A 55,287-nucleotide genomic window follows, 5' to 3' on the forward strand; every position below is an offset into this window, starting at 1 on the left:
TGGTGTTCTTTCTTCTTCCTGCATTTCTTTCTGTTATCTCTTATATTTTGTTATATAGAGATATTGCTTGATGTGGGAGTTTTATATGTTTTTTCAACCCTTTGTTTTTCCTTACTTAATTATTCTCTACATCTGTTCTTTTTCTCTTTATATTTTAATTTTGGTTGCTTTTTGAATCATAAAAAAATAAATAAATATTCAAGAATCTGATATGGTAAAAACCCTTTATTCCTCATTGGAGTTCAAAGTGATTACTGGGGAGAAAAAGAGTTTTGATCTTGTTACAGGACATCATTGACATGATAATTTACTAATCCTGAAATGGTAAAATAAATTTTAGAAGCATTGCAATTCCCATAGACACCATCCAATGAAAAAAAGGGTCAGATATGACTTGTTAAGTTCCTTCAATTGCATTTTCCTTCATTCATCCAGTGAAAAAACCCAAATCTGAAGCATCTCGACACTGCAAATCAAGGGGAATTATGAGTAAAAATGGTGGAATCTTGAAGCATAAGTAGCTGATCTACAACTCAACATTAATAACCCCACTCTTCAGTATCTCAGCTTTTATATTTATTGAAGAGTTGTGACTGGTATATCTAATTTCTTTTTAATGCCTAAGTAGCTGAATAATAGCCAAGATCTTCTAATAGTTATGTTAATGACTAATGATTAATCTTGCTGAATGAGAAGTTTTATGAGAAGAGAGATGAATGATGGGTTAAAGGAAAGAAAGTATGCCTGGCTGAAGACTAAGGAAGCACTTTTAATTTACTATATGACAATCCTCAATGATAGCGTGTAGTGATCAACAATGCTAAAAATTGGGAGTCAAAATCCAACTAAAACTATAATTGTTTTCTACTTTGAAAACCCAAATATTTCTTAATTGAGTAATTGATTTGTTCTCAGGCAATTTGTTTTGTCCACAAGACTGTTTCAAAAGTCTCTTGGCCACTCATTCCTCTTAGCTGAATGCAATTCTTCCTTCCCTTCGCTGCTCTTCCTCCAAATTTAAGTTTACCCTTGTTCTAAGCTCATCTTTCATTAGCTCTCGAAGATACCGGCACTAGATAGACCAGTGTTGAAGAAGGGTACAACAACATCAAAGTCTTGCCTAATAGGGCAATCTTTCTTCTTCCTGTATTTCTTTCTCTAATCCCTTATATTTTCCAGTTTAGACATATTTGATGCGTCCAACATTGTTTGATCAATGTTCTGGGGGGAAATTCACCTGCAAAGCTTTTTTAGTTAATTTTGTTAGAAATCATTTCTCTTTAAGCACAAGATAGACGTTTCACTTGGCCCTTAATCAAAATACCATGAGCGAGAGGACGGCATGAACTTGCATGATCAACCTTACTATCTGTCTATGAAGTTCTCACTCCAAGTGCATCTAAATCTTGATTCAGATTCCAATTCATGTTACTCTGAAACTAATCAAGCTTGGTATGTCTTTACTGCTAATTAAAGCAAAACAGCAGTTGATAAATTTTTCAGCAACAAGAACCCTATTATTTGTGTTGCTGCAATGCTCGTTTTAACACTGTCCAATTTATTAAGAGCATAAAAGTTTCATGAAAAGAATGGTTGCTAAAACGTTTGGTTCCTGTTTGCATGCTTCCCCATTAATCCTTTGTCAGAAGGAGCTGCTCTTAGATCACTTTTTATTGTTAGAACATTATAAAATCAAATTCGTTACAACAAGATAATGTCCTGTTAAATCATCCACCTCTAAAACAGCTATTAAGATTTGATTTTCTAAACTGAAATCAAATGTAACAAAAGATTTTGGACCATCGGTTTGGGATTTGCTTCTCATTTTCATTTGATATGCATGGAGCCATGTTCTCCCTTGGGACACTCATCCACTTTATTTGACAACGATTTCATGCTGTCTTTATCCAAACGGCCAGCAAATTTGGTTAAAGTTGTTCTGTTTTTACCAGATTCTTTCCTATTCTAACTCATTTCATTAACATTTTGATGTCCTAATTTTAGAAGCTGTCTGCAATATCCTTTCTACCGCTCTGCAATTAACCGTCTCTATTCATATCAAGACATAGCTTATCTGGGCTTTGGGCTCATTATAGATTAGGTTAACATTGTTATCAACCGCTTGCTGTTTTGATGGCTCCCCATGAAACTTTATATACCAAGCTATCACAAATGATTCTCCCCCAGGAACGATACAAGCTTCCTGATCAGCACCACTTTCTTTCTCCATTAGCCTTTTTGCATCAGAAGAAAGAGTTGCCAAAAACCTTTTTTTTCTTATACAGAAATGGTGAAGGACGTGAAATCCATGCAAAACTTGGGTGAAGTAGCACCAGCCCTTCTGATATCTCACCAGAAACCTTCAAGTTCTCCGAGATTGGAGACCATTGCCGAGGAAGATTGTGGAGGTGTACGCGTGCCAAAGAGGGTCTTCATTCTTCTTCCTCTTTTACTTTCTTTGTCCTTCTACGTTTTGTTGTATAGGTACATTGCTTAACATCGAACCCTCTATGGAAGGAATTTGGAGGATGGGCGAACACCAAAAGAAAAATCAATTGGCAAAGAAATAGCCAATATGTAGAGCATATTAGCACAATATTATGTCAAAGTCCTATAGATGTAAACTTCATATATTAAAGTTAACAGTTTCAAGTTTCATTATTGTATTGTATATGCTTTCTCTCTCTCTCTCTCACACACACACGCATTATATGCCATTGAAAACCAGTTTACGGTGGAATACTAGAACATTTTCATCTAAAAAGAGCAGGAGAATCCCCTGCCGCCACAAAAACAGGGCAGCTAAGGGAGCAGATAAAGGAGAAACAAATGTTGACAAAGCAAAAGCCAAGAAAATACAGGAGCAGATCAGAGAGAAAACAAACAGCTAAATCAGCAGCGAAAAGAAGAACTAGAATCAAACACAACAGTTGGAATTGTCTTACACAAGAAGAAGGAATTTTGATTTTAAAGTTCATATTCTTAAAAGATGGCGGTGGTTACAAGTCATAATTACAAGACTAAAGAGATTCCACACCATAATTAACAATTCTAGTGTCAGGCAATGGAGATTTCTTGTACTGTGCAGAGGACAATTCTATAATTGACAATCACATTTTTCAATAAAAAAAGGAGATTTCTTCAAACTCAAAGTTTCCTTTCTAATTTAACTATAAAAATAGAGAAATGGAAATTAAATATTGCAACTTGGAATGACCTCCAACCCAAGCAAAACCAGGTCAAGACGGTCAAGTCATACATATAATCTCAGGCTGAAAACTTTGAAAGTGGCATCTAGAACTAGAAGCAACCATTGGACGTGTAGCCATAAGAAAATGTCTAGTTGGATCCAATGATCTTCAAGCTTTAAGGAACTTTCTACATGTCAAACTCGATTGAAATGGAGAAATTAAATTGGAAGAAAATTAAAACAAATAAAAAAAATTAACTGGTGATAATCTGGGTTCTTGTACGTGGCTTTGGCCTTAACACCATCTGGACCTGTTTATCAGATATCCAATTTTTGCATATTACTTTTTGGATAACTTAAAAGTTATAGGCCAACCTTTCCTATGTTTACCAGAAACACCATACCAACCTAGGCCTATGGCTTGAAAGCTTTTGTTCTTTCCTTTTTCATTCAGCAACATAACCACAATTTCAATTGTTCAATTCATTTATTTTTGAGTACCCTAAAAACACTAGTTATTACCTCAGTAATTGCCTTCATTTTTCCTCCCCAAAATTGATAGCACTAAGCTTTCTATTAGATTTAAGGTTTGATGGCTTGGTGGTTGCATACCTTTAAGACCAGAAAGAGAGAAATAAATCGGTGGATGATAACTATTTTTTATTGGCATTCCATATGTCAACCTGTTAACCAGAAATCGTTATAGGTTCAAGTCAATACTCTTAACGACCAAAATGAACAAGTAAAAACTCAACTCGAGAATCGAGGCAGTTTCTTTCATTCTCTGTGTGATTTTTCTTGCGATTTCTCTCATTTTCTATCTCAACAAACAAAGGAAAAGATAAACGAAAAGAAAAGAAAAAGTAAAAGCTCTTCAAATCAGAGACCGAGAGAGGTTATTGCATTGATATGATAAAACATTGTTTACAAAATTGGGACATTCCAAAGAAGATTCTTCCAAAATATTTGAATACACTACCCCATCTCACATTCTCACAGATTACAATGCTATAAACTTATGGAACATTGATCTCTCCTTAAGCATTCAGTTGTTTGTTTGTCCATTTCCATGATTCTGATCATGGAGCCCAACACTCTTAACTTGTATTTGAAGCCTCTCTCAAGCAAAGCAAATTACAACATGAAGATTGAGCCATTGTTTCCAAAATCCTATTCAAGCAAAAACATTGGAAGGTTTCATGCACAAAGAGTCGCCTCCTTGTATAGGAAGAAATAGAAAACCGTAGACAAGACCACGGGAAGAACAAGGAAGACTTTGTTTGAAAAAACTGCATGGTATTCACACCCTTCTTCATGAATGGTCTCTAGCCTTGGACAAGTCGAGGATCTTCTTGGACAAATGAGAGGGGCAGGCGCTACTGCACCCCAGTTTTGCTTGTATCCCACCTTTTTCATCATCTCTAAAATTGATCAAAGCTTATCAATATTGCTGTTTTTCTCTTCTTATATTGAGAACAAGCTGTTTTCGTTTGGTTTTTGATGATGGGTTCGGGTGATTGAAGGAGATTGTAAAGGGGCTCTTGAGAGAAAGATTGATATTCGAGGAATGGGTTGGGGAGAGCTTGGAGATGAAAGAAGAGTTTATATAGAGGGGGATTAAGATGGTTTCCCAGTGCTTAAAATAAGGAAAGTCGAAAGAAAAAGACTGAAGTTGGTTGGCAATTTAGACCACAACAGACAAGAATATTTAAAGATGGAGGTTTACCCACGTGAGCAGTGAGCCACGGTCTGGCCTTGTCTTTCCTATTTTTAATTCCATTTTTCGTTTTGGCAAGCTGTCTTTTCTGGTTTTCTAAAGGACAGTTGAAAGAATTTCATATGCAATTAAAGATCCTTTAGGAAGATTTCATTGGTCAAAGAAAATCTTCTAGATCATTTATATGTCAACTGAGGTTTATTATATATCTTTTTTTTGGGGTGTGCAATTTAGGACTAATCTATATAAAACCATGAGCTTTTCCCTTCTAAACCATTGGGCATCTAATGTCGAGAAATTTAGTTCATGCCATTTCGGTTTTTCTTAGACACCTTTTCTTTTGCCTATGTCGATAAGTTTCTATATTAAATTTCTTCACATATGATGAAGACAAGACATAAAAGTTTCCCGAAGGAAGAGGCAATTGGATGCCTTCCTTCTGCCATAAGATCAATGGTCCATCCTTGTGATGTTCAACTAACCAAATTTCGGCCTGTAATTTATGGATAAGGATTAGAAAAAAAATAAAATAAAATAAAATAGGACCCCAAGGGGTGAAGAAATTTGCAGTAAAATTATATGGTTGGTGTTCATAGAATTGCCACCATCCTCAAATTGACTTAGCAATACACTTCACGCTCAGATTATAGACCAATAACAAAGTGACAAATTTTGCTTAGTCCACGTTGCGTTCCCTGGCAGACATGACGATACGTCAAACAAACCCGACTGCCCCTTTTCAAGTTTCAACGCGGTTTGATTGAAACAGAGAAAGCGGCCAATTGGGAAGCGCGGCCTAGGTCAATGAAGACTGAGAGGTTGCTGCTTGGCTTCCCTTCTGGCTACTGATCTCAGGATCTGGTTAAGTCTATCTCTTTAAGTCTTGATTTTTTCTTTTCATTTTCTCTTAGTGGGACAGTGGCGCGTGCAGTGGATACTAACTTCACGTGTCTATACATTGTGGTAGATTCTTGTCTCTTTCCAAAGCTATACTATCATGTACAAGACGATAATAGATCAGGGAAATGACAAAACCAATCAGGGTTTTGCAGGGCCACTGCCGACCTAACATCTGTCCTCAGCTACGGAGAAGAGGGGTATTTTAACATTATTGTATGCGAACGTAAAGGAAAATTCAGAGGGTATCTATTTCACATTGATTTGTCACGTACAGCACTGGCCTGATAGTGTTTCTTTTGTCAAGCTATTAACATGTACAGCCAGCTGAAAGACATTCAAATTTTTCTCTTGCCCTTGTTCCTAACTAGTCACAAAGGGAATTGCCAACTGTTTTTCCGAATTACAGTTTGAAATCACTTACTGTTTTGGAAGTTCAATATGTAAGATGTATCTCATCCCTGGAATCACACTGAAAGGCTTTTCCTGTTCCAAGGTAAATAAATCGTGTCCCCGTAAGGCCTGCAAACAGAAAGATTCTGGCTAATTAAGGCCGTTATGCGGATTAAAAGATGTGTCATGCAACATTTTCGGAAATCTAGAAACGAGGTGATATCCAAGGAGAGTTATTTTATAACTCTAATATTTTGTGAAGGAAAAATAGTTGCAGATAATATAAGCAACAATAGGTCCTAGAATGAAAGTTTAGAGAATTCAAAATTATGTTGTATATTACCTTTGAACTTTTACCTTCGATATCTTAGATGTAGCAGCATGAAGACAAGGGCGAGGATAAGAGAAGAAGAACCAACAAAGACATAGGCAAGACCAAGGAAGTCATTCTTTCCCCCCAACCAGCTTGATGTTGAAAGTACAAGCTTCTTTTTACCACTAAAACTGTACGTGTTGTAATTGTTCATTAGGTGGACCACTACAACATCATCCACATCCAAATCCTCTTCAATTCTCCCATACAATTTTCGGAAGCTAGGGAGAGCAGATATACGCATCCATACGATAAGATCCTCCTGATCGCTTAGCTAATTATTTTCATGCATCCATTCACCGGTACCAAGAAGAGCAAGAAAAACAAAACCAAAAGATTATTTTATATCTCAAGCTTTAGCTGAATACATAACTTAAAATGAACCGGCTGTATTAACATAATGAAAAGAAAAAAAGTGGTACTTGCAGGATATCTGCTAGTTGGTTGTTTCGGAAACAGGTGTTGTGAGTAGTAAACAAGTAATTTTGTGCTAGACAACAAGCATCAGAAAGACCATAAAGAAAGTCTATGTACAAAGCTAATACTTACAGGAATTCTTGGATTCAGCTTTCCACCACCAATCAAGGTTCCATTCTGGAAATTGTAAGGATATACTTTCTTTCCAAACTTGTGATCCCGGTCACTTTTCCAGGCAATGTTCTTTCTGTTGACCTTGAGTTCTGCTCTCTCACGAATAAATTTAAATGTATCATTAAATAAACTCCATGCTACCAACCCGCAAGGAACAATAGCATGATCATTGTTGAACTCTACAGGTTGACAGGAACTTGTGCCATGATACTTCCGTCCATGTAAGAGTTGCTGATCACTTCTACTTTTGACATACCTGGAAACATTTAAAACCAATGAAGTGCAGATTAAAGAAAAAGTGGAGATTAAACCAAGAATAACTTGAAATTTGGACTAATTGTAAGTAACACACAAGTAAACTACTATGCTAAAAATAAATTTCGTATGCGGGCTCAACCATGAAAAGTTATTTTAACCACTGAAGGCAAAAGTAGTGCAAGAAGCCCCTTAATAGTTCATTAAACAATTTAGTGGCTCCAGATCAAATTATCATCAATGTTGATGAAGCTAAAGCATTAAACTCATCAAGTGAAAGAGCCCGCACCGTCGATGGTTCTGGTAATAATTATCGAGCTGATAGTAAATGTAAATCGGAGCTTTCATGTACTTGTGCACCTGCAAAGCAAGTTATAGATGCAAAATTAACAAATATGAAAAAAAAATTAGAAGGGACAAGCATTTCACAGTGAATAAAAGTTTTCGACCTCAATCCATGGAGTATATAAACAAAGAAGTGCCACCAAAAACCAGTAACATGCAGTTTACTAAAGACCTCAGGAATGACATTCTACTAAGAATAATGCACCTACACATGAAGCGAGTAGCTGTTTCTCTCTCAGCATCCACCCATAAAATAAAAATGACTTACTAAGTATATGGTAAAAAAGGATAGAAAGAAAAACTATCTACAGAAAAGTGAAGAAATGACCAGAAGTCAAAGTGTTGGATACTTCAAAAGAAAGATATAAGTTAAAAGTAAATGTTCTAATCTTCCTCAAATGTGCATTTAATTTAATTGAAAAAGAAAGTTAATTTAATTTTATCAACTACTTCGAGTATGATTGACACATTAGAGCAACGAGAAGTCAATCTAGAAATACAGAATGTTTTAAGGCTAACCATTAGTTCAGTTACCCTTACTTCCAATTCCAATAAACTCCACTGCCACAGGTAAAAAGAGATTTTAATTTATAGTAAATTTCAAAGGTTGTGATAGGAATATGTACTTCTCCAGAAAGAAAGAGACACTCAGTCAATGACATTCTCTACAGCAGCTTAATGCATTCTAATGACTAAAAGAAATGGTTGAAGATATAGCTTGGCGTAGATTGAAATGCAAGGCACTTTCCAGTAGCAACTCCCAATGGTCAGGGGAATATTCTGAACCCCCTAAGCCAACTCATATATAAACCAGAATACTTAAAAAGGTAGCATAGATTTTCACACTGAAGATAGATTCTATGCAGAAAGGAAGTATCACCTTCAAGAAACGAGAACAGTTCTTCGGAATCGAGTCATCCTGGACATATGAAACTTTATCAATTCTAAATGACTCAGGAACACATTCAGCATCATATCGGTCCACAATTTCAACAACCTAACGATCAAACAAAAAAGGTTATTCACAGGTATGTTCTCAATATAACAATGAATGCTTGGAAAAGAAGTGTACTAAACAGCCACATTAGATGAGAAGAGCCATAGAATGGACAATTACACTACGAGAAGCACGCAGGGTAACAAGGCCAACAGGAATGAAAATGCAACCCGTAAACAAAAATATTGTAATAACCTGCAGAAATGAAGATGACAGCCATCAATAAAATTGGGGAAATTACCAGCACTGGAGACAGCCAATATTACAAAGTGCAAGATAAACATTAGCCAAAGATGAATAAAGCATTCATGTATTAAAGATTGCAGTCATGCTCTCACCCATGCTGGTGTCAGGACAGGTTTGCAAGCTGGAAGTGTTTGCTGAGTAAACTTATAAAAAGCTGCAAAACCACCATAGCAAGATCAACAATATATTAATGAGGCAATATTTTATTGCTCACCAGACTACGTAGCAAGTTGCAACCAGAAACCCGAAGAGAGATTAATTCTAAAAGAAAAATAAAAGAGAAAATGATTGTAGACAGCTTTGCCACCACTTTATATAATATAGTAGTTCAGATATGAAGGCAAAGATCAATGAAAGGCAGGCATAAAGTCAAATTTTATGCTTGTTTATTGATTATCCAACCCTCTGCTGTTAGCACAACTATCAATTCATTTCACTCTTTTCAATGTCTTGTGACCAAGCATAGTCTCCAAGATGTAACAAATCATTTCTCGCTTGTATCAGACTTGTACATTGTGCTAATGTTTGTGCAGACATACATAAAGAACAAAAGGACTTGTATGCTGTATCAGCTATGTTTGTTTATATGTCTTCACATGAACATGGAGCTTGAGCACATGCATGTGCAGATAGGCAAGCATAAGTATGCATGCGTCTAGGTGGTAGTGGGTATGTATGAATCTAAATAAAAAAAAAAAGCAACAAAATTATTAAAGCAAAAGCCTCAAGTACCAAAAATAAAAGAAGAGTGAAATAGCAAAAGAAAACCTGTTTCCTTGTTTCTGTCTCTCTCTTGATCTGTATCCGTCATTTCTCAATCTAAGCAGTAATGCTCAACCACTACACTAAATATTGTAATCCTTTCAAGCGACCTTTGAGTTTCCATATAACAACACAACAAAAAATAGCGCCCTTTAGACAACTCACACCAGAAATAAAACTTCATTTCAATCTGTTTGTGAGAAAAGGAAACAAAAACTTCTATAATGTATTTTTCTCTGTGCACTTATACCTAAAACTCAGAATTAAAACCTACTATTATAGAAGATCATTCATCTAAATCCTACATTTCATCATCTTCATAGTTCAGTTCACTTCAAACATTTCTCTGAACACATACATTTTACAGAGTAAATTCCACATTCCATTTTCTTCCTTTTCCCAATTTCCTTCCCTTGGTTACAAACGGATAAATGTACTTCCAATTAAACTCAAACAGATAGTAATCTCTTCTTAGCTCTGAATCTAACATCTTTGTTTTGCAATTTCCCAGCAATCAAAGACAGCATAAAGTTACAAATTGAAATATATAATGATTTCACCAATCCTGAACCTAATATTCCACCCCAAAAGATAAATAAATAAACAAATAAGAGAGAAAAATCTGATCTATGAACCTACACTATGATTTATTGAGTAGAATTTCTTTTGTACTAATTTGTTCAAGACCTAAGTGATAAACGATTCCCTCCAAAAAAAAATTCTTGTTTTCACTTTCTTTTCCCTCGCATTTTCTCGTTAGCCAAACATGGAAGAGTAAGAACCTTACCGAAAAAGTCAGCTTGAGCGAACTTGCGGCAATTTCTACAGCTTTGATCAGATAAAAAGGAAAAAAGAACTTGAAAATGAGGATAAGATCGAATGAAAGGAAAAATGAAGCGAAAATAAGAGAGTAAGTTTTACCTAATGCGATGAGACTCAATTGAGAAATTTGAAAATGGGAGGTCCGTTAGGGTTCTTTTCTTCTTTCTTTTTTTTTTTTCCTTTTATTCGTTAATTGAAGAGGAAGTGAGAGATTGCTTTGGTCGAGGAAATTGGAATATTTTGAATCTATATAAAGAAAGAGAAAAACTGTATTTCAATTTTCAAGAGGGAAAGGACAGATGTCAAGCAACGGAAAATTAAATAAATAAAGGGCGGTTGAAAATTCATTTTTCTTCTTTTCTAATATTCTTCTATTATTATTAGTTTATTTGGATCTCACTTTAAGCTTTATTATTTATTTTCTCATTCTTATAAAGAAAAGAAGTTTTGGTATTAAAAAGCAAAATTAAAATCTTAAATATAGTTGTTAGTATATCTAAATAAATCAAACATTTTGTTATTAACTATTTAATTTAATTATTTTATACAATTTATTTTTGTATTTTAGACATTAAATATTCCTTCTTTCTCGCAACAAACCAAACAAAGCAAAATAAATTAAAACAAAAATTAATATTGGCAAGGAAAATTATTAGTATAAATTACAAAATAACAAAGGCCATAGCCTCCCAAAATGCTCTCCACTCAAACATGCTTCCCGCTCAACGGTCAAGACATTTTCTCTGCTCTTTCCCCCACTTTCCTGCCACCCAAACAAGGCTTTTTAGCAGCACCTTCTCATCTCTACTAAACCTTTGCAAGAAACCACAGCATCTACAACAAATCCATGCAAGATTCATCCTCCATGGCCTGCACCAGAACCCAACACTTTCCTCTCATCTCATTGATTCCTATGCCAACTTTGGCCTCCTCAACCTCTCTCTGCAACTCTTTTATTCCATTACCAACCCAAGTTCTCGTCTTTATAACACAATTTTAAGAAATTTGGCGACTTTGGGTGAATATGAAACGACCCTTTTGGTTTACAAGGACATGGTGGTAAAAAAATCTGTGTACCCTGATGAGAAGGCCTACCCTTTAGTTCTAAGAGCTTGTTCTTGTTTGTTAGATGTTGAGTGTGGGAAAATGGTTCATGGGCAGTTGGCAAAATTGGGTTTTGATTCCTTTGAGGTTGTGGGTGATGCTTTGGTTGAGTTCTACAGGGGATTTGGTGAGTTCGAGCAAAAGGTGGTTGATGAAAAGCCTGTTAAGGATTTGGATAATTGGAAAAGTTTGATATTTGAGCCACCTCGAAGTGGAAGTTTGGTCTCTATGATTAATTTGTTGAGGGCAAGTGTTGATTTGGGTTCATTGGATGCAGGCAAAGCTGTTCATTGTTTGGTTCTAGTTAGTGATTTAAGTAAGGATTTGTCTGTGAATACCGCTTTATTGTCAATGTATTCAAAACTAGATAGTTTGAAATATGCAAGGTTGTTATTCAAAAATATGCTGGAGAAGGACCTTGTTGTGTGGAATATAATGATTTCTGCTTATTCTCAGCATGGAAAACCTAAGGAATCACTTGCACAATTGAGGTGCATGGCAAATTCTGGGGTTAGAGCTGATTTGTTCACCGCTATTCCTGCTATTTCCTCGATTAGGCAGTTGAAATCCTTTGAGTGGGCCAAACAAATCCATGCTCATGTTATAAGAAATGGTTCAGATTATCAAGTGTCGGTTCATAATTCTCTTATTGATATGTATTGTGAGTGTGACTGTTTAATTTATGCGAGAAAGATTTTTGAAAATGTAACAAGCAAAACTGTGGTTTCATGGAGCTCAATGATCAAAGGATATGTAAGCCATGATCAGAATCTTGATGCCCTTTCTCTTTTCTCCAGGATGAAAACAGATGGAGTTAAAACTGATTTCATAACAGTTATCAACATCTTGCCTGCATGTGTGAATATAGGGGCACTAGAACAAGTAAAATGCCTTCATGGGTACTCAATGAAGTTTGGTCTGAATTTGCTATCCTCTGTTAATTCAGCAATTCTTATAAGTTATGCAAAATGTGGATCCATAGAAATGGCCAGAAAGCTTTTTGATGAAGAAAAAGTTGATGGTAAGGATATCATAACATGGAACTCTATGATCAGCGCGCACTCTAAGCATGGGGACTGGTCACAATGTTTTGAGTTGTATAATCAGATGAAGCAGTTGAATCTGAAACTGGATCAAGTTACCTTTCTTGGGCTACTGACTGCTTGTGTCAATTCAGGCCTTGTTAAAGAAGGCCGGGCATATTTTAAGGAGATGAGGGAAATCTATGGTTGCCAACCGAGCCAAGAACACTATGCCTGCATGGTAGATTTACTAGGGCGTGCTGGACATATCAAAGAAGCGAGAGAACTTGTCAATGAAATGCCGTTCAAACCAGATACTCGAGTGTTGGGCCCCTTGTTGAGTGCCTGCAAGCTACACTCTGAGACCAAGTTTGCAGAGTCTGCTGCTGAGAAACTTCTACGAATGGAACCAGAAAATGCTGGAAATTACGTTTTACTCTCCAACATATATGCAGCTGCAGGAAAGTGGGATAAATTTGCTAAAATGAGGAGACTTCTTAAAGAGAGGGGACTAAAGAAAATCCCTGGCTGTAGCTGGCTACAAATAAATGGACATGTACATGAGTTTCGTGTTGCCGACCAATCTCATCCAAAAGCAAAGGACATATATGCTTTAATAGGAATACTAGAGTTTGCAATCAAGGAGGCCAGAGATCACACTGCTGGGAAAGTTTCTTAATGATCATTTTGTTCACTGCAGAATTCACAACAGATTTTAGGTGGTGCAGATCGCAAGTGATTGACCTTTATAATTTGCATGAAGTTTACACCAAAGATATGGCCAAAAGAGGCTAGATTCAAGGAAGAAAATGAAGCAGTAAGCAGATCCAGTTCAGCTGGCATTTTGTGGTGCCTTCTGTTTTGAACCAGCTAAGATAAGGCATTTTCAGGTTTGCAGTAAGTTTCCTCCATGATTTCTTATAGATTTCACTTCAACATGCAAGCCAGCTAGAAATACTCAGGATATGGCTTGCCGGCGCTGCTCCCTTATCAGACATCGCTGGCAGCCTTTCACCATTTCCATGTGAGAACCTAAAATGAGAAGTTGCCATGTTTGAAGCTCTTCCAAAGTTCCTAGCATCCTGTGCATAGGAGGTGCGTTTTCTGTGGTAGTTCCAGTGTTAGATTTTGTCATTGATGTATTGCTTTAACTTCTGTAGAAGTACCTACTTTTTCAAATATTTATTATGCTGCCTAAAATTGTGAACATCCTTTGTCTAGAGTTCATTCAATGAGTTAGATCAGCCCGGGGTTGAATAATGAACTAGTTTTGTTTCCATATTGAATCACTACAGGTTTAACCTGGCTGAATGTGGATGACCAGTTCCATTCTAAGAACAGCCGGGAGAACCTGTATAACAAATGATTACTGGATTTTATTCTTCTTTTTTTTTTTTTTGGCAGGCGGGGTGGAACATGACAGTGTGCTTTGCACAGGTAAGTCACGAAATGGTAATCTTAGATCTTTACTACAAACACCACCACCAATTCTCACAAGGCATGTTTGCGATGTTTTATATATGATTCTAGTGAAATTCAGTCCTTAAGCACTTGTTGGATTCTTTGAATTGCCAATGTTAGTTTCTCTGGTTTTGCTAATGTCAACGTGCAGACGTTTTTATAGTTTGGGCGAGAGTTGCTGATTGATTTTGGATAAATGCTTTGGCCATGGTGTTCTGAGCAAGTACAATGATAAGACAAAAGGCAGCTTCACCCTTGCATGAATCCATGGAAATTACTCCAGAAGAACACAGATTTAAATATACTCTTAATTAAAACTTTACCGGGAAACAATGATTGAAAGTTTTGCCCCATTGCAGAAACAGCATTGCTATGCACATGCACGTGCACATATCAATTTATCCAATTCGTAATCAATCATTGGAACGAGATGTATAGTGAGCTGATAATGTTGGTTGGGGATATTTGTAACGGATGGCATTTCCCACTTAAATGCAGCAGTGCTATGAGAAGAGATGCTGCGGGTTTGCTGTCATGATACCTCGAAGAACCAAATGTACCTCACAGTTACTTTGTATTATTTCAGTTGCAAGACTAGATGATGTACAAAATTTTGGGACTGATTGGTCTCCACCATGAATATTAAACACCCTAAAGATTCTCTCTTGCAAGCCTGTTCTTCTCAGTGATTGGACTACAACCGTCGCTTCTTAAATTTTTTTCCTTCCAATCATATGCATATGAGTTTAACTCAAACTCAAAGCCATGATCAGTCCACACTCCCAAGGATTGCTGACAATTGGCATTCTTCATAACATCTGGTCAACCCACTAACATTGTTGTTTACATATTGGAAAATTTGATGAGAACCTCAACATTGAACAGATTACAAAGTGTAAAATTAAATATAAAATGATATAAAATAACATCCATTATCAATATGAACATAATTATCAATAGTCAAAATTGATTCATTGGATCAACAAGGCCCAACACTGACAGGAGGTTTTTCAGCAACCATGACAGCTCTTAAAACCTCGTCTTGCACTATTTGTTATACATCTTCTGCATCACTCTGCTCTTCTTTTGGAGCACTCTTTCCAATCCGTGGTCGTTTAGAAGCTGAGAAAGGAATAGAAAATCATTGAATACCAATTACAATTCACAATAAAGCAAGCATGAGGTTCAGAAACACCCACAAATCATCCAGAAAATGCTAGCAAAATATAAGATAATAGAATGCTTCAGTATCATAATCTTTTAACATTGTCAGCATAACATGCTATTGCGAAATAAAAGAGCAATACATAGTGCATAAATAATTAAATACACACTCCATACACAGTTAACAGAGTCCAGGAGGTCAATCCCATCAAAAGAAGCTCCTGTAGGAACTTATGATTAGATAATTCCATTATTTTACAACAGCTTGCAACGACAATTAGAAAGGTAGCATTGATGGCAATGAGAGACAACAATAGCCATAAATTTACAAGATGAACAAAATGTGTAAATAATATATAAGAACAAGCAGGATACTCACATTGGAGAGAAGATCCAGCAAGACAAGTTAGCCTGGACTTTGTATTAGCCTCAGCCAATGGGTTTGGCTTCCCTTTGATGGCCATGCGAACATCCCAAACACGTATAAACCCATCAGATGATGCAGATGCTACTAAGTATGGAGCATCATCAACACCACCATCTTTGGTAAGCACAACAATACCTTTTACACGGGTAGAATGTGCATCCTCGATGCAATAAGCAACCTTCCCACTGTTCGTGTCCCAGGCTGTAATACTACGGCTCTCACCACCAGTAAATAAAATTCCACTCTGCCAAAATCATAACATGCATACAGAAATTCAAATTATAAGTAAAAAGAGAGCAAAAAACATGCATAATGGAACAAGTAGCATAAGAGGACTTAGAGATATTTGTCAGAAATATAAGTTAAGCAACATCAGAATCCTATAAGTTCATCCATTATAACATTCTTCTTTCAGGTATTAATTTACCCAGCTTTGGAAGAATGCTGACATCTCAAAGAACAGCTTTATCTTTGACATGAAACTAAGCCCCATCAAAATCATGTCATTCAATCTTCTAAGACGCTAACTAACACAATTTACATACCTATAAATCATAAAACAGTAGATTTGTACCAAAAATGGTTTAGCTAAAAGGTGAATGAATTAAGCTTGTAGCTGTTGATCTTTTTGCTCTCTTCTTCCATAAACTTTTTAGCACAACATTATCAACTCATACTACAATCGAATCAACCAACAATAAATAGCTAAAACACTAACAGCCCACTACCAAAACATTCAATTCCTAACAGTCTTACAATTACATACACAAACATAACTCATATGCCTAAAACTCTCTAGAAATTTAAAGCAGTAAATTTTCTACCAAAAATTTTCCATTTTCCTCCATTTCCTCAACCAACAAACGTAATAATTATATTTCAAAAAAGTTTTTTATTAAATAAATAAAAAAACTAACCTCCCCAGAAGCAGCACAAAGAACCCGTTTTTCATTCTCCAACTCATACAACAACCTAGCATCTTCAGCCAAATGAACTCCAATTTTCTCCTCAGACGCCATAAAAAACCTGTCTCCACTCCCATCAAATTTAACGATCGTCGCTTCCTTCCCCAACCTACAACAAAAGCTCCTTTTCCCTCTCATCAAATTCGACATAGCCAAACACCCATCACGTGAGACACTCAATGCAAGCTTCCCAGAAGAATGAACAGCCAAATCATTGATACCCTTTTTATGGGACCTAAAGGACTTGAGAAGAACAAAGGGTTCGGTGTCGAAGATGGAGGTGGAGCCATCAGCGGAGGCGGAGAGGAGGTTGCGAGGGAAGGAGAGGTTGGGAGGGGAATAGAAGGAGAGGGCAGTGATTGAGGAGGAGAAGTGGTGGAGGGGACCCAGGGAAGCGGCGGTGGAGAGGTCGTAGATGTGGATGGTGTCGTCGGAGGAGCCCGACGCAGCGGCGGGACCAGCGGCGGCTACGGTGGTTATGGGGGCGTTGTGGGATGGGTAGGAGAAGAGTTGGGTTAGAGTGAGGGTCTGAGAAGACGGGTCGTAGTTTAAGGGCTTCAGTCTGAAGCCCCATATAAAACGTTCGTAGGAACCTGCTATCAGCGACATGGCTACGGCTGCGGGGATTATCGAAGGGAGAGTTGGAAGAAAGGGTTTAGTTTGGGTTTAACTATGTCGGGCCCCGTGACCCTCCATGTTGACAAAAATGCCCGCTAGGTTTTTTATTTCTTTGAAAATTTAATGTGATAAAAAATTTAAAAAAAAAAGGTAATTGCCCTGACCTTGACTTTAAAATTTGGCTCAAATAACAAAAAAGTTCTTGAATTATATCAATTTTACAATTAAACTCTTTTATTTTTATGGTACTCAAAACATCAATTTTCTTTTATTTGTACCTAAAGAAAATTTTATTTTTTTGATTTTATTCGAAGAAGCCTTATTTCTAACGAAAATGTAAGGGACATTAGCCTTAATACCAACTGTTACTTGTCACGTAAGAGAGTGGTTGCCATGAATTTGTATGTTTCTCGTTTCACATGTTGCATATTAATTAAAGGCAATTGGTTAGGTAAAATATGCAATTAAGGTAAAAAATTGGAAAAATTGACTTGGGAGAAAAAGAAGAAGACTTCTCTCTGATTTTAAGTAAGGTGTGTTGGGTTTTTGTCTTATTTTTTTCTTTCATTTTTTACAGATTAATGTGTTATATATATATATATATATATATATATATATATATATATATATATATATATTGAATAGCATTTAGAATTTATATTTATGGTTTGTTTTAAAAATGAGTACCATATACATGCTGGAAATTATAGAATTGATTTCCAATCTCAAGTTGATCTTCTTTGTTAATAGTTTCTTTGTGTTTGCATTTGCTTAGTGGTCCTGCTGTTGACATAATATTGCAATTGTTGATTATTTGGTCGACTTAAAATGGATTTTATTGGTTGGAAGAATGACTTTTGTTGATTGGACCACTATATTTGTGTATAGTTTTGTCGATAAAAAATAATATGGTTGGACCATTGATGTTAATCAAAATTTAATTCATATGTTGGATGTTGAGGTGATATATTTAAGTAGAATTTTTCATATTGGTAAATTTGTGCATTCTTCAAAAATATTCTATTTGGATGGTATGGAATAGGTTATCATTTTGATATAGAAAGGTTTATTATAGAGTTAGGGTTTTGAATGTGTCATTTTTTTACTTTAAGATCTCTGAGATGGAATTTTTTAAAAGATTGATGTTGGTATTTGATGATGAGATTGTTCTAGATTTAATTGCTATGCTGACAAAGTGGGATTCTATAGATCTAGATGTTGTGACCACGTAGTTAATTAACAAGCTTGATCTGGTAGATGGCATTCTTTTTACTCCTTGAATATGGAAATATAGAGGGTGAGGAAGCTGAGGATAATGTTGAGGGTGACCATAAGGAGAGCAACAAGGTTGAAGTCAATAATGACATAAATGCCTCTATGGACGATGAGGATAATTTAAATGATAATGAGCTTGGTAAGTCTAGCATTATTGATGGCATTGGTGAGATAGTGAATAATTGATTAGAAATTACCTGGAATTAGGAGATACTTTATAGTTGGTGTTGAGTGTTTAATGAAAATTAAATGATGATGAGGAAATCCGAGAGATTAGAAAAAGAATTCAAACAGAAAAGAGGTAAACAGAATGATGACTTAGAGGACACAATTATTCTAGGTCTTGATGATGTTGTAAATTAAAGTGATATTGATAGGGTTGATGAAGGTCATGGACGGTTTAAATTAAATGAAAGTGAATATGGATTGAAGGAGAGAGCAAGGGAAATGAGAGTGAGCACATGGACTTGGTTGATCTGGATATTATTCTAATGATGCCTGATCCGATGATAAGCTTCTTACAAGGAAAAAAAATGCTTGGGACCTAGATCTTACATATCCTAATTGTGTCATTCCAATATGAGAGATTCGAGAACAATAAGCAATTTTAAGAGGCAATTAAGAAATATGCATTTGCAAAGAATGTGCAACTAAGGTTCATGAAATGAACCACATAAAGTTATAGGTTGCAAGAAGGGTTGTCCATATCATAAGCAACAAAAATAAAGTTGTTGTCTGTAGAATTCATCTTTAAACATTACAAGGATAAGATATTGTCTCAACCAAGTTTGAAGATTAAAATTTTAAGGAGTTATGTAGAGAAAAGATGAGAATATATGCCACAATGAGTATGTGTCACAGGGCTGGAAAGATTGTGAATCTGATAAGTATACTAGGTTGTGGAGTTTTGCAATAGAGTTGATGCATGGTAATCTGGGAGCCACAGTTAAAATTCAAGTGGATAGAGAATGCAAAAAGGAAGACAGTGTTCTTGTTGTTTTGTGCATGTTTTAAAGCTTGGAAGGAAAGGTGGATGTACGAGTCTAGGCCTCCTATTATAGGAGTTGATCACACTGTTTTTTCAAAACGGTTTGCAAAAAGAGAGCTGTTGGTAGCCATAAGGAGGGATGGGAACAATTAGATGTTTCCACCTGTTGGGATAGTAGTGGAGGAGGAATGCAAGACTTCATGCAAAATGGTTCCTGGAAATTTTGTTTTAGAAGAGGTACTACGGGGAAGATGTTAAGGCATATAGATGATGAAGCATTAACGACGCTCTCAGACAATTAAAAGGTACATAAGTTTTTATTGCTAATTGTCATTAGTGATTATCAAATAATCATTGAGAATGACTTAAAAAAATTGATCGTGAAGATTTTTATCGATTAGCTTATAAAACAAAAAACCTTATAGTCGTAATATTTGATTTTTACTATTTTTATATCTATTTTTTTTATTTGAGCTTGTTGGAATGTTTTAAGAATATATATAATTATCTATTTAAATTATTAATGAAATCAATCTCTATAATAAAAATGTTCAAATAATCTTCAAAAGAAAAGTGATTGATTGACTTGAAAGTTTGACCTCCATTAGGCTAGAGTATTGGTTTTGGTATTTTGGATGAGAAAGACCAATGATTTGGGCCACCGGCCATAACCTTACTGCAAATTAACAATAAAGATGTCTAATGAGATCAATTACCATTATAATCAATTATCAAAATATGAATAATTTTGACATAATATTTGAAAAAATTTTAAATTATTTAAAAAAATTTAATCAAGTTTATATACTTTTATTTTGAATTAAATAGATCATTATAATTAATAATTAATTAATTATTATTAATTAATATACTATTTATCATTTTTTATCCATGTAGTAGTAACATAGGAAATGAAAAGTATCAGATAATAATGTTATTATATTACATCATCATATATTATGATGAATAAAAAAATTAAAATTTTTTAAAATAATTTAAGATTTTTTAAGTATTATGTTAATAATTTTTTATTGAATATATATTTTTTCATCAAGTAGGGATCATCAATTTTTTACCAAGTAGTAGTACTTGTTTTTGGAGAAACATATTTTTATTTGAAAAAAAAGAAATGATTATTTATATTGATGACAAGGCAAAGGTTATGGAGCTTTATGTCTTTTAAATCTGCAATTTTCTTAGATCTTGGCTCAAACAGGGACCAGAGCAGGGAGTTGCAAAAATGTGGACTTTGTTAAAGAGGCCGAAGCCGAAACAAAAACCCAGTTCACCAAAAGTAGTTTCCTGCTGCACCTTCAAACTGTGTAACAACAAACGCTACTCTGAGTCCGAGTACGAAGCAAATAAATAAAAGTAAAATCCTCATACTATGTGGTCTCTCCATAGTAGTAACAGAAGAATCCTTGGACGGGGTTAATTTTAAATTTCTTTCTTCTGCATACCAAAATACAATCTCCAAAGTTCAAGCGATGAGTCAAGAACAGCAACAACCTTCTCCTGCTCCTGCTTCTCAGCCTGATCATCCTCCTCCTCCTCCATTCGATCCCAGTCGAAGTAACTCTTTTTTCTCTATTATTTTGCTTTGTGGGGTTTCTTTGTTTTTTCTTCTAAGGGTATTGATACCTCTGCTTCATATTTTCTGTTTTCTCTCTCTCTCTCTCTCTCTCTCTCTCTCTTTCTCTCTTAAATTCGGGTTTCTGCTGGTTAGTCGATTTGGATTAAAAAGAAGGTTTTGTAATGGGTATTGCTTGGTTTGCGATTTTCCCAAAAAAAAAGAAAAGAAAAAGATATGCTTGAATTTTCTGCTTTTGCTTTCTGTGCTGATATGTTGGCAAAGTTCTTAATTTTGGTTTCAAGACGCTGAGTAATCAATTGTGATGTGTGTTTATAGTACTTGAAATAGCTCTGATTATTTGTTGAAACTATCTGTTGGTGTAAAGGTGCTATCTTGGTTGACTTAAGTCTATTGCTTTAACCTATATATTAATCTGTTTGTGATTGAATTTTTAAGGCTAATAATTGATTAATTCTTACAGGCGGTTGCTTCAAAAAAAACTAGCCAACGTTGTTCTTTTTTTTTTTTGGTACAAAGCTAACATTGGTATGAACTCATACGCATGAATGCAAATTTAAGCATTTTCAATTACTTAAATTTTCAGATGGTTGGAAATTATAGCTATCATGGTGTTGATGAGAGGAAGGGTTATAGTTTGACGTTACATTTAGTCAACCAGAGTGGTAGCTTTGTAAAATTTGACTGTCTTGGATCTGAAAATTTTTTGTTAATGGGTTATTTGGCTCGGGAGGATATATGATTTTGTGATTATCCTGGATGTAGGCGTTTAATGAGTTTCTCTTATGAATCTCACACTCTCTGTATCACTCTATATCTCAAAACTAGTTATATATGTGCAGTGATTGGTATCATTAAGAGGAAGGCCTTGATAAAAGAGTTAGCTGCTGTATATCACGCAGAATGCCTTGCATACTGTCAAGAACTTCTGGAGCTTCAGAGAAAGTGGGATGAGGTATTTCATCTATGTATCTTTTGAGTAACTTTCTTCTCATCAAATTTAATAAATATATAGAAAATTTCTAAACTTTAAAAATGGATGATTATTATTATCAGTGACCTTACTGCAATTAATTAATCTAATTGCTCTTTGGTCTTTGGATCTCCTAGGTGCAACTGTAGCATATATTACTCTTCCTTCAGTCTATGATATGAGGAATCTGTTTGGCAAAACCTTAGTTTGTGCTTCTTTTTGTTTACCTATGTCTAGTTTGTAGTATACACAGATGTTTGCTACATAAGTAAACATATTTGAACCAATCTGAAGTGCTGCTAATCAGAGTTGGCCTTTTAGAACTTAGTGAGGAGATTTTATTGTAGACATTATTGTGTAGCAGCAAATCCAGAAAGGAGTAGCAAATATCCCATTTCCATTTATACGCTGTTATCTCTAATCTTGGGTTCATAGAGGTCCATAGCTAATCTTCTCACCAGTGCTGTTAAGATCCTATAAAATTAGCTTTCAATCTAACAACTTTCATGGCTATGTGTTCCTGGTAATAGTAGTAATCGACTGTGGTACTCATTTTCTCACTGTTTGCAGCCATTTATTGATGTTAAAACACCTGATGATTTGAGGAAGGAGAAAACGAGGCCCCCAAAACGTCTGAAGAAGTCACGCTGAGCATATTGTAAGATTTGAGCCTAATCTTATACACAATGTTATATCTATTTACAATTTTTAAACTCTGCTGAATTTATAAATGCAAGTTCAAGATGCATCATGTTGCCTAATTTACAGTTTGTTAAGTGGTCAGCAATACCTGTCCCTCATTTTTTTAAGTAGTCAGCTGATACCAGGCATTAGTGTTTAGCCATTCTTGGTTGTGCCTGTTCGCAGGTGATAAGATGGCTCTGCTATTTCAGCAGTTTCCTGCATCGACATAGGGAACGCCTCTCTAGATACCTAAGCAAGCAAGCAGAGGCCAAAAGCAATGGGAATCGCTCCGGATTTATGATTACCATTGATGTACTGTATTCTATGTAACATAAGGATTTGTTACTTCACAAACAAATTTATGGTGTTTACACTTTGTATCATAGTCAAGCTAACTAATGTTCTTAACTATCCACATGTTTGATCCATTATACCTTGTCATTGAGCATTCGATACTACTTGGAGGCCCCAAATATTGAGCTACATTTGTTTCTTCTGCATTTGCTTGTGTTGCGATTTAGATTTTGGTAGCTTGCCTGGCCAGAATTTGATAGCAATATACTGTTTAGGGTCTTCACTGCTTGGGAATACGCTAACATGTGAGATCCAAATGGAAATGGCAGAATGGGTAGAGCATGTTTGTCATCATGGTTTGTTAATAGTCCGCATATGAGAATGTCCAATGTAAAGGTGAGGGTGTCTAATTCCTCAAGGCTACCTTTTCACTTCCCCTTCGGGATGTGCAAAAAGTCCAGGACAAGGAATGCTCAAGAGCTTCTCTCAATTGTATTGGTTCTGTCCGAGCAGTCTAGGACTGGACTGCTACCACAGCCAAATGGTAATAAAGGATTAATTGTACAACAAAAAACATCTTTTTTGGGCTGTAGTCATTTAAAACATTAATCTAAACTCTTTAGGCACAAGCTTTCCATTAAACGGACGGTGTATCAGTCGAAGAGATGTTCTTGAATTCTTTTTCATTTTTTAGATACAGATAAGCCTATGCATAAAATCTTTATCCAAGGTAAATCATGATATTCAATTAAAATTTCTATATAAATCTAAAAAAAGAAAAGTCGGTTAATTTGTATTAAAACTTGGTCCATAGCCTGTTAACAGTTTCTGGCATCTACCTTGTGTGGGTAACATTAGATTGCTAAAAGCGCTGAAATACCTTCCATTCAAAAATCCTGACGAGAACTAATATAATCAGAATAGACAAACTATCATGAGGCTGAAAATCTGGTGCTCTCAAGATTATTAATTTCTCCTTTAATTTGTTTACATGAGATTTTAAAGCCTGCAACTATGGCAAAACTGTTGATTGTACACTTTCAATGCTTGTATTTCTCCAAAACCCAACTCTTATCTTTTGGAAGTAATGTGTATTTCTTGTTGAATTATCATCCTTTCATCATCTTTACCTGCAAAACAACATAAATGCTATGTAGTAAGGCAAAATCAAAAGTTAAACAGTCATTCGCAGATGTTACAAGCTAGGACGTCAACAATATCTTACCTACGTCTTAACAATAGATGCCCATATCCTGTGGACTAGACTATTCGGGCCAGTAGGAGAAGATATCTTTCCTTCAATGAGTTTTTCAGCTGCATGTCCCATTTCATGGACAAATTTTACAGACTCCGATAGTCGATTGAGTAAATTCATCAGGGCAATCACTTCATTCCGTTGCAACTGCAACTAGAGGTCAACAAAATGAACTTTAATGCAAATGACAAGTTGTATACCCAAGAAAAGAAACAACAAAAATTATCTTCAACAAATATACTTAAAACTAGTTGCTAATGGAAACCTAGGATACATCCTGTGAAATGAAAATAAAAGCAAAACCCAGCTTCATAGAGATAATTTCACAAACTGATCTTTGTAGAGATCAACACCACTTTCTGTTCAAACAATGGCATTCATAGGCCATTTCATGGGAAATAATTAAATAAATTGTGCACATGATATAAACTATATCAGCCACAATGGTGAACCCAAAATAGCATTCATTCCTGTGACATATTAAAAAGTTCCACTTTCAATTGTTTCAAATTGAAGTAGCCTCAGTATATCACATTTGAGAAACTTGTAACTACTATTTTTCCTGGACTAAACATCAAGTGTAAAGCAATGCAAAGAATCTAGGTAGTATTTATAGTCCATAGATGATTCTCAACTAGAGGATTTTGCATATTTGCACAATGGTAACAGCATATCAACTGCAACAAATAATGAAGTTACTTTTGATGTCTCTAGAACTTTTCCCAATATATTATATGTGACACCAAATTGTAGGCCAGGATTCCTGGAGGAAGAAATTCAATGGCTTCAAGAGAGCATTTCCTATAAGCAAAAACTCTAGCCACATATTGGAAAAGAATCCATTAGGAAGAAATTAGAACTGGAAACTGAAAGTCAAAAAGTAGGAAATGGTACTTACAGTCTGACCCAAGTGCTCCTCGCCATTAACAGAGAACAGAATCTTCAATGCAGTTCCAAGACCAAGAACCTGAAGCTTTCCCCAAAGCCGACATTTCTCACATCCTACACAGTCCATCAATGCACTACAAAGCCAATGACAATTGTTATATCATTGCAATAAGCCACTTGAATCACTGCACAGATATCAAATGTCAAAAATCAAAGAGAAAAAGGAAACAGTTCATTAAAGTTTCTCCGCTCATGAGGATCACTAAGAACCTGGAGAGAAGGTAAAAATACAATGTCAGATTTCATTTCCTCTTGAGGATGATGAGTTTTGAATGAATTTAGACAGTCTTAATGTGCTAACACAAATACGTTTTAAGAAAATGTAGTTTCCTATTTTATAAGTTTAACATCTGTAGACAGAAGAAATTGTAGCCTTTTACAAGCATTGCCGAAGAGGAATCGAGAGAAACCTGATATTTTTGAATTGTGCTTGTATTTTCTGTTTCAATTCGGGTCCTCTTTGTCCTTTCCACAACTTAGCTTCATCAAATGGAAGCGGACATGCAGCTTGCAGTTTTGGATTATAAACTAGCTGTCTCATTAGGGACTGTGTTTTTAGGTCCTCAGTAGGATTACCAGTATCATATTCAGCTTGTTCCAAGTAATCAGTTGCCTGAAACGCATCGAGTTCTAGTAAGGTAAATGACTCCAGAATAAATATATACTTGAAAAGTAAACATCAAGGGAAAAGATTTATTAAGTATTTTTCTCAACATGTATTTTTTGTTTTTGCCTACTTATGTGCTAGGCTGCTCAAGTACACAAACAGATTCATTATGTACTCATGCTACTCACCTTTGTCACAGCTCGGAGAACAAAGAGGAATGTGAAATACAAGTTTTCAACACGATATGGATATCTTAAGACCCGATCATACATTAATTCGAGATTATGGCCCCACTGAAATCAGTAAAAGGAAAACAAAGAAACAATGTCAGATCTTTTTAAAATTCCCGTGTGCCTAAAGTTTACAAATGAGCGAAAAAGACAAGCATTGAATGACAAGAAATTGAGAATTTATACCAAGTTTGTGGCTTCATCAAGTAGATAATCAGAAGCTATATGGATCGAAATAGATGAGTGAAGACCAGAAATCAATTTGTACAGTATTTTTTCTTCTTGGCATGACTCTTCAGATGGATCTGCATATCAGAGTAAAAATGAATAAAGGATTTTAGTGAAAAAGGGCTTAGGCATCCTTCATTCACACACACAACCACTTAAAAGAAGAATAGAACTCACATTTGGGACAGTTCTCTGAGTAGACAGCATCCCATATCCTTCTAGCCGATGGGCCAGTGTAGCCAGTATAGCGTTCTGGGTTCAGTTGAAGATTCACATACGTCATCTCAGCTGCAAATCAAATTAGACAATCACTTAAGAGGATCACTTTTTTGGACTATTAATGTTTCAAACACCATCATTCTCACTGTCACTCTTATCATATCTGCCATTGCCAATAGAGCAACAATAATCTTCACTGATTTGCATAAGCATCAATTAAATTTATCATTCTCAGGCGCACAAAAGCAAGATTAAGAGCATCCAACAATAAGATAAGCACAATGATAAAACTGAAATATGTCAGAACTGTCAAGAACAATTTTGGACGCACAATTATCTGTCTCGTCATCATGAGTCCAGGGGTTATCTGTTTCTGTCCACCCCCTAAAAGCTTTACTGTCTAGAGTGCGGTCAACAGCAGCCTGTGGCTTTCCTTCTTGGCACATAAGGTCATCTGATGAAAGGCCTCGATGGTTGGGCTTCTTAAATAATTCAGGGAATTCACTTTCGGGACATTCACAAACACTACAGTCCCGCAAACGGCACATACCATCATCAGGCCAAAATGGACAGTCACACCACAACTTAACCTGCCCAGGGCAATAGAAAATATTAGGCTTCAGAGAAAATCAGGTGAGAAAACATAGAGCATGAATTTCAAATGCAGCATATAAACTAACCCTGTCATGCTAAGAGGCAGATAAACTAAAAGGTTTCGAATGAGAACAGTCTATTCTTATGCCCTAAGTTTGTCCGACTTAAGCTTCATAATAGTAGGATTTCTCAACAACATAAACTAGTGAGACACTTTTCATTCTAACCACATGCTTCGACTTCAAAACTTGCATAAATCTTAGAATCACTTCCTTTTCACTCTACAGTTAATGCAAGTATGAAAAAAAATAACCAGATAAGAGGAAATACAAGCTCTAACTGCTTAGACAGACTGCTAAACTGGCTATTTGCCATCCACTAATCTGGTAGTTTCCTATAATTATCTGTAATCAATACATAACCATTTATATTGGAAAGCTTTGTAGTTTCCCACATCAACCATTGTGAAAATTATCTCCACAATAATACAACAAGACATTTACATAATATTTCCATCACACAACGGGCATTGGACAATAAGATAACCTTGAAGTATCGAAAAAATGGTGTTTTAACAAGTTCCTGGAGCAATGGATGTAACACTTCCTCATTAAGATGGTCTACAGTCTCATAATCACAACAACAGTCCTGTACAATACCGCTATACTTGTGTTTGTCCTGCACAAATTGAAGAAAACAGTCATTGTCATACAAACAAAATGCCAACCATTTCATCATTCAACCTAAAAAAAAGGAGGGAACAAAAGGACAAATGGCAACACGTTTCAATGAATTCATAAAAAGGCTGCTAAGAAATTCAGAAATCAAAAGGGGGGATCACAAAAATAAATAAATGCGAAACTGGGTACTTAAATTTGGACCAATTGGACTCAAAGGAAAGTAAGGAAAAAAATAAAACCTTTCTCCTCATTTCAATCTAAGTCTCCACCATTTTCTGAGTACCCAAATAAAACTAGGCAAACGGCATCACTTTTCAATGATTCATTTACACATTGCTAACAATTTATAAGCCAAAGGATAAATTCACAAGAAATCAGAAATGGGCAGTTGAAATTGGCGCCAACTGAACAAAATCAAAGTAGAAAAAGAAGAAGTAAACTTCATTTTTCATTTCGTTCCAAAGATTACTTCCATTTCCTAAGTAACCAAACTAAAGGGAATGGGTAAAAAGAGATAGAAAGCGAAACCTGAGAACAAAGACAAGACTTGTTAGTGTGTCCAAACAGAGAGATCTTTAGTGTACTTTTAGACGCCAAAGCTATTGCAACAACAATTGTAATGAAAGCTCCAATCACCCATCTCCGCCTCATTTTCTCACTCTTCTTCCCCTTCTTAACCTCTGATTCCACCATCTGCCACCTTTTCAACAAAGCAGAAAAAGACCCAGATTGCTAAAACACTGAAAAAACTTGTTGGGTTTTCTACAATGAAAAGAAAACAAGAGAAATTCGGGACTATTTTTCAAGAATAGAATCGTCAAGGGTAATAGATTACTGGGTTTTACGGTTGGGTTATTTAAAGGGAGATTTTGGGGTTAAGAAAGGTAAAAAAATTATGATTAAAAGGGGATCAAGGTGGACAGAAAGAATGATGTTGTGAGAAATTGTGCGCGTTTTTTCTCTTCTTTGATGGTTTTTGTTTCTCTGCCTCTTCTCTACAGTTTCAAACCATGGGCACGCACTGAAAAAATCGAAGGGGTAGGATTTGGTCATTGAAGGTGCCCCCAAACTAAGTACCATATTAATTACGTCACCAAGAAAAGGAGGTGGACAGGAACAGGAACCTTCTTCTGGAAGGGTTTAGTTTCAACACATTTGTGTTGACTTTCTTTGTTACCAAAGTGAGTGACTCCGCGTTGACCTTTTTCAAAATAAAAAAATAAAAAATTGTACTACTGAGTTCGAAAATAAAAAATTAAACACGCACTAATCAATAATAGATAAATAAAAGTATAAAATTCAAATTTATCAATTTATTTATGTCAAAGTATATCTCTTACAAATTGTGTCACAGTTATCAATATATTATGAAAAAACTCATACTTATAAGTGATGGATCTTGGTGTAATTTTTTTTTGTCATTAGATAATTGTAAGATTATAATAAAAAGAATTGCAAGTGAAATTCTTTAATTTAATTTAATAAATTAAATTTATCACATATTTTTAAACGAGTGTAATTTTTTATATTATATTTTTTAATTTGACTCAAAAATGACTTAAAGATAAACTAATTTTTTAACATTAACTTTTGATTAATTTAAAATGAAACAATAGTGAAATTATATTTTTCAAATATAAGTGATAAATTCAATTTATCACACTAAGCATAAGATCTGAATTAAAGCGATAAATGGTGACTTTATTTCATGCATAAACAAACATACAAATTTGTTACAAATGGAGAACTGGGGTTCAGCCTTTGGGCTGGGCTCAAATTTGATGTTGGGTTAAGATTTTGACCCAATCATGTTTGGGCTAAGATCCGACTCGGCTCCATAAAGCTACAACTAACTATTAGTAGTATTGTTACTAATACCAAAAGAAACTACTAACAGTATATTATATTATTAAGAAAGTTAATTTTTAAAAATTGGTTTTTTCGTATTTTTAATTATCAAGATAATAAAAACAATAAGTAATGAGAAGTAAATTATTTTAAGTTATTTTTTGTCTAATTGGCAATGTGGTTAGTTGGGATGAGCTTTAACTTTGTATTTAGATTTGAACCATCAACACCCTTAAATGTATAAAGGTAAAATTTTCGGACAGCAATCGGGAGCATTAAGCCCAGTAAATTGAAAATCTGTGTTAAAAGCATAATAAATAAGCCTCAACCGCCCTGTTAACAATACAGTCTCAATTCATAAGATAATGAGATAAAGAGAGCAGAAAATTAATTCTTGGGGTTTTAGGATCCGTGAAATACGATTCCTGTTTACTACTTTTTCTCGTCCTTGGTTCCACATGAAATCACTTAAAAAGGATCCATGGCCGTTGGACATAGCAGTCAAAGTGTCAGACAAGTTTGACAAAGAGTCAATGAAGAGATAGTGGCTAAGGGGTTCATGATTCTGTTGATGCTATTCTGCTTCAGGAAACAAGAAAATCATGGTCAAGTTTTACATCGCTCGACAATCACATCTTTCTTACCGATGATTTCACATAGGGATTTTTTTTCATAAACCCCGGAAAGCCACATGGAAAATGATTGCTTTCACCATGTAATCATTTTTCCTGATACCTTTTGTCTGCTGCTTCCATCTGCTTCTCCACCTAACGATACGCAATTACCCAATGCCTTCCTCTTCCCTCTCTCTCGCTCTCTCTCACAGGATAATTAATAAAACATGTTAAGTTTCCAGAATCTCAGCTCTTATTTATTGTAACATAACTCATCTCATCAGGGCAGGACAACGTACAGTACTGAAAAACCCTTTCACTTCATTAATTCAAGTTGTGGTGATTTTATGTCTTTAAAATTAGACCTAATACTGATGAAACTAATGATGAAGAACTTAAACGAAATGACCTATAAGAAACTAGATTATGACACCCATCATATGTTGTTAAGGAAACATTTACAGATAACTCCATCTTCACTCGGGTGAAGGGTAGGAGCCTAATTGTTCATTTTTTTTTTTTTTTGAGGAAAGGGAGCGTACTTGATCATGTTAATGGAGAAACAAATGAACTGAGAATAGAGCATTGTCATCTTCCACAATCATATTTCATCCCCCAATTCAATGAGCCCTGCCCCTGCCTCACAGACAACATCACCACGTTCTTTTGTTCTGGAAATCGAATCTCAAACGGATAAAAGTTAACTTCCCAAAATAAATATAGCATGGGAAAATATATGGTCCAGAATCAATTCATCACTAGAATCATCTGGACATTGCCAAAGACTCCACTCTGTCTATACTTCAACCAGAGACATCAACTATCAATTTGTGTCTGCTTAATCAAATTAATTATCCAAACACGTGTACTAATCAAACATATTTTTCAGATTAAATTGCTTTAAATGGAGGGAACTCATCAGTCAGGAGAATGCAAAAGGCCAAAAAAATAAGTTCATTTTTTTCAAGCCCATTTGATAGCACTGACAACCTAGATAAGAGAGAGGGGGGGGTTGTTTATTCAATTAATTAATCTTGGTTAACCCTGGGCATCCTTTCCTGGGAAAATACCGTTAGTCAACCGAGTGACTTCGCATGGCATGCAAGCCATCGGCATTTAGTGTAAGGAATATGATCTGTCACCATTTCGTTGCCCCACGGAGATGGATCTTTGTACTGTTTTTTTCCCTCTTCCTTTATTCCATCGCCGGCGATCACTCTATCATATGTTCCGGCAGCTCTATGCATGATGTTAATTTGCAATGTGGAAAGAATTGAAGATTATGTATTGAAAAATCGATTCAGAAGACAGAAAATTAAAGAAGCATAAAAACATATCGTTGAGTCATGGAATTCTCTAAGTAGTGGTTAGTAATAAGTTTAAGCTCTATAAGATGAGAAACTCTCTACTTTAATGCTCAGGACAAAGAAGCTGACAAGCCAAGAAGCAAGGTCCGCTCACATTGGCGTCACCCCGTACTCTGTACAGCAGCCCTAGCTAGCTAACTAGTTAGAATTGAAACAGAAAGCCTACACACAAATTGAAAACCCCTCCATTTTAATTAAAAAAAATGCAACGAAAAGGAGATAAGATCAAAGAGCAAATCATAATTCATATATTTAATATAAATATAAAAGTTGACAATAAATAAGAGTTAGGCCTAGCCAGCCCAGAATATTCCGGTTCCTAGAGTGTTAAACGAGAAAATCAGAGCCAAAGTGCACCAGCTTCTTTGAGGAGAGGGACCAATGTGCCATTGATGTGGCAAGCCATGAGTGTTTCAATGCCACCAAGGAACTTGCCACCAACAAACACTGCAGGAACGGGCTGTCGACCATCGGCGGCGAGCTGAAAGAGGACAGCTTGGATGTCAGGGCCGGAGACGTGGTGGTCGAGCTCGATGATGGTAGGGCCGACTCCGAGCCCGAAGAGGAGGCGTTTAGCCACGGTGCACATGCAACAGCCACTCATGCTGAACAGAACTACTGCGTTGGTGGAAGCCAGCTGCCTCACTATCTCGTATGGATTGTCAAGCTTCATTGTTGCTGACGCCTCGCTGTCTATTGCTATGTTGCTCGCCATTGGAATCCCAGTTTTTTTTGCCACCTGCATCTTTGGGTTTGATCACAACAACAAAAGATAATAGAACAAGAAAAAGAAGGAGAAAATGTGATGAAACCTAAAAGGTAGATGAAGCTAAAGGAAGGTGACAAGGTTTTTTTAAGGTTGAAGAGAGGAGGGGGATGGTCAAACCTAATAAATTGAAGCAGAGGTGAAAAAGAGTGGGAAATGAAAAGGGAGTTTGTAGGTATTCTGAAACAGAGTAGAAACGTTAAACGAAACTGACACAGTGAGTAATATAGACTAGAATTGACTCTAGCACTTTTATATTGTATACTGATATAAAGTAGTAGTACTATATATATATAAAATAAAAATGAAACATTCTACGTTGCTACTATTGCAAAAACTTTGCTGGTTTTTTTATAGAACCAAGAAAGTATAAAAGGAAAGAAACACCTAGAGAGATTATCAAAAGATGAAAAGGAATATCAATCCTGAGAAAGAGAGGAGAGGTACCTGAAGCTAAGTACCCGGCAAAACCTGACGGGGCTGGAGCTCTGCCAATCTCTTCCAAGTGTACGGACGGCAGTCAGTATTACCCCCCTCTAATCATCCACCTTTAGAGGCAGGCATGCCTTCTTTGACGTTGCAGAGAAAAAATATATATACACCGCTCACTCGCTATATATATCTATATAATATATATATATAAAGATAAATTTGAGTTTTTATTTCTTCTTTTATATATATATATATATAACAAACAAAACCCTTTAGTTTTTCAAACACGTTGCCTGCAGTCAAAGAATCAAGAAGATCAATGTTGAGATATATATATATATATATACTTACACAAAAAAGAAGCAAACAAAAAAAAAGAATGAACAAAACTTTCATGCAGGTTCCAGAGATTAGTGTGTGAAGGATGGGGTGGGACCCTTTATAAGAAACAGTACCAAAATATCCCAACAGAAAAGGATTCTTGTAAGCTAGTCGCTCACGCCAATATCAGAACTCCTCAGAAAGGAACAACCCTAGCAACAACAAATAATATCCTCGTAGACTGATGTTTTTATTTTTTTTTTATTTTTTTCTCTCTTTAAACGCGTGAGCCTTGTAGTACGGCCACTTGTTTCCGTTTCAGCAGGTAAAGGGAAAAGAAAACTGCTGAATTTTTTTTATTGTTTTTTATGCTTTTGAAGTGAAACTGAAAAAAGAATTACATCCTAAATAAAGAGTAGTAATAAATAAGGGTTTTTCTTTTATGGGTTTGTGTGGAGAGGGAGCGGGGATGGGTATAGTGGTAATAAGAGGGGATTACATGGAAAAGGAAACCGACAAGCCGACAAAGAGCGACTGAAACGCCGTCGTTGGAAGGGTCAGTAAGTCGCTTTCTTTCTCTCCTCAGAGTGGCAGCAGGGTGTTTGTCCTTTGCTTACGGCGACGCAGTCAGGTTATGCTCTTATTTAACCTCATCCCCATCCCTAGCCTTAGGATCCCATATTTCTTAACTTATAGTTTTCTTTTCCAGATTTTAATTATAATATTTACACGTGAAATAGTTTATTTTATTTAGAGAAGATAATTATATCGAGCACTAAATCAAATATCCGATGTAAGTATAAAATAAATTTTTTATTTTAATTTTCTAGAAAGAATAGTACCAAGATGTTCTCCACCCCATTTATACTTTCTTTTTAATTAAGTAACCCAATTATATATTTCATTATAACATGCATTTGTAAAACCAAAAAAGGGCTTTTGAGTGAAATCTCCAATTTGAACAGTTAATAGGTGGGTGTAGTAATATTGCCATAATGAGTTCACCTTTTCTTTTATGAGTTTTATCAAAGGATGTTCAGATCAGATAATAGGAGTGATCATTATATATTGTAAATTACACTGCAAAATGTTTGACCTTTTATGGTAAAAAATGCAAGTAAAACCGACCGGGTTAATTCTAGTATACTGGTTTTTATTTTTTTAACCTTGCAATGTACCTTTCCATTAAAATCATTAAATACTGGTTTTTATATAGGAAAGTACCATCCTTTGTAAATCAATATATCTTTAAATATGATATAAATTTAGGCACACAGTCACTTTATTATTATTGTTTGTTTTCTTTACAAACATGCAAGTAATCAATTTTAAATTGTAAATCAATCAAATTGAAACATTCAAAATAAAAAAAAAAATTGAGAAAAAAAAGGACCAATTTTATCCATGAATCACTACTTTTAACAGGGATAACATTGAGAGAAGTACATGTATACAAATGGATTTGAATCCATCATCATTTGCTAAGCTAGTTCAAAGGGTGAAGAGGAACGAAATGAACCAAAAAAAGGAACTAATTTAATTAGTAGTAAATCATGCCTCAACGGGTCATCTCTCATTCAATAGAGTTTCTTGATATCCGAATATCCTACCCCAAGCACCCCCTAGAGTGCAAGCAAGAAACTGATATATAGCCCCGAAACAGGCTTCAAAAGGGTCCCTAAAGTAAACATTCCAACATGAAAAAGACGACGCTACGTTGTTCTTTAGCTTTCCCCACAAATTCAAAAGGCAATTCTCGTTTCTGTTAGCAAGAATTGCCGCCGACTGAAGATAAGCAGAGGCTGCAGACTTGACCAGTCGGTTCCGAATGATGATTTTGGAATAATCGAACTCATTTCCTTCTTGATTTATCGAGCGGCAGGGTGGTGGTGATGAACTCAAAATAACGTCCTTCAAGCTTGTGTAGCGGGGTTCATCTTCGATTTCAGGGTCCGGGGAAATCGAAGAATTCCTAGTGAATTTCAATAAAGGAAAATTTTGTAGCTTTTCCAAATCTGTGTCCATGATTAGCCATGAGAGGTTGATGTGGTCGACAATGTGGGCACTTTAGAAGCAGGAAAAACAAAAGAAAATTGTTGTATAAGTTCAAAGGTGATCAAATATTTTCCCTAGGTTTCTGTTGATCAGCATGAACCTGGAAACCGAAAGAGGAAAAGGCTCCAGGTGGAAAACAATTGCAGCTTCAGATTGTTGCGTTAACTTGTTTAACGATTTTTGCTATAGAGAGAAAAAAAATTTATGTAAAATTAGGTTTCTGTTTTTCTGCTGGCAACGACATTTCTATGGGCAATCCTTTTTTGTAGCCAACTGACACGGACAACTTGAAAAGACTGGTTTCTTTTCGAGCTTGCATTTGTTCTCAACATAAACTCGTAAAATTTACATAACGCTCCAATAATCTTTGGATTAATATTCGATACAGTGTCAAGCTATCAAATTCTAATACTTCATTAATAAGGTAAAAAGAATAAAATTTACCTTTTATTTCTTTCAAAAAAATAAAAACTTAAAATAATATTAATTTTTTATTTTCTTCAAAATATTACCTCATTAATAAAATGTCAAGATTAGATAACCTGATAGTATATAGAAATTAATGCATCAAACATTTTCTCATAATCTTTAAATAAAGTGTCAATGCCTTTTGTTTAATTATCTCTAAATACTGAGATATAAGAGGAAAGGGATTTAGGATTCAATTTGTCTGTTATTAGTAAGTATATATCTTATAGGAAATGCTTAATTTTGCATGGTAGCATCTGAATTATATGGAGATGTTAATTAGTAATCGTCAAAAATCTATGACCAAGTGTAAGCATATATTTTGTTAGCATGCTATTGAGCATGCAATGTGTAGGGTGTAACATGATTTTAGCGTTGCAGAGTTAGACTGAATGATAAATGCATACGAGGTGTGAAACGATTTTGGGTTAAGTGGACTTGAAACTAAAATTATTGCATCAAGATGTATTTTGAGAATTTTTTTCCTTTTCATAATAAATTATTATGATTTTGAGGGAAATTATTTTTTTATTTTATATAAAGTAACAAGGTATGAAGTTTAAAAAAGCTAAAAACTTTTTAACAATATTCAAATAAGTCTTTTTTTATTATATTCAATTAAACTCTTGTACTTTTATTTTAAGTCAAATAAGTCCTTATGATTAATGATTGACTAATTATCATTAGTCAAAATACACCTTGTTATTTTATATCCATATGATATTGATATAGCAGTGATGTGAAAGATGAGAAATGCCACATGATCATATTTAGTGGTAGAGTCAGAATTTCAAATTTGAGGGGACAAAAAAAAATTCAATATTTGAAGGGGAGAAACTATAAAATTTTTAAAAAATCAAGGATAAAATTATAAATGTTTAAAACAAAACAAAGAAAAAATTATAAACTTTCGAAATTTGGGGGAATGGGGGCCCTAGCTAGCCCCCTTCATTCGCCTTTAATCATATTGTCATGTTAAATTAGTATGTCACGTTATCATCAATTATACTATATCAACATGCAATATCATAATCAATTATAATATATTAAGATACCACATTGGTACTATACGACATAAAATAACAAAAAGCATTTTGACTAAATTATTCATTAATCATAAAAGCTTATTTGACTTAAAATAAAAATATAAAGATTTATTTAACTTAAAATAAAATACAAAAACTTAATAAAAATATAAAGACTTATTTAATTTTTTTTAAAATATTATGTCAAGTAACAACAACAACAACAACAACAAATATTAAATTGGCTGTCTAAGCATCGTTGGGGAGTAGAATTCTAACTTGATTTTTTGCTTATGAAATGGTTTTCTCAGAAAATCGTAGGTAGCAGTAAATATTGGTTTTGGTTTACAAGCCATAACAGGAAAAATCTAAAGAATTTAAAAGCCTATTAACAAAAGCAATAGCAATTTACCATCAAAAGAAGTAAAACGAAACAAGAAAAACCCCAAAAAGGTAAATGAAAGTTCTCAGAAATTAACAACTAGTTTTATATCGAAATGTGATTCAAGATCAAAGTCCTAATCTATTGAAACAAATTGGAAAAGCCACATTCCTAAGGCAATACAAAAATCTGGTGCAAATCAAGAATGACATATAAAGAATAAATGGCAGCTAGCGCCTTCAACTCATGATGAAAACGGGGAAACAAAGAAAAAAGAACAACAAAGATGGGTCAAGGGAGATACGAGGGCGATTTTGATCATCAAAATGTCCACTTGCATAATAGTTTAGCTGACATGCTAAGTGGCAAAAATGAGACCTCCAACGAGCCTTACGGGTTGCCCAACAATGTTTATCGCCAGGGTATTCTGAAACTAAATGGGGTTTGTCTCCTACTGCCTTCTAGGATATGAAGACGGGGTCTTTGAAATTTACCCTAAAAAGCATCCGGAGTGATGACATTCTCAGTTTTTTTTTTCTAGTATTTGAAAATGATTAACTGAGGAACTTGGACAATTTGTCTTGTACATGCAGCCTGATGCAAATACAAGTTGTGTTTTAGTTAGCTAGACCTTGTGTTTGTTCTGGGTCATGGACCCAGGGCTTAGGTTCACCTCTCACTGGATTACATCAGATCTCTATAAAAATGGGTCTGAGACCAGCTGGGCTTAGTTTTCTACTTGATCATATCAATCTTGATATAATTCCTTGTTTGCAATTTAATGTTCAAATGCACCTTGCAAGTCGATTCACAAATTCACGTGGTCTACAACTTTTGTGAGAGCAGAACAGGTGTGAAACCTGGGATCCATGTCGGCCGTGAGTGGAAATATGCTTACTCTCCTTTCAATTGTAGGAGCCACAACAAGCGCTTTTTTTTACACAAAAACAATGATTTAGCTGTGTATAGGTTAATTGCTTATCAATCTCAAAATATGCATTTGCTGATCAAGTAGTTTAGAAGATAATTTGGTGAAAAATCTATTTTAAAGTGTGGTTGTTGAAAGCTTGCTTGTCCAAAAGGGATCTTCTTTATCAAAATCTTAAAGCTTTGGGCACAAAGAGAAGAGGAAAACTACTTAAAGAGAAGTAAAGAAAGCTCCTTGACATTGACAGTTCAATGCTAGGAATTATCCAGAATCTGATCATAAATCTATGGAAAATGGTTCTAACATAGTAGTGGGTAGGTGGGGAAAGTAGAAAAAGAAAGAAAGGGAAAAAAAAAAAGAATCAACTTTGAGCATGTGTTAGACATGGACATTACATGTTAGACTAGAGATTGCAACCATTATCATTGTTATTATCTATATGTATAATATTGAACACCACAAACATATGACATAAATATATACTGCTCTTAGTTATCTCATGAAATCAGTCAAGCTGCTAAAAACACAAAGGGCCTCTATCAAAGTGCATGATTGAATATTGGAATCCATAAAACAAAATTTTAATTATATAGTAAAAAATTGGTATATTATCTGAATTCTTAGAGTCAAATTTTTCTTCTAAAGGGTTAAGAATCAATTATTGCTAATTGTAGGAGAGAATATGGGACCAAGAGCAAAAAGGGTGCCCATTAATAAATGCTGTGGGGGTTAACTAAAAGAGAAAAGGATGAATGTAGAATATGGATGTAAGGTTGTAAGGGTTGCCATTTGCCGTAAGCCTATAAGAAGACAGAGAAGGTGTGGTCCTCAATCATCTCCATACATCAGTGTCAAAGCCCATGTAAAGAAAGCTTGTTTGCTTCCATTCCTCTTTCAGTCAACAGCATGTGCTTAAGGGAGTTTAACGAGAAAGACCCTGACCATACTTGTGATGTAGAATCTCTTTGAGAGAGACCTAAATCATTAAAACTTTACCCATTATATTATATTTGAAGTCTAAATGAACTGTATATATAACCTTTGGAAATGAAAAGAAGTATTCCTGTTAAGAAATTATTTTGGTTAATTTGTTTTTTACTTTTTATTTTTTATAATTTTAAACTGTATAACCCCAGCTTTGCCTTCACTGATACAAACCAAAATGTTAACAAATACTTATTTGACTCTGGGTTTTTTTTTTTTTTCAAATAAAAGATCAATTGACCCCACTTTTGTTTTTTTGGCAGTGCTTAGCAACTCTGACCTGGCTCTATAATTTCAGGGAACAACAATTTTAGACAGTAGGAAGGGGCCCAATAGAAGGCAAAAGTTTCCTTAATGCCCATTTCTCCACCCTTTTCTCAGTGTAGAAGACAAAAGAAGAAGAAGATCATTTATGTAATTTTCACAATCATGTGTTGTCGAATGCTGAAAGGTCTTTGAACCTTACATCGTCCAAGCCAGGTAGGGCAAATGAAAGAGACATGGTTTCTTTTAGGAAAAGGTTTTTGGATTGAAATTGAACTTCAATCCAGACTTTAAAGGTCAATACCAGTTGCGAATAAAGAGTGATGACTGATGAGAGGGTATGGAATCTGGGGGGTCTGCTATATCTTCCATTAGCTAAAGTTAAGAACTGCAAAATCCAACTTGTCAATTGCCATTGTTAGGTCATTGTGAACATTTAAAAGTACGATCAAGACCCATCACTTGATTATTACGAATAACTTTGGCAAATCATCATTGCAGAACAACCATTTTAACAGCAATTAAGTTGTCCAAATTTGAGGAATTTTCTTCTGTGCACGATATAATTAATACCTTTAACCCGTTTATCTCTTCCCTACACTTTCTGTCTCCAAGTTTATATAACTATTTTCGTTCATAAAAGATTTGAGTAACCAGAAAATCAAAGCTTAAACCAAGAAATTTTTTATAGAATTATTCTATTTGATTGGAGCTCAGGGGAGCTTATTGTAGGTTTGCACCCTCCAATTGATTTGATTTTTAGTCCAACTCTTAAAGGCCATTTTGTTCCGATGAGTATATTAACATGGTTCATGGGGCATGGTCCACCACTTCCACCTTAAAAAGAATCCCAAATGGTGGGACAAAGACAAAACTGCAACTGGGATACGTTCTTGAGATCAGATAATAACTGCCAAATCTGCATTCGTTTGCAAAATCTATCAAAACTTTCACCAAGTGAAAGCCTACCAATTAAAACAGGGGAGAGCATGTTCATTTGCCTGTCCGAAAAGTAAGAGTACAGAGATCGTTGCTGTTAGTCCAAAATCTGGGTGGAGTTCCTGATGTCAAGATTTGATTGGGAGAATGTTCAGTACAATCATTGCGGAATCCCCAATTTCTTGTGAACTGATTATTGCAGACATTGCAAATCCTCTTCTTCTCTCTCTCCCTCTTTCTTTATATCAAATAATTCACTGAATTATTAGGTGACATTATTTCTTCGTGTATGTTTATGCATATTATATACTTTCTTATGAAAAAAAAAACTAAGGTCAAAGTTTCTTGTTTATACAGATTCAAAAGTAATTAATCCTTCTCAGATTGCTCTGGCATGATGTAGTTTAATTAGTCTGTCTTCAAGCCCTCTCGCACACAAGCCTTATTAAATTAGGCAAACTTTGACTAGCTCTTCTGCAAGCCTACCCAAGCTTTTTCTATATCCATATCTTCTCATTTATAATCGGATATATTTTTGGGTCGAATTTGATGATCCTCAGTAATTAGTATGCTTCTAATCTGATCTTTTTGATTAGTTTATAATCATTAATTTTGAAAAGAGTGATGTATCAGTATGCAAATTAGTCTTCCCATGATCTCAACTTTATCAAGAAAAAAGTAATAATGATTTTCAAACTTTGAATAAGAGCCAGATTCCTCACTTTATAAGTGCATATCAAGGACCTTTAAACACTGGAAGTTGACTGATATCTACTAATTAATTACTATTAAATTATTCACAATGAAATATTTAATTTCTTGATTCTCCAGATTCTTCTGCTCTGCTCTTCCATTTTTTAATGTTTGCTGGAGTTTTTTCTTTCATTTTCATCGGACCCATATGATTAAAATAAGTATATACGTCCATTGGCAGCAGTACCCAAACACAAGCATTTTCCTTCACTTGTTCATAGCAATTGTGAAGTATATATATTTGCCACTAAAGAACAAATAATCTCTTTTGGTAAGTATTAAAGAGATTACCTTAGTCTGGATCAGTGATCAGTACAGTAACAAACACATCAACTATGTCCGTTCTTATTTCAAACAAAAAATTAATCGATAAAACGGATTAAATAGTATCAGAGTATATCTTTACATTATAAGATAATATTTTTAATATAAAATTCAAATCAGATATAGCCAAATTTATTAAATTTTTTTTTAGAGACAATTATGTATACCTTTTAATAATAGTTATTTTGAGCTCGAAATTGCAAATAGTATAAGAATTTCTTAGTGGTAGTTCTTTTGCTATGCACCAAATTAGACAAGTACTAAAAGAATAAGGAAAGTTCCAGTTCCTCTTTCCTTGCACATTTTTAACCTTATTATCAACCAAAGTAAAAGCCAGAGGAAAGTATAAAACAGTCAAAATGATTTGATTTTTGAGAGCCTTTGCAAATTGCACGTTTTAAAGGGTTTGGCAAAGACTTTTCAGCTTTTGGAGAGTCTGGATTTGGATAATCTTGATTTCTCAACTTGAATTTTGTTGAAATTTTTTTTTTAAGTTGGGAGAAGAGGATTTGAATTTTACTTTTTATACAAAAAGATCATATATTAATAAATGAGTCAAGTGCTCGGATGCTCTATTCCTAACTAAGTTACTTAAACAAATGTTAAACAATAGCCCTTTCAAATGTCACATGCTTCGTTGCTTAATTTTTCTTTTAATGGGTGATTACTTCTTTTTCTCTAAATGACAAATTTATTATCAAAGATTTTTGTTGCTGTGAAAGTTTTAATACAACTGAATATTTAATTTAATAATCGGTGCATGTATCTTTATACAATAAATTGTATTAAAACATATTGTAAATGTATTTATGTTCCAATGATGGGAAATGTCATATACTGTATTACATCAAATTAATATCTTTGGACCTAACTCTCTTACTGTCGCATTTCTAGGCAGTACTCTACTCAACGCTGATATTAAAATGTTGCAAAATTTCAGCGGAGCTAGTTGGTCCAGCCTTCCTTTACACAAAGTCAGGATTATTATTAATTAAACTTCGGATTAGATAAAGAGTGCATTGCAGTTCAAAATTGAGATGCTGTGTCTAGGATCACTCCATTTTTGTATTGGTTGTCTCCATAAAATATTGTCCACATGTGGATTAAGAGATCAGGACGACAATATTGACCAATTAAAACATGGGTCAATTAATAATTTGTTTTTATCTTATTAAAACAAATTAATTTTTTAAATGATTTTTAAATAATTGATTCGATAATAAATGGATAATTTTTTAATTATAATTGTTATACATCCTTTTTCGTTTGATCTTGACAAAATTTAATCCTTAGCCAATTTATGTGAAAAATTAGATATTACTGAATGGATTTATACTACTTAAGGATCCTTTGCTTGGAGTTTTTAATTTGTTTTATAAAATTATAGAGTGTATGTTCCATGTGATTTTTTTTTAATAAAGAAACTCATATTATAATTAAAATATTTAAACTTTGCCATTTGCGCATCCAACCAATATAATGACTCCAATTTTTGTAGTTTTTTCTTGGATTCTTCCTCACTCCTCAGCGGTGCAATCTTGTCGGCATTACTAAATTATGGTTTCCATATTTATCTTGATGATTTAATTTATTGGGTCCATTCTATTTGATTCAACTCTAAGATTTTGTGTTATTATCATTTAAATTGAAACAACAAATTCAATAAACAAGTTTTAATTTAGCCAATTTTCCATATATATATAAAGAGGAATAAAATCAAATTTAGTTTAATATAATTGTTAGTAATTGAAACCTTCAGGAAAACTTGATTTTAGAAAAAGCTTTACCTTAAGTCTGATTCTCAAAAATAAATGTCCATAGGGAAATTAATAATTGTTGGCTTCAATTTATAAGCACATAAGTTGTTTATTATGGCTATTAATTAGTGACAGAAAATGGCTTCAATAATCATAATTATGCCCTGCAGGTGAAGGCAAATTATTAATTGCCTTAATGGAAGCCTGCCATATATGCTTAAGCAACGCAGCTACAAATTAATCTGAAACAAAAAATCACTTTGAGCGGGGTTTCTCAGTTCTTCTGGCTGGTAGCCCCTGCTTCTCATGTGTTGTACTTTTTGTGACGGTTGAGTTTTTGGTATTTTGCTATAAGAAGGTTTGAGGCTTCGGATTGTTGGATTCTGGGTTCAGGAGAATCTCTGTGGGTTAAATGTTACAGAAGTTAACATAGCACGTTTGATTGGTGCATTATCTGAGCCTTTTTCTTTTTCCAAATCAAAGAAAGAACTGGATAATCTTCAACCACAAACTGTGAGTGGATCACCTTCCTGTAACATCAATTTAGACAAATATCTATAATTTAGTTGATAAATCAAATTATATCTGGAAAAAAAGGTTGCTTAATTTCACAGTTTCATGTCAATTTTTTTATTTAAGAAAAAAAAAGAGAAGATTTCCACATTAAAATTGCAAAATGGATGCCAATAATATAGCAGAGAATATATGATTTGCTTTCAAGTGGTAGTAATATTAAAATTGTATACGTAGTTAGGAGTGCCCAGATAATATTTTCTTCCCGATGCAGTTGAAGCTAAATCAGGCAGGTAATTCAGTGCTTTCCTTAATCCATTTTCAAGTTTAGGGACAATAAAGAAAAAAGGGTCCACATTGATGAGGATCATGAACGACAAAGTTTCTTGACTCTTGACTTTGGCTGGATAATTCCCTTATATAACCATTCCTGTTTGCTCTCAGTTCCTCGTTCCTAAACTCCTCTCTTCTCTGTGTTTTTCTAATTTCTAGGAAAACAAACACACACACTCATAAAGCCAAAGGAAAGAAAACCCCACTTCTCCTCCTCTCTCTCTCTCTCCGTCTTTCTCTTTCTTTCATGGGAAAATAACTTCTCTTGGTTGTGTTTGGAGAACTAGCCAGAACATTAGATCATAAGTAGCAAGAAATTTAAGTGTTAGCCTTGTAGCAAGAAAATGGAAGGAGGGATTCATACAGGCACTGATGCCTCAGCTTTCAAGGAATGTTTCTCTTTGACATGGAGAAATCCTTATGTTCTTCGCCTTGCTTTCTCTGCTGGGATTGGTGGCCTTCTCTTTGGCTATGACACAGGTCAATTTTCTGTATCTTTCTGTTCCCTTATATATGCATCTGTTTCCTTTTTCACTCAAAAAATTTTCCTTGGTTATTGCAGGTGTGATATCAGGTGCTCTCTTATATATCAGAGATGATTTCGAGTCTGTGGATAGACAGACTGTCTTACAGGTGACCTGATATTACTTTACATTTTGTATCTACTTTGACGTTATGTAAATACTCTGCCCAAATTTTTGTGTATATCTCTCCAGGTTCCTGCCAAAATTTCTCGGTGAATCCGCCCATTTTTGGACAACGGTGTCCCTTTAATCTGTACTTATTATTATTCAAAGCACTCACACCAGTCACCGCTCTGTTCTCTTAACTTCTGTCGTGACCCTGTTCAATTTTGTTCAACAAAATTGCTGAAATGGCATCTGCCTAGGCTATTGGTTTATCTTAAACTGTTGGTAATTGGTAATGTTGGGAGTTGCACACGTTTGCTTAAAGTCTTGGGGCCTCTGGTGCAAAGTCTTTATCTCAAGGTTGTTTCTTCTGATTTAGGAAAACTGTTTGTTCTCAAAGTTTTCATGAATTCTATCAGCTATCAGGTTTTTTTGTAGTCATTTGTCTTTTCAAATCAATGACTCTTGAACCTTTTGGAACAAATTTCTATAGTTTGACAAATTATATTGACTTAAATTCTAAGAAATCTGTTTATAAGTTTTTCAAGGCGTTGATTGTTTCCTCTGTTTTTATTCACAGACAGTTAAAACTGTTTTGAGATCATCAAACTTTGTTTTCTAAGAAACTGTAAAATAAATGGTATTCTATATGTAATAGGTTACAACAAACTGGAAGTTTCCTCTATTCACTGCCTAACTTGTTCCCCCCCCACCTAGAAAAATATTTAAAAAGAGTAAAATTTTAATTTTTGAAGAAGATTGCCTGAAATTGTTGAAGTGATTACAAGGCTGGAATTAGAGTCTAAGCAATTTTAAAGTGGCAAATGGTGGGTAAGTATCAAAAAGGTTCATTCTTAAAAATTAGAAAAAGAAGTGACATGGTCCATTTGAGCTTGAAGTGGTCTAATACAAAGCTAGGCCTAGGCTATGAGAATTTACTGAAAGGGCACCCCTGGCATCACCTACAGGGTGCAGCTAAAATTAGACTGGCTGTAATGTTATCTCAATTAATCATATGTAATTTAGAAATTCACTTTTCCATTTTCCTTTTCACAACGTTGTATTGATTTAATTTCTACATTAAAACAATATATATATATATATATATGGGAATTTTGTTCAAACCCTGGTCCAAGTTAGCACAGAACATGTGAAGGAACAAATTCCAGGATCTCATGTAACAACTAGTAATTTACTAGTCCCTAAGCTGCTAAAACCATTCTGATGCATGGCCAATTGTTCATATACATGAAAACAGGAGAGTATAGTGAGCATGGCAATTGCTGGAGCCATCATTGGAGCTGCAGTTGGTGGGTGGATGAATGATCGATATGGAAGAAGAACTGCTATCCTCATTGCTGATATCCTGTTTCTCATTGGAGCTGTGATTATGGCCTCTGCTCCTAGCGCTCCTCTTCTTATTGTTGGCCGAATATTTGTGGGACTTGGTGTTGGAATGGCGTCAATGACATCTCCTCTTTATATATCAGAAGCTTCCCCTGCCAAAATCCGTGGTGCCCTTGTTAGTACCAACGGATTTCTTATTACTGGTGGCCAGTTCCTCTCTTACCTTATTAACTTGGCTTTCACCAAGGTAAGCTAGCAAAACATGCTACTGAATGCCCTTGAAAATTGGATTACAAAAATATCTGAATAGGCATTAATTAAGGTGCTAAACTTTGATGGCATTCTACTTCAGGCACCAGGGACATGGAGGTGGATGCTTGGAGTTGCAGGACTCCCACCAATTGTGCAGTTCATTTTGATGTTTGGTCTTCCAGAATCACCCCGTTGGCTATTCCGCAAAGTTTGTAATCATATTCCAAACTATATTAATTTTATAGTGTGAAAATGTTCAGGTATTTGATTTTTAAGCTTTGAAGTATTAATTCCTTGTCTTCTCCAAAACAGGGAAGAGAAGAAGAAGCCAAAGCCATTTTGAGGAAAATTTACCCAGTTGATGAAGTTGAACAAGAAATTCTAGATTTAAAAGAATCCGTTGAGGCAGAAATTAGGGAAGAAGGATCTTCTGAAAAGATTAACATCATTAAACTGTTACAAACCAAAACAGTGAGGAGAGGGCTCACAGCTGGTGTTGGTCTCCAAGTTTTCCAACAATTTGTTGGCATAAACACAGTCATGTATTACAGTCCTACCATAGTTCAGTTAGCTGGTTTTGCCTCTAACCGAACAGCACTCCTCCTTTCCCTTGTCACTGCTGGCCTCAATGCCTTTGGCTCCATTGTGAGCATATACTTCATTGACAGGACAGGGAGGAAGAAGCTGCTGATTATTAGTTTGCTTGGACTGGTAATTTCCCTTGGTGTTTTATCAGGAGTTTTCCATGAGACCACATCCCATTCTCCAGTGGTTAGCAGTGTTGAAACATCTCACTTTTCAAATTATACATGTCCTGATTATAGTTCAGCTGCCAACTCTGCTACTTGGGACTGCATGAAGTGTTTGAAGGCTTCCTCTCCACATTGTGGGTTCTGTGCTTCACCAACAAACAAGGTAAAACACATGCTACCACCAAACAAAAGCTTTAATAAGGTCACATATTTTCCCTTCATTAACTAGTTTATTGTTACTGCAGCTACTGCCAGGGGCATGTCTGATCTCAAACGACACAGTGAAAAAGCAGTGCCATGACGAAAGCAGGCTATGGTACACAAGGGGATGTCCAAGCAAATATGGATGGCTTGCGCTTATTGGTCTTGCTCTCTACATCATATTCTTCTCCCCTGGAATGGGAACTGCCCCATGGATAGTCAACTCTGAGATTTATCCGCTCAGGTTTAGAGGTGTATGCGGTGGAATTGCTGCAACTGCCAACTGGATTTCAAATCTCATTGTGGCTCAGTCCTTTTTATCACTTACAGAAACGATAGGGACTTCCTGGACATTCCTAATTTTTGGAGTCATTTCTGTGGTGGCTTTACTCTTTGTAATTATATTTGTGCCAGAAACAAAGGGGCTGCCTATTGAGGAGATTGAGAAGATGTTGGAGGTTAGAGCTTTGCACTGGAGGTTCTGGGAGAAAAGTGATAAACCAAAAGAAAAGAGCCAAGAAGTGTGAATAAATACCAGGGAGAGAATGGTGCAAGTAGGATGCCGAACCCTGAAAAATTGGACATTGCATTTAGCAAGAATGGAATTAATTTGATAATGAAAGCTGCTCCTGTCTCTCTCTCTCTCTCTCTAGTTTACAATCTCCATTCTCTGCAGGAAACAAAGCGGGAAACCTGATTTCATGTTTTACGGTCTCCGTGCTTTTATTTTACGCCAATTTTATTTTTGATGGCATTGGGGGGCATACATTGTAGGAAATTATAGCAACATTGTTACAAATCTCCATGTATGTTCTCTACGTTAAACGAAATTGTTAAAACCTTGCCAATTACTTCTATAAATAGTTTCTTTCTCCCCAGAAATTTCTTCTGATAAAATGAAAAGAACAAAAAAGAAACAAGGAGGATCTCTTTTATACTTGGCTGCATTGCGACAATTACTTGAAGGAGCCAAAGAAAATGATAATGTTTGAGATTTACTTTGTCCCATAGCAGGAAAATTACTTTATTTTCATCTTCCTACAAACTAACGTGGCAACAATAAAAAAAATGTAAATGCATAGAGAGTAATTAACTAGATCTCCTGATTATTCAACCAGGGGTGAACAACACTAAGGCATTTTCTGTCTAATCAGATATACTACTTTCTCATTGAAGATGAGGACAACATATATAAATCATGGCCATGGCCCTGATAATAAGTACTCAGTTCCATCTAGCCTCTATATCCAGGACGGTAGAAGGGAAAGAACCGTCAATTTTTTCCATGCCTCTTTCCTTCCCTTTTTTCCCTTTCTCTGTTATTGGTACGACATGAATACATCTCAAGGCTTGGATAGCAAAAAATCAATGCTGAGGACAATGATGCATCCATGCTTCAGGCGATGTGCGCTGCCAAGGTAAGGATCTTGACGTGCTTCTTCTGCCTCAGCTCATGTGGGACTGGCCCAAATACTCTGGTCCCTATTGGCTGGCCTTGCTTGTCAACAAGAACAACTGCATTGTCATCAAACTTGACCTCACTCCCATCACAACGGCCTCGCTGCATGGCAGCACGCACAACCACACCATATACCACCTTTCCTTTCTTCACCTTACCATTAGGCATGGCTTCCTTTACAGATGCAACTATGGTGTCTCCCAATCTTGCCCCTTTCTTCCCCTTTAAAGCTTGTATGCACATAACCTTTTTTGCCCCAGAGTTGTCCACTACTTTGAGAACAGTTCTCATCTGTATAAAAGTCCTTTGTTGCTGCAGAATCGAAAGAAACACAGAGGTTATGTATTGAAGAGGACATCACAAAGGCATCACATAAAAGCCATGTGAAAATTGTTGGACTTAGACGACATAGTGTAAAATATCAACCATTTGACAAAGCCTGCATCACTCTGACATTAAGCTACAAGGTCAATTGCAATCTCCAAATAAGATATGTGGGTCTTACAACCGCTATTTTTCTAATCTTTTCTCATAAAACAGTCAAAAGCAACAGAAACACAGGTTTTCATGCACACACTCATTAAAAGGAAAAGTTGCAGATACATGCACACAAAAGCAGATATCCAGATAAGGTCCTGCAGCATTAGAGAGTTTTAATTCAGATTTGCAAACATAAGACCTGCAATGTAGCTTTCATTAATGATAGGTTCAACTCCTGTCCACCACTAAAATTGCACTCAAGTTGTTTAGGCTGCCATCCTATGCAGTCCATATACAGCTCATCAAAAGCTGACTCAATAGTTCTTATACATCCTTGATGCATTAATCAACATTAAATAATTGGGGAAAAGTTGAGTTCAAACTTGATATTGTTTTAGTTAATAATGCCTCTCTCATCCAACCATTTTGATTAATAAAGAATGAATAGCTTTAAAATGTAGCCCATCACAAATGATGGCATAATCAAACTTGTCTAATCTGTTTCATAGGCTGGTCTATTCCCAGAAAGTGGGAGAATTTATCTCAATTTTCTAAATTTAGAATGAATACAAGCATGCACACCATGTGAAAGCATTTCATAGATCACGGTACAAGCTTAAAACAAATATCATGCTAGAAAAATGCTGACCTGAGACAGGAAACTGCCAGATGTTATCTCACTTGATGTGCTGGGCAATTTAGAGAAGTTGTTTACAAGGCCACCCAGCAATGAACGGCCCACTAGTGCACAGTCAAACAAAAGCAGGTAAATAAGACTAGATACCAAGGACTAAAAGAATTTATGACAGATGTTTTAATCTTATATTCTTATGATTCAACAATTTGTACACTTCAATTGCACCAAGACCAAAATAAACACATTTCTGCAGATAGTCAGATACAAAGCATTAAGAAGCTGAAAAATGGATCCGAGGACTTACTTCATCATGCCCTCATCCATAAAAGAGGACCGAAAGCAAAAGTGATCCTTCCTATTGCACTTTTCTAGTAAATATTAACGAATAAAGATTACAGGAAGAACCAGCATGATAGAATAGACACAACCAGAGTTCGTTAACAGCTCCACAAAAATCCCACAGAAAGAGACTTCTCAATTGTGAAATCCAAGAAATTAAAAAGGCTTCTTGAAACTATGCTCATCAAAAGAAACATAAATGACTAAAAGAAATCAGAAAACACAGTGGAACAAGATCCAAATATAAAATTGTATACAAAATACTACATAGACTTCATATTGATGGCAGTGACAAAGATGGTGATGTGCAGGAACTGACAAAATTCAAATCCCAAGCTCATCTGAGGCTAGCTATACTTCAATAAGTCCCACCAAACCCCACCCCAAATCTCTCCAAAAAGAAACGAAATCTTTTATCAATTCCCTTTATTCATCTTGGCTCAAACTTACTGCTAACCAAAAGGAATATTCTCGCTGAAGCTACGTTCTTATTGGGTTTGGTTTTTTACTCAATCTCAATCAAAGCAAAATCTTTTCAATGCATACTGGTTTCAATGGATTGAAATGCTTTGTATGCTGTTGATATAAACCGTCACATCTGCTCATTAACAAAAAAAAAAAAAAGCTTCAAGCAAACAAACACCAATGTTATTTTCCATCACATACCCCCGGAGCATTTGGAAGCAAAGCTTGCAGCCATCGTCGTGATTAATTCGCCAACCTTAACAGGGGAAAAGGAAAATGATTGAACAAGAAAGAACCCTAAACCGTTAAGCCGTTGGGACTTCGGAGGGGGTGAAGAGGAAGGACATTGGGTTTGAGCCCACGGTTGCATGAGCCTAGCCCAACACAGAAAATACAATTTCTTCAAGTACGAAACCCAACCATTGTATGTCAAAAACAAAATGAAAAACAACCAATGGTTTTATCCCCACAGCCAGTGACTCACCTCATTTTCATTCTAAAGTTTTTCAGAAATTACCCACTCTAGGAAGCGGCCAATCTAAAAGTTTTAATGGATTAGTTGCGGCAGAGAGCTAACCCACTCGGGCTTCTAACGGTGGGTAAAAACCTACAACCTGATCAAGTTGATTGGACTCAACCAATCCCATTATGGGAACAGCTCCCACCCAACTTCTCAATTCACTTTCCTTCCTCACTCCACCAACAACAACAACAACAACAAAATACCCATAAAAAGCCAAAAAAAAAAAAAACCACTAATAAGCCCAAGAGTGCGATTGATGTAAAAAATTCCTCACATGGTTTGTGATTCGGCCTCGAAGATGGCAAATGGAACACATGGTTACAAAGATAAAAAGTCAAAATATTTTAGGTGCTACAAAAGAAATCTTCAACAACTTAAGTATATAGTAATATTATGGAATCTTACAGCTTACTAGCAGAATTTTCATGCGATATATAAACAGAGAAACCTACAAGTGATTGGTCAAACAACACACAGAAACGAAATAAAAAAACCTGTTAAAAAATCAACTCATCTATCTAAGTTTTGAAGTTTAGAGCCCCCAAAAGGAATATTACTCCCCCACGCCAGTGCCATCTTCAATATTAAACAAATATTTTTGGCCTATGTACACATACATATATATATATATATATATATATATTCTTTTAACAATTCTCAAAATCATGATCTTGAAATAAAGTGGACAAGAATGTTGCATTCTTTGACAGCAAAAGCAAAGACCTAAGAGACTAATAAGACTCTAAAAGAGAGAGCGAGTCAAAGAGCTATAGCCATTAGCCACTTAAACTTAGTAGTTGAGCCAACCGATTGATCTTTTTACCAAAATAGGGGGAAGATATCTCCTACCTGGCTTACCAAACTTTCTCAAAAGGGAAAAGTCCTTTAGGGTTTAAAAGTTGTTAGCAAGGCATGCATGGAACGTTCTTGTTTGAAAGACATATGTGAAAATCACGTTTTGCTTTCTCATGTCCAATTAAGCCCCTTGAAAATTACCACAAGAAATCACGTCGCTTTTTGGAATAATTGTTTGCCTCTATGTCTTGCATGAAACTTCATTTTCTTAGAGGCTGGTAAAACAGTATTTGGTTTTGCAAGGTCAAAGGGTCGTTTGTTTTTTCCTTTTTATATTATAATATCTTTTTTATTCTTCGAACTTGTAAGACCCATCATAATTAAACTTATGTCTACTACTTTCTTGGGCTATATCTAGAAAGCCAAAAGATTTTCTTTTCTCACTGTTTAGTCATGGGAGGGTATATCTCTTCTGCATCCTCTTAGAGCCCCCAAACCTACTAATATATTCAAACTATTATATTTAAAAGGGCTTAGATTTGGGTTCGGGGTCTAATTCAGAACGAAGCCTGCTATAGAGCACGATAGCTAACTTTTTCTTCACAAACAAAAACAGAGAGGAAAATGGATAGCTTTTGGGTGGTAGTGGTAGCACCAAATTAGGAATGGCTTACTGATTATAGCCGGATTGATTTTGGGCTACCCTACCTTGCCCTCTAAAATATCATTTATCTCTCATGTTGCATCCTCTTTATGTCCAAGCAAGTTATGGTCAAGTTGGATTAAAAAAGGTTGAGAAACTCATCCCACGGTTTTTGTTTCTTTATACATATGCGCGTGTGTATATATATATATATATAAGTAAAGAAATGTTAAGGTTCGAACCTAAATCTTCTCTAAAAAAATACATTTAATCCTTATCATTTTTTAGTTAATTCCAAATAGCTTACGTAAGTTTCATTTTTTATTTGACACTTGTATAATGTTTTAAAAAAATTTTAAATTACTTTAAAAAATTTTAAAAATATTTTTATTATTTTATAATGTTCAATCAACTTTTTATATTTTAATTTAACATAATATTCAAAAAAAAAACCCTAAACTATTTAAAAGAATTAAAATAAACCCTTATACTTTTATTGCATTTAATTAAACTCTTATATTTTTATTTTAAGTCAAATAAGCTCTTATAATTGAAATTTGATTTAGTTAAAATGTCATTTGTTATTTTTTGCTACTTGACACTGATATGAAATGTTAATATGTCATAATTGAATATAATGTGACATATTAACATATTATAATTGATGATGACGTGATATGCTAATATAACATGATAACGTGATTATATGACATTTTTCACCTTCCACATTAGTGTCATATGAATATAAAATGATAAGTGGTATTTTAACTAATGACGATTAACGAATCATTAGTTATAAGGGCTTATTTAACTCAAAATAAAAATATAGGGAGCTTGATTAAACGCAATAAAAGAATAAAAGCTTATTTAAATTTTCTTAAATAGTTTATAAGCTTTTTTAAACATTATACCTTCTTATTTTAAGTCAAATAAGTTCTTATTCTTAACCGTTGACTAACTATTATTAATCAAAATGACTCTTGTATTTGTAACACATGGTGTCAATGTGAGGGTAAAAATGACACTTGTATTATTATGTTCAATTAAGCCTTTAGGCTTTTATTTTTAGTCAAATAAATTTATATAATTAACAATTGATTAACTATTATTAATTAAATAATACTTATATTTATAACACATGGGATGGACATGAGGGTAGAAATGTCACGTGATTTGTTATCATGTTATGTCATTATCTATCATGATATATCAAATTAGTAATATGTGGTATACAATGACAAATGATGTTTTTTATATCTTATGGTGTTGACATGGGGGTAGAAATGACACTTGTATTATTACGTTTAATCAAGTTTTTATATTTTTATTTTTAGATAAATAGGTCTTTATAATTAATAGTTAATTGACTATTGTTAACAAAAATGACACTTATATTTATAACACATGGTGTTGATGTGGAGGTAGAAATGCCATGTGATATGTCATCATCTATTATAACATGTCACTTCAATGTTATGTAATATAAAATAACAAATGATATTTTTTTTATACCACATGATATTAACATGAGGGTAATAATATTTTTATTATTACGTTCAATCAAGCCTTTTATATTTTTATTTTTAATCAAATAAATTTTTATAATTAGCAATTGGTTAATTGTCATTAACCAAAATGACACTTATATGTATACCACATGGTGTTGACATAAGGGTAAAAATGTCGCATGACATGTCATCATTTATCACGACATGTCATATCAGTACCATATAGTATAAAATGATAAATGATATTTTTTTAATATCACATGGTATTGGTGTGAGGATAGAAATGATACATATATTATTACATTTAATCAAGTTTTTTATATTTTTATTTTTAATCACATAAGTCTTTATAATTAATAATTGATTAACTGTTATTAATTAAAATGATATTTATATTTATACTACATGGTATGAACATGGGGTAAAAATGTCACATGACATGTTATTATTTATCACGATATGTTACATCAATATCATGTAGTATAAAATAACAAGTAATGTTTAATTAGAAATGATTAATCAATTATTAATTATAATTTTTATTTAACTTAAAATAAAAATATAAAAAATTAATTAAAATATAATAATAAAGTTTTAAAAGTTTTGTAAGTATTACACTTATGTTTAATTTAATGGATAAAAAATATCTTAAAACCCCACGATTGAAATATGTTATTCTTATCTCTGAAAAAGTTGTAGCTACAAAACTTTTGCTTTTGGTTAAAAAGGCATATTTACTCAAAAAGAGTTTTGGTCAAAAAAAAGTAGAAGAGGGTGAAAGAGATGCTAAGCAAAACCGTGGTCCCAAAATTATGGTCAACACGCATTCAATCAGAGAGTAGGGTGGGATAAATCATAGTAATAGGTTTGATGTTCACAAGACAAGGTTGAAAGCATAGGTTTGGCTACCTCCTAAATCTATTCTAAAATCTGCAACCTGAAAAAGATCAACGGGGGCCATAGAATAATTGCCCTCCTTTCTTTATCAAAAACCAATACCTTTTCTCTTTTGTTGTCACTGTTTAAAAAAACCTCAAATGGATGAGTTGTTGTATCTCAGAAAATTATGCAAAATTCTTATATTAAAATAAATTGATTTTTTAATTGAGATATCCCAAGCATCTAAATTGAATTGAAGAAAAGATATCATTGCAATCAATCAATCATTTTGACAGTGCACTACAGTTGAGAGAAGGCAAATGTAGGTGTATCCTTTGCATAGTATATATATATATATATATATATATATAGTAAATTAATTATTATATA

General features: G+C 34.7%; 8 protein-coding genes across 12 annotated transcripts; 3 read left to right on the top strand and 5 right to left on the bottom strand.

Moving 5' to 3' along the window:
• On the bottom strand, positions 6,032 to 10,851 carry LOC18596461 (putative ALA-interacting subunit 2). 3 transcript variants are annotated; one of them, XM_018122521.1, is made up of 10 exons: positions 10,688 to 10,851; positions 10,554 to 10,596; positions 9,773 to 9,876; positions 9,097 to 9,158; positions 8,879 to 8,953; positions 8,642 to 8,758; positions 7,706 to 7,776; positions 7,120 to 7,417; positions 6,555 to 6,844; positions 6,032 to 6,326 (listed from the first exon to the last, which is right to left on the bottom strand). In XM_018122521.1, the coding sequence occupies exons 3-10, from the start codon at positions 9,813 to 9,815 to the stop codon at positions 6,272 to 6,274; spliced, it is 1,011 nt and encodes a 336-aa protein (XP_017978010.1). In that variant the 5' UTR covers positions 9,816 to 9,876; positions 10,554 to 10,596; positions 10,688 to 10,851; the 3' UTR covers positions 6,032 to 6,271. The 3 variants fall into 3 exon arrangements, with proteins under 3 accessions (XP_017978010.1, XP_017978012.1, XP_017978013.1); XM_018122523.1 differs by having other exon boundaries at positions 6,541 to 6,844; positions 10,688 to 10,847; XM_018122524.1 differs by lacking the exon at positions 8,879 to 8,953 and having other exon boundaries at positions 10,554 to 10,594.
• Positions 11,294 to 14,863, top strand: LOC18596462 (pentatricopeptide repeat-containing protein At1g11290, chloroplastic). Its single transcript, XM_018123836.1, has 2 exons — positions 11,294 to 13,809; positions 14,119 to 14,863. The coding sequence occupies exon 1, from the start codon at positions 11,300 to 11,302 to the stop codon at positions 13,391 to 13,393; it is 2,094 nt and encodes a 697-aa protein (XP_017979325.1). The 5' UTR covers positions 11,294 to 11,299; the 3' UTR covers positions 13,394 to 13,809; positions 14,119 to 14,863.
• LOC18596463 (p21-activated protein kinase-interacting protein 1-like) lies at positions 14,965 to 17,430 on the bottom strand. The gene is made up of 3 exons (XM_007024957.2): positions 16,684 to 17,430; positions 15,719 to 16,010; positions 14,965 to 15,297 (listed from the first exon to the last, which is right to left on the bottom strand). Exons 1-3 carry the CDS (start codon positions 17,338 to 17,340, stop codon positions 15,230 to 15,232), a joined length of 1,017 nt encoding a protein of 338 aa, XP_007025019.2. The 5' UTR covers positions 17,341 to 17,430; the 3' UTR covers positions 14,965 to 15,229.
• LOC18596465 lies at positions 20,799 to 23,343 on the top strand. The gene is made up of 4 exons (XM_007024959.2): positions 20,799 to 21,184; positions 22,046 to 22,158; positions 22,747 to 22,834; positions 23,044 to 23,343. Exons 1-3 carry the CDS (start codon positions 21,100 to 21,102, stop codon positions 22,825 to 22,827), a joined length of 279 nt encoding a protein of 92 aa, XP_007025021.1. The 5' UTR covers positions 20,799 to 21,099; the 3' UTR covers positions 22,828 to 22,834; positions 23,044 to 23,343.
• LOC18596466 (endoplasmic reticulum oxidoreductin-1) lies at positions 23,923 to 28,970 on the bottom strand. The gene is made up of 10 exons (XM_007024960.2): positions 28,444 to 28,970; positions 27,782 to 27,913; positions 26,973 to 27,231; positions 26,600 to 26,710; positions 26,381 to 26,499; positions 26,153 to 26,257; positions 25,768 to 25,970; positions 25,308 to 25,431; positions 24,380 to 24,562; positions 23,923 to 24,284 (listed from the first exon to the last, which is right to left on the bottom strand). The coding sequence occupies exons 1-9, from the start codon at positions 28,606 to 28,608 to the stop codon at positions 24,380 to 24,382; spliced, it is 1,401 nt and encodes a 466-aa protein (XP_007025022.1). The 5' UTR covers positions 28,609 to 28,970; the 3' UTR covers positions 23,923 to 24,284.
• On the bottom strand, positions 32,027 to 33,115 carry LOC18596467 (glutaredoxin-C9). Of its 2 annotated transcripts, none has more exons than XM_007024962.2 (2): positions 32,958 to 33,115; positions 32,027 to 32,483 (listed from the first exon to the last, which is right to left on the bottom strand). In XM_007024962.2, exon 2 carries the CDS (start codon positions 32,457 to 32,459, stop codon positions 32,085 to 32,087), a length of 375 nt encoding a protein of 124 aa, XP_007025024.2. In that variant the 5' UTR covers positions 32,460 to 32,483; positions 32,958 to 33,115; the 3' UTR covers positions 32,027 to 32,084. The 2 variants fall into 2 exon arrangements, with proteins under 2 accessions (XP_007025024.2, XP_017978494.1); XM_018123005.1 differs by having other exon boundaries at positions 32,027 to 32,489; positions 32,958 to 33,109.
• LOC18596469 (probable inositol transporter 2) lies at positions 44,098 to 48,020 on the top strand. 2 transcript variants are annotated; one of them, XM_007024964.2, is made up of 6 exons: positions 44,098 to 44,468; positions 44,551 to 44,621; positions 45,876 to 46,211; positions 46,317 to 46,424; positions 46,529 to 47,131; positions 47,214 to 48,020. In XM_007024964.2, the coding sequence occupies exons 1-6, from the start codon at positions 44,333 to 44,335 to the stop codon at positions 47,694 to 47,696; spliced, it is 1,737 nt and encodes a 578-aa protein (XP_007025026.2). In that variant the 5' UTR covers positions 44,098 to 44,332; the 3' UTR covers positions 47,697 to 48,020. The 2 variants fall into 2 exon arrangements, with proteins under 2 accessions (XP_007025026.2, XP_017978931.1); XM_018123442.1 differs by lacking the exon at positions 44,098 to 44,468 and adding an exon at positions 44,705 to 44,977.
• On the bottom strand, positions 48,130 to 50,953 carry LOC18596470 (50S ribosomal protein HLP, mitochondrial). The gene is made up of 3 exons (XM_018123443.1): positions 50,751 to 50,953; positions 49,758 to 49,849; positions 48,130 to 48,940 (listed from the first exon to the last, which is right to left on the bottom strand). The coding sequence occupies exons 1-3, from the start codon at positions 50,917 to 50,919 to the stop codon at positions 48,566 to 48,568; spliced, it is 636 nt and encodes a 211-aa protein (XP_017978932.1). The 5' UTR covers positions 50,920 to 50,953; the 3' UTR covers positions 48,130 to 48,565.

This window comes from Theobroma cacao, chromosome 6, assembly GCF_000208745.1.
Source record: "Theobroma cacao cultivar B97-61/B2 chromosome 6, Criollo_cocoa_genome_V2, whole genome shotgun sequence".
Taxonomy (NCBI): Eukaryota; Viridiplantae; Streptophyta; class Magnoliopsida; order Malvales; family Malvaceae; genus Theobroma; species Theobroma cacao.

What these genes read in the sequence shown, in the direction of transcription:
- LOC18596461 (XM_018122521.1), bottom strand. Translation starts at nt 9,815, where the DNA reads ATGACGGATACAGATCAAGAGAGAGACAGAAACAAGGAAACAG. An exon ending in AGACAGAAACAAGGAAACAG is followed by an intron (nt 9,159 to 9,772) that starts GTTTTCTTTTGC and finishes GTGGTTTTGCAG; the next exon opens with CTTTTTATAAGTTTACTCAG. An exon ending in TATTACCAGAACCATCGACG is followed by an intron (nt 7,418 to 7,705) that starts GTGCGGGCTCTT and finishes AAATGTTTCCAG; the next exon opens with GTATGTCAAAAGTAGAAGTG.
- LOC18596465 (XM_007024959.2), top strand. Translation starts at nt 21,100, where the DNA reads ATGAGTCAAGAACAGCAACAACCTTCTCCTGCTCCTGCTTCTCAGCCT. An exon ending in TCCATTCGATCCCAGTCGAA is followed by an intron (nt 21,185 to 22,045) that starts GTAACTCTTTTT and finishes ATATATGTGCAG; the next exon opens with TGATTGGTATCATTAAGAGG. An exon ending in TTCAGAGAAAGTGGGATGAG is followed by an intron (nt 22,159 to 22,746) that starts GTATTTCATCTA and finishes CACTGTTTGCAG; the next exon opens with CCATTTATTGATGTTAAAAC.
- LOC18596470 (XM_018123443.1), bottom strand. Translation starts at nt 50,919, where the DNA reads ATGCAACCGTGGGCTCAAACCCAATGTCCTTCCTCTTCACCCCCTCCG. An exon ending in TGCTTCCAAATGCTCCGGGG is followed by an intron (nt 49,850 to 50,750) that starts GTATGTGATGGA and finishes ACTGTGCACTAG; the next exon opens with TGGGCCGTTCATTGCTGGGT. An exon ending in CTGGCAGTTTCCTGTCTCAG is followed by an intron (nt 48,941 to 49,757) that starts GTCAGCATTTTT and finishes TCGATTCTGCAG; the next exon opens with CAACAAAGGACTTTTATACA.
- LOC18596462 (XM_018123836.1), top strand. Translation starts at nt 11,300, where the DNA reads ATGCTTCCCGCTCAACGGTCAAGACATTTTCTCTGCTCTTTCCCCCAC.
- LOC18596463 (XM_007024957.2), bottom strand. Translation starts at nt 17,340, where the DNA reads ATGTCGCTGATAGCAGGTTCCTACGAACGTTTTATATGGGGCTTCAGA. An exon ending in TTTGTGCTGCTTCTGGGGAG is followed by an intron (nt 16,011 to 16,683) that starts GTTAGTTTTTTT and finishes TGATTTTGGCAG; the next exon opens with AGTGGAATTTTATTTACTGG. An exon ending in TGCTGGATCTTCTCTCCAAT is followed by an intron (nt 15,298 to 15,718) that starts GTGAGTATCCTG and finishes TTCCTTTCTCAG; the next exon opens with CTTCTAAACGACCACGGATT.
- LOC18596467 (XM_018123005.1), bottom strand. Translation starts at nt 32,489, where the DNA reads ATGCAGGTGGCAAAAAAAACTGGGATTCCAATGGCGAGCAACATAGCA.
- LOC18596469 (XM_007024964.2), top strand. Translation starts at nt 44,333, where the DNA reads ATGGAAGGAGGGATTCATACAGGCACTGATGCCTCAGCTTTCAAGGAA. An exon ending in TCTCTTTGGCTATGACACAG is followed by an intron (nt 44,469 to 44,550) that starts GTCAATTTTCTG and finishes TGGTTATTGCAG; the next exon opens with GTGTGATATCAGGTGCTCTC. An exon ending in TTAACTTGGCTTTCACCAAG is followed by an intron (nt 46,212 to 46,316) that starts GTAAGCTAGCAA and finishes ATTCTACTTCAG; the next exon opens with GCACCAGGGACATGGAGGTG.
- LOC18596466 (XM_007024960.2), bottom strand. Translation starts at nt 28,608, where the DNA reads ATGGTGGAATCAGAGGTTAAGAAGGGGAAGAAGAGTGAGAAAATGAGG. An exon ending in AGTCTTGTCTTTGTTCTCAG is followed by an intron (nt 27,914 to 28,443) that starts GTTTCGCTTTCT and finishes CAATTTGTGCAG; the next exon opens with GACAAACACAAGTATAGCGG. An exon ending in CTCAGAGAACTGTCCCAAAT is followed by an intron (nt 26,500 to 26,599) that starts GTGAGTTCTATT and finishes TCTGATATGCAG; the next exon opens with ATCCATCTGAAGAGTCATGC.